The sequence below is a fragment of the Gossypium raimondii genome, chromosome 9 (genome assembly GCF_025698545.1).
Source record: "Gossypium raimondii isolate GPD5lz chromosome 9, ASM2569854v1, whole genome shotgun sequence".
Taxonomy (NCBI): Eukaryota; Viridiplantae; Streptophyta; class Magnoliopsida; order Malvales; family Malvaceae; genus Gossypium; species Gossypium raimondii.
Window position 1 is genome coordinate 25465157 of NC_068573.1, and position 60948 is coordinate 25526104.

Sequence of the window (60948 nt, forward strand, 5' to 3'; positions counted from 1 at the left end):
TGTCTACACTTTTACTACTATTTATCCCTTCTCGAAAGCTCAAATTTGAATACATAATAATACTATTCCCATTATTAAAATCAAAGCATTGAACTATATAGGAGCCATAACCACCAGATGAATTAGAAGTATTATTTTGCTCCTTCCTACGAAAACCTTTCCCCAGACGGACTACAGTGCTTTAATAAGACAGACGCTACAATTGTATAGCTGAAACAATGCCTCAAGTACCAATAATGCATTCTGAAGCAAATGAGAAAAAGAAACCCAATATAGTTCCAGTAACAACAAGAATAGCAACTCGACCTCTAAAAAGTTGAGATCTGTAACAACATGCTTCCACGATCCAATCAATAATTTTAATCGTAACAAGTGTAATAACTCCATGCCAATGTATATCCTTTGTAGATGGACTATATAAGATAAAATAGACAAAAAGAACGATAAGAAAGCCAAAATAAAGAAGTCCAATAAGTAAAGCCCTACTAAACTCTCGAGAATATAACCCATTTCTATTCTATCAGAATATGCAAATTTATGAGCCTTCTAGACACACTCGTCCACATCCGAACCATTTCTATTGAAGACCATGCAATATAATAAGAACATATTAATTGTTAAGGAAATTGATGACACCCCAAGGAAAAATCCAGAAAGAGTATCGCTCAGATGCATTGGAACCAGCTATGAAATAAATAACACCAATTTCATATGCATAAAGTAGGATAATAACCAGTAGAAGCAGAAAATAACAACACGTGAGTTTTACCATCGAGTCCTCTACCAAAACGTATTTGAATAGAATGCCAAATATAGAGCAATGCTAATCATTATTCAACCAGATTAACCATATCTCTGCCTAACATTTTGATTAGCCAACATTTTCACATTATAAGAACCACATCTAGAGATAAAACACCCATATCTACCATTAAGAACAAAAGAGCACATAAAATACCCAGAGAAGATCGTTATAAGATATCGGGCCATAATGGCTACATTTCGAACACTACTCCATTATCTACTAAACTCATCGGTGATCTCACATTATTCTATTTCACTAAAGTAATCAATTTATAAGAAATCCTAATTAACCCGTTCTTTAGATACCATACTAAATAAAGTTGATTACCAATGAATAACTTCTTCTTTTAACGGTGGCGTTGCATATCTCAGATAATCTTCAGAAAGATCTATTATCTCATCTAAAACTCTCTCTATTTGCTAATAAACTCTCGGCTCTGACCACATTATTACTTAACCAACCGTTGAACTCTCCGGTTCCTCTTTTGTAGACTTAATCAACATAAATCTTGTGAATATTCTATTGTATAAGACTTTGAAGATGAGGGGGTGGAAGTCGTAAAGCCACAAAATTTATTCTGATATATACACATCATACATAACATTCATTATTAATGTAAACATTATGAATCTCTACTCTAAACTTTATGAATTTTCTACTCATCATTAGAAATCTTTTAATTAGAGACTTGAATATTGCTTTCAGCATCATCAGAATTAGCTCAGTTGGAAGACATATTTATCTTTGCAAAACAAATCCCATCAGAGTCAGGAGGCATCACATTATCACAGGTTATACAATGGTATGCATTTTTAGACTCCATACATGTTGTGTTCAATCCGAGAATTGACTAAACCGTAGCTTTAATACCATTAAATGTAACACCCCTAAGCCGTCTCCGTTGTTACATTAGGGTTATGAAAAATTATCGTACAATCAACAACATTTAAGCTTAATATCATTCAATAATATAATCACATCATAAACCAATCCTATACATAAATACTGTCCTTAAATCGAGTCTTCAAGGCCCTAAAAATATCTTAGAAGTAAATCGGGACCAATTTGAAATAATTTGGAAAGCTTAGGAAAAACATGTAAAATTTGTAAAATAGAGGTCACACGACCGTGTACATCACATAGATGAGACACACGCCTATGTATCAGGCCGTGTAACCTTCGAACTAAGGACACACGGTCGTGTACTAGCCCATGTCCTCACCGGTGTAACTCTCTAAGTTGCCCCATACTCTCGTGTGCCAGGTCGTTTGTTATGTCGTGTAACTCACTGACTTGTACCCTAAGAAATCATCAGATGACACACAGACGTGTCGCCAGACTGTGTGTCTCACACGGCTGATTCACACGTCCGTGTCTTAGGCAGCGTGCACCTAAATTTACCTAAAATCAAGTCATTTCCAAGACCATTTCATGCCTAAACATTTAGACCAAATATGCACACTTTCAAAGCACCAAAACAACATCTAAACACACACATTTATATGCCATTTCCAAGGCCCTAATTTGACCAACCATTATACCATTCAAAGGAACCTCAAATGCATACAAACACCATTTACTAAAACATGCTAGAAATACCTAATTCCATGCATAAAGACCAATCCCATTATGTGCCTAACCACAACATAAATACCTAATCCAAACACCTACCAAAACATACCACATTTATCACTTTCAAGCCATTACAAATCACCCTATACATGCCATTATAAACCATATCCAAATTACTCAAAAACTACAAAATTGTCTATTGGATAGTGTGATAGGTCTCCGACAAGCTTCCAACCAAATCGAGTTTCCGATAATTTATAAAACAAATGAAAACAACTACATAAGTAATGAATGCTTAGTAAGCTCGTATAAACTTTAAACATAACATACCGTTTCAATAATAAACTTTATAAAATACATATAAACCTTTTACCAATGCCATAAGCTTAATAAAAGCCTATATAACACCATCAAACTAACAAGTTAGTATACTTGTTCATGATACATAAGAAATTAACCATGTATAAACATAATATTTAATTCATCATCATTAGCATACGATCATGATCCATTCCATTTGCTTATTTACCGTTTCCAATACCATGAGTTACATATAAGCATATTCAAGCATCATCAAGCTCACATGTTAGTAGATTCATTGACAATCATATAAACTCATTTATAACATAAATAGATTTCATAAGATACATTATATAAGCATCAACTTTTTCATATAGTTATGAACATTTCCATTACATCACTTACCAATCCATTCATTTTCTTACCCGTTGAACTATCTAAAATTACATTGGATACTCAGGAAAGCTCACATAAAGTGTGCTTTTACATATAATTGTAACCTTTCCTTTACATCATTGCTCATACGAGCTGTGAAATGGGCCTGCTCACACAAGCTACTGGTTGAAATGTAAGCTACACGATGCTACTCACACAAGTTGTGGAGAATCTGCAACAAATGTAAGACATCAGCCATCGGTAGGATATTCAAGACCAGCATCCAAAACATGAAATCCCTAATGACATGTCATTTGTATTCTAAGAATTCTTAAGGTTCAACCGAGACTCGATATCCATCAATTCATCATAACATTGATACGTTTGGGTAATGATTCATTTACATCAAAATAACATAATAAACATTCAATTTAAACAACATTTAAGCGATAACAGTTCATACAAACTTACCTGACTAAATTGTAGCAATGACTAAGTACAGGGGCTATTTGGAAATTTTCTCTTCTCCTTGATTTTCCCTCATTCTTGATTTAAAATAATAATTCCATTTAATAAACTAATCCAAAAAAAATCAATTCATTTTATGAAATTATGTCATGTTTAACCATTTTATAAAATTGCTCCCAACATTTTACTTTTAACAATTTAGTCCTTAAGCCCAAAATATGCAAATTAACCATTTTATTCAATTTCTAGATTAGTCAAATTTTTGGAACCCTACTACACCCATATTTATTGTTAATTTTACAGCAAGTCCTTATACTTTTATTAATTTCACATTTTAGTCTTTAAACATTAAAATTACAAAAATTACTTAAGAAAATACTTATATTTAACAAATAAGCTTATTAATCTATCATTAAATTTCAAGAACACTTCAATTTCATCCATGAAACATTCCATAACATTTGACAATTTAACAAATTGACCCCCAGGTTAGCTAGATTAAGCTACAACGATATCAAAAACATAAAAATCATTAAAAACAGAATCAAATTCAAATATCATGCAAGGCTTTGAAGTTGGCCGAAACTTGAAACAAATGAAAATGCTTTTCTTCTCTTCAATTTCGGTGGAAGAAAGATCTAGAAAAAAGATGATAAGAAACTTTGTTTTATTTAACTTACCATTTTAACCTTTAAAACTATCATAATTTCATTTTAACCATAACCAAGTATATCCAATATCACCTTAAATGGTATATTTACCATTCAAGTCCATTTACTTTCATTTCCATATCCATTTAACTCCTTTAACTAATAGAGCTCAACTTTTACACCTTTTTTTTATAATTTAGTCCTTTTCACTTAATTAACCACTTAAACATCAAAATTTCTTAACAAAATTTTAATACGACATTAGTAACACTCCGTAAATATTTAGTAAAATATTTCTGGTTCAGTTTATAGAAACGAGGTCCCGATACCATATTTTCTAAAACCACTTAACTTTAGGGTCATACCACTTCACCTCAATTATTTATTCAAATAGCATAAATTGCAAATTCAAAATTTATTTTAATACCATATTTGACTCGTAAATATGAAATAGTAAATATTTACGGGCTCGCATATTGGATATGTGGCCCCAAAACTACTATTTCTGACTCCACTGATAAACGAGTTGTTACAGTATCAACTAGTTTAGTGCTTCAACTAATTTAGATAGACTTGTTTGGTCCTATTAGGACAACTATCTTGGGTGGAAAATAATATGCTTTTATACTTGTTGATGACTATTCTAGATTTACTTGGAGCTTTTTTCTTAAGTACTAAAGATGAAGCTTTAGAAAAATTCATTACATTTTCAAAAATGGATCAAAATGAAAAAGGTTACTCTATCACTAGTGTTAAAAGTGATCATGGAACCAAATTTCAAAATCTTGGGTTTGAAAATTTTTGTAACTCAAATGGAATTAGCCATAACTTTTCTACACCTAGAACCCCTTAACAAAATGGAGTTTTTGAAAGGAAAAATAGAACATTAGAAGAAATGACTAGAAACATGATTTGTGAAAATAATTTACCAAAATATTTTTGGGTAGAAGCCACAAACACCACTTGCTATATTGTAAATAAAGTAATAATTAGGCCTATTTTAAAGAAAACTCCATATAAACTTTCAAAAATAAAAAGTCTAATGTTAGTTATTTTCATTCTTTTGGATGCTAGTGTTTTGTTTTAAATAATGGCAAAGATAATCTTGGTAAATTTGATGCAAAAAGTGATGAAGGAATTTTTCTTGGCTATTCTTTAAATGCTAAAGTTTTTAGAATATTTAACAAAAGAACTTTAGAAGTAGAAGAGTCTAATCATGTTGTTTTTCTATGGTTCTAACTTTCCTTCTAGAAAGGATTCTTGTATTGATGATGATGTTACAGAAATGATTCAAAAATTTTAGCTTCTCTGTAATTCTTTGAGACAGTTTGTGTCTTAAGATTTTGGTAGAAATCTTAAGGGAGTTGTAAGGTTAAACATTGTCCTCAAAGGTTGTACAAATTAGTGAATTTGGAAAAATCCTCAGATGTGAAAAGCTAAGGTAGTGGAGTAGGCAATTGGGGCCAAACCATTCTAAATTGTTATGTTCTTTGTTCAATCTTTTCTTTTTAGCTTTCCTAAATTATTTTAAAAGTCAATTCAACCCCCTCTTGGAAATTTTGGTTTGATCAATCGAGCTAAAAATGGTGAATGTCACATTATTACTATCGCATGTGAATATGCTAAGCGAATTGTGCAAGTGTACACGTCAGATCAATCAATAAAGTGATAAGTGAGATCGTCTCCACAGGGATTGATTAGGTATAAATTGGTTAAGTTATTACAAAGGGGTGTGTTTAATGCTATGGCAAAAACAATAATGAGAATGCAAATATAATTAAAGAATACTGATGTGTGTAAGATGTGAATTCTAACAAATAAATGAAAATGTTATGGCAAGATGAGTAAGTATGCAATGGCAATTACGAGAATGATTATGTGAATAATATATAAACAAGTAACAACTAAGGATGTGAAAATAGAGATGCTATGACAAAGGTTAAAGAATCTACAATGTTGAATTGGAAGGTTGGAAATATTGAGAATCTACCCTTGTTAACCAAATATGCCTCTGCAAAATCAATTTTATTCTACTGCTTGGAAGAGAGCTAAAATGGTTTGCTTCTTTCGAGAGCAAGACCAGAAGTTACCTTGCCTAAAGTGATATATGTCTATAGGCCTTTAGCATGGTACCTAGCACTATTTTGTTTTCTTTCTGTATGGAACGCTGCTCTATGTCTAGAGACTGCTACAAGTATTTGGCAGTATACTTGCTTATATCATTCAATTTTGATCTAACTACCCTAACCTTGTCAGTATTAGAGTAATTTCATAAACATGTTGCACATTCATCTATGTTTAGAGATTATACACATGCAATTAATAAATATCATCGAATGAAATAGTAAATTAAAACTAATCTAGGACTTAGTCATTAAAGGAAATAAAGGTTTTATCAAACAATCCTAACCCTATGAGACTAACTCATGGGCTGGCAAATAACATTCAAATTTAGAATATCCTTCAACATCATTCTTCTCAATTCAATTCACAAAACAGTAAATAAATAAGTAAAAGAAGAACTTCAAGAAGATGGCTTTCACCTATCCAACCCCGCAACTTCGGTGTCGCAATCTAATGGTGGCCAAAAGGAACGACCTTCTTCTTCCCTTACGAGTCTACCTTGTTCTAAACCGTTATCCTCTACTTTCATCCAAGGAACTTTTTTTTTCAATTGTCTCTCTTTTTTTCTTTTTCTTTTTGGGTTTTATATCTCTTCCTTTAGCGTAGGCCCATTATCCTATGATTCCATGATCTTTTTCCTCTTTTTTAGGCTAATTTTTCTGGTATACATACAATAGGGCTGATAACGGTTAAGTGTTGACTAGGTCTTTTCCTGGCATTGCCACGACATTCGTTTTGGATAACTGTCCAACCTTTTGCCACAAAAAACCTTCACTCATTTACTTCTTTTCCTCATTCTACACCTGCCACTTAACAAGCAAATCCTTCCCGCAAACAATTAGAAGTAACATGTAATAGCATTTAAGCACAATCCAAGCCATTTAATGCAATTTCCTAAAAAAACTAATGGAAAATACTAAAATGCAACAAAACTTACCTAAGTACAGGCAATTAACCAAGTCTAAATGCATAAAATATAACTATTTTCAAGAGTTATTAATTTCTTAGTTCTTTATCAAATTCAGACACATCATTATTAGTTTTTTATCGCTCCATGTAGTATCCAAAGATTTATACTTATTCTAGGTATTTGCACACTTAGATTGTATGTGCCCATACCCTTTCATTCCTATATTGGACATATTTCTCTCTAACATATTCACCTCTTGGTTGATTCTTTCTTAAACTCTCTTCTTTATGACAATCACAAACCATCTTTTTCTTAGCAAAACACTTCAAAGTTCTATTAAAATTTGTAAAGATCAACACTATCTATTTCTTAATATCCTCCATGGTTTCGACTAGTTTTTTTTCAGATACAGTTGTATTTTGGACATTAAAAGCCATATTTAATTTTACCTTGTTTTGTTTAACTTCTAGCATATTCAGTTCAAAATTTCTGAGGGAATCGATCAGCTTATCTAACTTGAGTGTAGTAACGTCTTTAGCTTTTTCAATTGTCGTTACTTTGATAGCAAATTGTTTCGGCAGTGATCGCAAAACCTTTCGCTCTAATTTGGTCTTGGAGAATCGTTTGCCAAGGAAAAATGCCTCATTAGAGATTTAACAAACACGAGCATAAAATTCAAAAATAGTTTCTTCCTTATGCATCTTTAATTTTTCAAACCTAATGGTTAGAATCTGTAGCTATGACATTCTTACAACAGTGTTTCCCTCATGTTGATTCTGAAGGATTGTCCAAGCTTCCTTAGCAGTTTCACGCATTGGTATAAACTTAAATTGTTGCATATCTACGTCATTAAAAATGAAATTTGATGCCTTGGAGTTTCTGATAGCCATCTTTTCGACAGTGAACTGAGCCATTGCTTTTGGAAAACTAGTTCTATCTATCCCAATAATAGTTGGCTAAGACTAACCTCATTCAACGGCCTCTGAAGTAGCATCATTAATAGACATGATGAACGTTTTCATATGGGCTTCCCAATCGGCATTATTCAACGAACTAACTAGAAGCAAAGCTCGAGATATCGAACTTTCTTCTCTAATAGGTTACATTGCAACAAACTTATCGCTAGATCGTCTTCAAATACCTTATGAAGTCCAGATCTGATACCAATTGAAAAATATATTAGTTTGCAGTAACGAAAAATTTTACTAAACTCAGAGTTCGTTGCAACAATAAATAGAATGAAAACAGAGTGTGAGAGGAAGTAAGGTAAGGAAAGAAGAAACAACAAAACCAATATTTGTTTATGTAGTTCAAACACAATGATCTTACGTCTGTGGAGCCCCACTCAGGATATACTCTTATTCAATCACCAAATCAAACAACTATAATAATTCGTCTCTATCAGCTACTGCTCATAACTTCTTACAAGCTAAGTTCATGCAACCCCAAAAGAGAACAGTATCGTAATCAATATACACCAATGTTAACTCTCCACTCCACTCAAGAAACTTTATCAATAAACAACTAAGAAAATAAAACACTCAATACAAGAAAATAAACAGAGGTTGGTTACAAAGATTTTTAAAAGTATTATAGATTTCCAGCTCCTAAACTCGTGTAGCACCAAAGGAAAGTGACGCCTATTTATAGGCTAAAACAACATCAAGATAATATGCTTAAATCAATAGATAACGCCTTGAAAAAAAATCTAATAATTATCTCTAAATTAATTCTTTAACCACCAAAGTGATAACGATAAGAACTTAATACTTATCCAATACCCTCAAGCACATCAAGGAATCAATTAGGAGTCTTTGCATCCTTGCCAAACTATGTTAGTTGTTTTTTCAAACATGTCATACCACACTCCAATGGGCCAAAATCAGTCAGTCGAAACCATTTTTCAATGCCCATTTCGTCAGGCCAAGTAGAAAAATAAACTCGTTCTAACATACCATGGAATGAACAGGTCAAAAACCCTAACATGAAGGATGAAACATTATTTTTTTTCTTTTATTTTTAAGAAATTTTCTTTTAATAATTTATTCACTTGTTTTTTGATTATGAGTAGCTAAATTCTAATCCAGCCAAATGTCGACAAAAGTTTAGTGTTGAATTGTGAGATCCAAAACCATACTCAATTTCTCTTCGATTTGATATTTCTTTTATTCAGATTATGAAAAAGATAAGACTGTCTTCTAGTATAATTTTTGGAATCACTTGGAGAAGGGCCCCTTGTTCGATACTTTGAATAATAAATGATTGATAAAAATAAATCGATCTGTAATTGTTCTTTTATTTTACCAAAGGACTAATTGGTGTGATTCAATTGGTTGTGTAGTTGGTTGACATCACGAGAACTAGAGGTCTATTTAAATGGTTCGCGTAGTTGAGAAGATTAATTAGAGTCGGGTTCTTCTTGCTTGTAATGTTGTTGAAGAATTAAATTGTAAGAGCTAATCTCAAGGTTGTTTGTTTGACAAGAACTAATTATTAGGATGTTCCCACAACCTATAATTAGTTTACCACTATGGAAGAATTGGTGGTTTGAGGTTGTTCCTTGAACACTATAACGACTTATTATTGAGTGGAGATGTATCCATAATTCATGATTAGTTCAGAAATCGAAAGTGAAGTTGTGTATGAGGTTGAGTTTTTATACATTTGGTTTAATTTACTTCCATTTCAAATTTCTATATCATAATTTGCATTTATTTTTTTAATTTTGTTATACTTTTATCCCCTTTGTTTATTTATGAGGTCTGCACAAGTCTTGGGTACGAAATTATCCACGAAAAAATATGGTTGTGATAAATAATAAAATTAATCAGTTCAATCTTTGTGAGATCAACCCTAGTTCTTTGACTATGAATTTAAATTCTATTTTAGGCGTAGGACCTTTTATTTTTAGTAGATTCGACACCCATCACTTAGTTCAATTGGCATTGTTGTTATTGCAACAATCATGAGGATGGATGCATCCAACATTCATGGAAGTATTAGTGGTTTTCAAGATTATACATCCATAGTGGAATGAGTAGATGGTAGAGCAAAGGATGTCAACTCTGGAGTGGTGAAAGAATTGACAAAATCCACCCTTGCTCCAGTCCATTTCCACCCCTATGAACATGATATGAGTACCCAAATATCTCAAAATCTATGAAATACAAATTATTAAATTATCAAAATTTGTATAAATAAAAAAAATAGCCTAAATTCAATGATGAAAATGAAAAAATATAAAGGCCAAAACACACTATTTGTCAATGTACTGTGCATACATTGAAGATTGAATCTTTGTACTCTAGTTTGGTCAATTTCAATTATTCTACTTTTTTTTATTTTGAAATTCCAATCCTAATCCCAACGATAGTAGTTAAATCTATTAGATCAAGTTCTGCTATTAGTCTCGTACTATGCGTAAACTGTGGATTTAGTTACTAATCTTCAATTTGATCATTGTTAATCCATATATGTTTAGAATTTTATAATTTCAATCTCGAATAAAAATGATAATTGTCAAATTCATTAATTAAAATGACATTTTTATGAGTAATATATGAAAGTAGTAAGTTGATAGGATATTACACACATGATAAATATGTTTGTCATATAAGATCTTAAATATAACAAAATTTGAGTTAACAACTTTAACAATTACAATTTGAGTCTGGATTGAAATGTTAAAATTCGAAAAATATAAAAACTAAGAAAATTAAATTAAAAAATTATAAACTAAATCCACAACAAGAAAAATTTAACCTAAACCCTACACATGTAAACCTTGAATTTTCTATAAGATGATGCAACAAGAAAGACCAAATGCATTAGCAAATCCAACATTGAGATTACATGAGCGAAAGATAAGTTGGCATTAAGAGTTGAGCAGTACGGCAGCCATTATTGGGGAAGTTAAAGAATACCAACCCACTACCCACCACTCACCAGTCACCACCCACCACGAGAGGGAACCAACTTCATTGCTTCAACCAGTCATTATACCCACAAAAGTGAGAAAGGATTGGTGAGTTTTAAATTCTGAAATCTGAAACCAATAAGTCAAAAAGCATTGCTCAATGTTGGAATTTTGTTGGTTGTTTTCAGGTAAAAATAATATGAGATTCACCGCTCTCTTATTGCTCTTTCTCAGGAAACTTCTGATTTTCATTCGGTTACCCTGCCCATTTCATAACCAAAAAACAAAAGGGACAACTACTTCATAGAATTGGTTGAAATTAATTTTTATACTATTAAATTGATGAATTTAACCTTTCTACTAATAAAAAAACTAAAATTTAGCACAATTAACATTTATTATAAATAAATTTCATTTAGTATATAACATAGCTAATATTTCTAAAGTTGTTATGGTTTTATAAATGAAAATTGTTTTTTGGCTTAAGGATGTAAAAAGTCCTCAAACTTTTTCAAAAAAAGTAATTAAGCCCCTCTTTTTTTTTTTCACTCAATTGAACACTTGAACTTTCAAAATGCATCAAAAAGACTCTCAAACTTCTTCAGAAAAAGCAATTAAGCCCCTGCTTTTTTTCACTCAATTGGGTACTTGAACTGTCAAAATGCATCAAAAAGACCCTCAACATTTTTCAAAAATGCAATTAAGCCCCTGCTCTTATTAAAAATTATTAAAAAATAATAATAAATAATAAATTTTAGAAAAATTATTAAATTTTAATAAAAATAAAAATTGTAAAATTTTATAAAAATCATAAAAGAAATAACAACCCCTAGTTTTTTTCAATTAAAATCATCACGTGTCTCAACACAGCGTGATATGTGGTGAAAAATGATAAAAATATATAAAATCAATAAAAGTTATCGAAAAATTATAAAATGCTTCTTTTGGTATGATAATTTTATAAAAAATTTAAGAAAATTTATATTTCTTTACATTTTGTATAATTTTCTTACGACTTTATAAAATTTTATAATTTCTTTTATATTTCTATATATTTTATAATTTTTACGATTTTATAATATTTTACAATTTTTTATATTTTTTTACGATTTTTATATTTTTTAATTTTTAATTTTTAATTTTTATTAAAATTTAATAATATTTATATCTTTTATTGATTTTAAATTTTATAATGTTTTTCTAATTTTAATAAAAGCATGAGCTTAATTGCTTTTTTTAAAAGTTTGAGGATATTTTTATACATTTCGAAAGTTAAAGTATCCAATTGAGTGTAAAAAAAGTAGGGCTTAATTGCTTTTTTAAAGGTTTGAGGGCCTTTTGGTACATTTTGAAAGTTCAAGTATAATAATGAGTGAAAAAAAAAACAAGAGCTTAATTTTTTTTAAGTTTGTGATCTTTTACACCTTTAAATTTTTTTTGAGTTAAATTGAAAATGAATAAATTTCATATAGTTTTCTAAATTATAAATGTAACATTTAGATTTTTTTATTCTTTTTACTAATACACGTATTAAATTAATCCGTTTAATAATAAAACATTTAATTTCAACCGATCCTTAAAATAGAAAAACTTGATAGTTAACTTCACTGCAAATAAAGTATACCTTAAAAATTGGGTCTATCTTAGAAGATTTTTCTTGTCATTAAAGGATGGCAAAGAATTCTTTTTCAAAGACATAATATAATACTATAGCTGAAACTGGAGTAATGGCTTGAAGCATACTCTGGTATCTAAGTTCGATAATAAGGGAAATGAATGAGTGTTGGATCGGGTCGGGTTAGACTGTTGCTTGGTTTCAAAAAAAAAAAAAACAGAGACCTTTTGTTTGTATATTATAAATTATTTTAAAATTTTATAGATTATTTTTTTATATTAACGGTTGAAAATGTTATATTATTAACTTAAAAAGGTAATTTTCGAAATTTAAACAAGGGAATATAATTCTAAAATCTCAAATAAGGTATGAATTCGTGAATCAGATATCCTTTTAGAATCTTGGATCCAAAAAAATTTAATGTGAATGGAACGTACAACGTTGTAGGATTCTAACTCATTGGCTCATTTTATTATTATAATTAAATTTATATATAAAAATATTAAATTTATTATTTTAGCCATTGTTGATTTTACAAGTGTCCTCTAAACCCAGAGCTGCTAGCTAGTCGTGAACTCTACAGCGTGGGGTCCAATTGTGGGACGTCAACTGTGGTTCCCAGTCCAAGAACCCAATCCAAACGTCTTTACGCCCATTTCATTGTTTATTTTGCAATTCTTTTATGAGATTAACATTCCATTGATTTATAAATGGTCAAATTCTGTTTTTAACACCTGTACTATGCAAATTTTGTGGAATTAGTACCTCTACTCCAATTTGTTCAAATTTAATGCTTCTACTTTTCGAAATTTAAAATTTTGGTCCTGACCATATTTTTGTTGTTTCCCTCCATTTGAAAAGTTTAATGTGACTTTTATATATATAAATATTGAAGTGGAATTATACATAATAAAAACAACATTTTGGCTTCTATAAAAAATTGTCAACACATGTGCGAAACATGACAAAAAAAAACCTAAAACCACAAAAAGTTACTTAAATTAATAATACAATTAAAATGATAAAAATATTACGCTTATATTTATTCCAATTTCCAAATATCATATATCATATTCAACTTACTTGATGACGGACTTTTTCTCCGACTTAGTAACCTAAACCTACAAACAACCCTAAAACTTTTTCTCCATCTATAAATACTAAATGCTCCTCCAAATTGCAACCAACAAAAAAAAAAGGATTTTCTTATTTAATTTGAGAAAATAGAAGATGCAACCAACAGAGAACATACTCAATCTTTCTTACCCAACAACTTAATTTGAGAAAGTAGAACAGAATTTTAGGATTTGGCAAATGATTGGGTTTGTTGTTTTCGATTTGTGTTAGCAATAGTTCATCTTCTATTTGATCTGAGTAGAAGAAAATAGTTTGAGATTATGTGAAGGTTGATTATGGCTTCAAAAATCCAAAATTTGTTTTCATGAAGAAAAATTGCTTTGTTTCTTTGATATGTGATTTCGACAGAAAGTAAAACCGAAACTTTACCTTTTATTTTTTGGCATGTCCGCACACGTACGGGCAAAGTTTTTTAGAAGTCAATTGTTTTTTTTATTATGTATAATTTCACCTCGATATTTATATACATAAAAAATCACAAATGATGGGAAACAACAAGATCAAAATTTTAAATTTCGAAAAAGTACAACAATTTAGAGTAGAGGTACTAATTCCATTAAATGCAAAATTTGACCTTTATAAATTCCTTACAAGGGATAAACAATCCTAGTAGAATGAAACAAACCAATATAAAATACAAATCAAGAAATCAGTATGAATACTTAACTAAACAATTCATCTATACTAGATAGACGTCCAATTCTAAAAAGTAACTCCTAGGCAAACACAAATGTCACAGGCACAAGCCTCAACATTGGGTGTTAGCTGCTAGATCGAATCAACGAGTTGGTGCATTGAATTTTTCGTTGACAAACCAAGACCATTATGAGAAACCTACGAACATTCGAAAAACATTACATCTATCAAACCAAATTAGACAAAACAAGTCCATTTAGACTTGATAAAACTGACTCACCACGAACTCGAGAAAATTGGACTATCAAGGACTCGAGAAAACATCCCTTAAGGGAGACCAAGGCCAAACCTTGGGCTAAATTTATTTTTCCAAAAAGAGGGGTATCTTTTTATAGGGAAAAAAAAGGTGTATGGTCAATTAAGAGGTTACAAGGGGAGACGGGGGAAGCGAGGGTGAGAGATACTAAAAGAGGTGAAGAAGAGGGTGGTGACAACGGTGAGGGAAGGAGAGAAAAGAGGTAGTGAGCATGGTGCGCGAAGGGTGGGTCAGTGGCAGAGGGAGAGAGAGAGAGAGGAAGGGAGAGTTAGTTGAATAAGACATAATGAAGATAAGAAAGGGAGGAGCTACCGATCGATAGCCTGCTTGGTAGTCAATATTGCCGTCGACTAGGAAAACAACTTTGGGGTAGAAATGGTAAGCGACAAAGTAGTTTATTTTGGAAATTTTGTTTTAATTTATTTTTATTCATATAAGCAATGGTATAATTTATAAATCAATGAACTTAGGTGTTGTTTGATAAACTAAAAAAATTAAGTGTTGAAAAATTAAATATTGAAAATTTAAGTACTAAATTTAAGTTATAAAATTAATTTGATATATTACTTAAAATTAAGTATAGAATATAATTAGATTGTTTGACAAATGTAAAATTTAAATTATGAAAAAAAATTAATCAGCTGAAATAACACGTCTTCTTTTGTTTTCTTCTGAGTGTTTTTTCTACTTTATTCTCTTTTCCTTGTGAGTGTATTCTTTTGATTTCCCATGGAAGCAGATCAATAGGATTGAAGATTAACGATGGAGAAGAAGTTGCTTGGAAAATTGATGTGGATGTTAATGATCCAGGTTTGAACTATGATTTGTGTTTTATGGGAAGTTTTTTAATAGTAAGTATAGTTTAGTTTGAGATGATATTGCAAGAGTATTTAGGGGTATGGACGTTTAATAATCATTTGCTTGTCTCTCATTGATTGAAAAAGGATGAAGATTCGTGAATAGTGTTGTTATTATTTGTTGATTTATGGGTCCAAATACATTATATTTTGCACAGATTAGTGTCAAAGGCAATGGCGACACAATTTGGTAACTTTATGGGTGAATTCGTTGAGTATGACCCTAAGGTTGTTATGCATGGTATTAAGAGATTTATGCATATAAGAGTTAAGATTGATATTTGTGTCCCATTGAAAAGGAAGAAAAAACATCATCTTTTAGGGTAAAATAGAGGTTTACAAGAAATTTTAGTATCAAAGGTTATCTGTATTTTGTTTCCTATTGTTGAATATCAACACCAGCTTGCTGGAAAAAGTATTTTGTTAGTAATAGGTAAATCCCACATCACTTAGGAAAAAAAGGGAAAGGGTTATGAAGGTATATAAAAACCCATATCCCACATAGCTTAAAAACACAAGGGTAGTTGGACTTTGGGCCTATATAAAGACCTATGTTGTAAGTATTATTTGCACCAAACCAAATAGTAAATCTTCTATTTGCTTTCTTCAAATTCGTCCTTTATTTTCTTATATTGGAGTGTTAGAAGTTGTAGCTAAATATTAATTTAGTAATGTTGTAGGCCTGAGTATTCTACGATTGGTATTAGAGCCTGGTTGGAGGAGTGAAAATTTTCTTAATATGCTCTGTGGTTGCAGTATTGTTTGATCTTTCACATCAAAAAAGAAATTATCATAGCTACTTGAAGATTATCCTTAGTTGCTTAGTTGTTGAAAGGAAGTGTGGTAGTATGAAATTGCATGTCTAGAAAAGGTTTTGGCTAAGGAAAGACTTGGTACTTAAAAGTGCCTATTGTGACCCACCTCTCTTTTTTGGGAACTACCTGGTGCATTAAGTGACACAACCGAAAGCTGATGATGCAAGTGGCACGCTAAGAAAATGGAAATAAAATCCGGTAAAGCAACGTTTGCATTCAAGAAAATGGTTGAAAAAGACGTGTTGGAGCACATCCGGGATGCCAAAACTCCCAAAGAGGCATGGGATACATTGGCAAGCTTGTTCTCCAAGAGAAATGACACAAAGCTTCTACTCCTTGAGGGTGAGTTATTGTTGATAGCGCAACGTGATATGACAATCTCGTAGTATTTCCATAACGTGAAGTTGTTAAGCCGAGAGATTGGTGATTTGGATCCAGAGTTGTGTTAATTGTCATCCAGAGTCAATGTCGCGACACACCAGGACCTGTATCGCGACATAGGAGTCAGTATACTCCTCTTGGGTTATCTTCAGGGGTATGTCGCGACACTATTAGGCTGTGTCACGACATCGAAGGTAGTTTTGTGATTTCTCCATTATACTCTCTATGTTGCGATATTGAACATTCCGTGTTGCGACATAGCGACCAGTATCCATGTAATATGTCTTCTAATGGTATCTTTCACACTTATAAAGTTCATTAGCTCACTCTTAGGCCTCATTCGGCCCCTTAGGTCAATAAAAGACTTAATTTGCACATTTTATTGGATTTAACAAAACTTACTAAAACATAATTAAATCCTAATGAAATACTTAATTTCAAGCTCCTAAAGTGCAAAAACTAGTTTAATATGCTACACCGAATTATGGAATATCAGACCAAACTTTAATTCACCTATATAATAGCTCCATAATATTTAATAAAAATATTCACGGGCTCGATTTATAGAAACGAGGTCCTAATACCTCATTTCCTAAAACCACTTGATTTTTGGTACACACCACTTGTACCTTAACTAATTGACCAATTAATAAAATCTATTAAATCACGATTCACTATTATACTATATTGAACTCATAAATATTAATTAAAAATATCTATGGACTCTTTCGTCAGAATTGTGGTCCAAAAACCACTATTTTTGACACCACTGAAAAATGGGTTGTTACAACTAAATTTTTAGATTGGTCCTTAATCATGTTCAAATCTATTAAACTATGTTTGTCTGCTCGATTTAGTCTTTGTTTGGTTCATAACTTCTATTATGCATGTATTTAGAAAAACTTGATGATTTAAATTGAATTTAATATTATGATTTGCATATGAATGTTTCAATAACTGTAGTAGCATCCTGAAACTCAGGTTCGATGATCGAACCAGGTGAGGGATGTTACAGAGTGGGTGATGGTACTTGAAATTTAGTTTAGGAATGCTTTTGGTTGCCTAGAAAAGACCCTTAAAAAGTGTATTAAATAAGAGTGAATAATAGTATTAATATTGTTTTGGATATGATGCTTATGGAGGAGAATAAATGGAATGAGGAATTTTTTTATACCATGTTTAATGCAAAGGAGGCTCGACTTATTTGTTGTATATCTTTAGCTCAGTTTCCTTCTTTTTATTCCTCATGCATGGTGTGCAGATAATTCTAGAGAATATTTAGTTAAAAGTGGTTATAAGCTACTTTAGGCTGGTCCTAATAGTGGTGTCAATATTAACACTAATCTACTTATGGTGTCTAATCTTTACAAACAATTGTGGCTTTTTAATGTCCGTACCCCCAAATTAAAATTACAGTGTGCAGATTTTTACACAACTATGTCCCTCTTTTTCATAATCTACAAATTAAGAGAATATCTTCTAATGCCAACTGCCTTAGATGTGCTTCTTCTCAAGAATCGACTGCTCACATTCTAAAGGAATACCCCTTTTCTGTTGCAAATTTAGTCTATTCTAGAGATTTCTTGGTCGTCATATTACAATGTTAATTGTTTAAATGACTGGTTTGAATACTTGTTTAATTTTGTGGATACTAATGTGTGTCAAATTGCGGCAATAACAATTTGGGTGATTTGGTGGTTAAGAAACATATTGGTGCATGAAGAGACTTTGCAATTGGCAATGGGGTTTTTTACCTAGAATAAAAATTATCATTCAACGAATGCCCTCAGTTGATCCCGTTATCAAATTTAATTTCGATACAAATTTTTAAAGGGTAACACTTCAATCAGTATTAGGAATTTTTATTCGAAACTTTGAGGGTCTCGTTTTGGGGTCATGCATAGGAAAAATAATCACATACCAGATCCTTTTGTGGTGGAGGCAATGTTGGCGGTCCAAGTGTTGGAGTTTGCTAATGAAATGGGTTTCTCCAACATCGAGTTAGAAGGTGATTCCCTTACGAGGATTAAAAATCTTGGTATGAAACAAATAAATAGATAAAATATTAGTGCGATAATTGCAGATGTAAAAGCTTGGTCTAAGGGTCTGGTGTCGCAACTTGGGGGATAGCAATAATATTTCTCCAAGTTTTTGCCTTCGTCAACTTTTTCACAAACTAAAATTAGTTGTTAAGCTCCAAAAGGCAAGATTTTTCCATTTTTGGTCTCAAAACACACTAAAAATACATAAAATTGAATTTTAAAGTAAAAATCTAATAAATACTAAAAAAGCATGAAATAAAACCCTAAAATGCTTATCTATAAGCTCATTAAGTGTAACAAAAGGACTTAATTTATCATATCAATTTTTGGCAGATCAAATTCCCCCACACTTAAATCTTTTCTTGTGCTTAATCAACCACACGAAATGCAAGAAACATGCAACAAGACGACCCTTGAGAAATAATAATGATAATGATCAGTTAAGAGGTACATACAATGTAGGTGATTCTTCTAACATGCAACGTAAGTTTGATGTCTCAAGAATTCACAACTTCTGAACACATCATGGAATAGGGCCTAGGAGTTTGGGGCCTGATGATGAACACATCATGGAATAGGGGTCGCCATGTAACAGCCTCTTTTTTAGTGGTGTTAGAAATAGTGGTTTCGGGGCCACAAATTTGAAGAGTAAGTTTGTAAATATTTTTTTAATATTTACGAGTCAAATATGGTTTTAAAAAGATTTCTGATATGGTAATTTATGCTATTCGAATGATTAATTAAGTTCAAGTGGTAAGACTCTAAGGTCAAGTGGTTTTAGAAAATGAGGTATCGGGACCTTATTTCTATTAACCGAGTTGTAAATATTTTTATAAATATTTGCGGAGTGTTATTAAGGTTGTATTAAAGTTTCATTAAGATATTTTCATTTTTCGATAGTTAATTCATTAATAAGGACTAAATCGTAAAAAATGTTAAAATTGAATTCTATTAACTAAAGATGTTTAATAGCTATGAAAAAAGAAAATTCATGGACTAATATGGTAAATATACCATATTATATTTGAGTGGGCGGTTGGCTTTTTTTATTACGAATATATATATTTTAATTAAAATAAAACATTAATTAAGGTAATAAAACAAAACAAAGCACAATCATCTTTCTCTTTTTATGTTTTGCCGAAATTGAAAAAGAAGGAAGCCATGGAAGGGGTTGAGCATCTGGTCTTCTTTTTGAAGTTGCATGGTATGTCATTTTGGCTCTGTTTCTAATAATTTTTATGTTTTTGACATCGTTGCAACTAGGTCTAGCTAGCCTGTACATTCATTTTTGAAACTGTTAAAGATTTTGAATGTTGCCATTGATGAATATTTGTGATCTTAGATGTTAAATGATGAATTTGAAGTGTTAGTTAGTATTTAAAAGTATTTTGTTAAGTAATTTTTGATGAATTTGCCGATTAGGGACTAAATTGTTGAAATAGTAATAGTTCGAGGACTTGATGTGAAATTATTGCAGAAATAGGCTGAAATGGATGCTATTAACATTCATTTGGCATGGGTTTGCAATAAAAATGGTTAATTTTCATGTTTTAGGCTTAAGAACCAAATTGAATAAAAGTAAAATGTTAGGGGTAATTTTGTAAAAATGTCAAAATTACTAAATTGCATAAAATAATTTTTTTTACTATATAAATTAATGAATTGAATGAAATTATTAATTTAGATCAAGATCGAGTGGAAAATGGAGGAGAATAAAAAATTACCAAATTTCCCCTATACTTTGACATTTCTACAAATTTAGCCAGGTAAGTTCGTATGGTTTAAAATATAACATTTATATGAATTTTTGAATAATTTGGATGGTACAAATGATATATTTAATTTTTGTTGATGAAAGAATATTTGTGAAATGTTATTGAACTTGATGTTCAGATTGGATTGAATGAGGGATAGAGTACAGTCGTGATATGGTGTGTTGTGGGGGATTGGAGTGGAGATGGTTTATAGGGATGCATATATTTGTTTTTTGAGTAAACCGAGGTTCAGCATTTGTTGCAAACTCTCGTGTTATACTCTCTGTTTGGTGTGTTTTGGTTGGACTAGCTCTTATGAGCATTGGCCTGTTTCGGTTGGACTAGCTCTTATAAGTATAGGCGTGCTACGGTTGGACTAACTCTTGTGAGCATTTGATGTTTTTTGGAGGGATTGACTCGTATGAGCATCTGGCGTGTTATGGTTGGAATGACGATGTGCTCCTATTCGTAAGTCATTTTTCGAATTGGAAATCTCGGTAAGGTAATGTTCAATGAAAGTATGTTTATGTTCATGAAATTGATGATTTCAAATGATGTTGTTCAGGTATATGACTTACCTTATGTTATTTCAAGTGATTTATGAGTTGATGCTCTAACATGTGTTGTGGATGATGCTTAGGCTTGTAATAAGCTTATGATTGGATTATATCATGCTTAATCTTAATGAAATACATTGAAATGGTAAGTGTTCAAATGGTAATATGCTTATGTTCATGAAAAAGTGGTATAAATCAAAAAATGTAATTTCTTATGAAATGGTTTATCATGTAGTTAATCTCGAAAGAGTTATGTTTAAATGCACTAGCTTGTGGTTATGGTTGATGTTTATACTTATGTCTTGTGTGTTTTGCAAATGAAATGGATGAGAATAGATAATGAAATGATAAGTTCATAGTTGAGATGAAATATGATGAAATAAAATGATTGTTGAATTAAAGGACTTAGTTGTAAGGAAGGAGTTTACTTATGGTATATGTGAGTTTACTTATGTGGTAAATAAATACACTAATTCATGAATTGATAATGTAATTCAGCTTATGCTAAGTAAGTGGAATGATAAATAAGTAAATGAAATGGTTCACCATTTTAAGAAAAGGTCGATGATTATGTAATTCAACTTATAAGACCTTATTATATTATAAATGGAAAGTATTTGGGATGTTAATGAACCTATTCATTTGTGAGTTGATCGTTATATAGTTTGATAAATCTTGAGGCATTAGTATAAGTTTATTTATGACTTATAAAGTTCATATATAAAATGGAATATTATGATTAAAGTTTATACGAGTTTACTAAGCATTCATTGCTTATGTGGTTATCTTTCTCTTACTTTACAAATTATCGAAGCTCGATCGAGTTGGAAGCTTGTCGAAGATCTATCACACTATCCAACGATTATATCGATAGATTTTGATGTTTTGGTCATGGTTATAATGGCATGTATAGGTGGAATTATGTCTAATGTTTAGTTGATGTGCATGACATGTAATGTTGCTTTGGAGTTGTAGTACTTATGGTATTTTGATACTTTGTTGGTGGTTGTTAATATGGTTAAATTGATACATGTTTGGAATGACCATGTTTTGGTATGTTTATAATGTGGCCAATATGGATTATGCTTTGAGGTAGTTATGAACTATTGGTAATGATATAAATGCAATCAAATATGGTAAGTTTGGTATGGAAATAGGTTAGGTGTAATTGGTTGATGAATGGATAAATATGCACATGTTTTGATAGGTTTGATAAATTGTGATTGAGGTGCGTTTTGGCATATTAGTTGTATGGATATTTGGTATAAATATTTAGTCATTTTATGCATGATTTGGGTATGTTTTAAGGCCTTGTATATATGTGCAAGTGGCTTGTAGGTTCAGGTTTTAAAGGGTGAGAGAAATAACTTAATTTTGGTCATTTTCTTGTCCACGCGGCCTAAGACATGGGCGTGTGTCTCAACCGTGTGTGACACATGGCCAAGTGATGTGTCCCTTGTACGTTTTAATGGTTGCTTTTTGAAAGATACACGACCTAGCACACGGGTGCGTGAGGCCATTTCGAAGGTTACACATCCTAACATACCGGCGTGTGGCTCAACCGTATGACCCAAGTTAGTGAGTTACACAAGCACGGACATGGGCTGGGACCCAGCCGTGTGTCCCCTTTTTTTATTGTTACACGGCCTGAGACACGAGCATGTGTCTCAACCATGTGAGGCACATAGCCTGGCCACACGACCATGTGACCCTTGCAGTGTGAAATTTTCTATTCCATAAAGTTCTAAATGTTTTCAATTTAGCCCTGAATCATTTTTAAGTTTTTTTTAGGTCTCGATGGCTCAAATAAGGGACGTTATGCATGTGTTTGAATAGACTATGATATGATTTATGAAATGATTAGAAATGAATGATTATAAGTTATGTTTTTATGGTAATGCTCCGTAACCCTATTCTGGCGACAGATACGAGTTAGGGGTGTTACACACCAGTAGGCTTGGCGAGCTAGCGCCGCTAGTGGCCTGGCGAGCTATGACCATTGGTTTGGGTTGAGAGTGAAAGTAGGGCTTCGAATGTAAAAAAGAAAAAACAAAATTAGGACTAGCCAAAGGGAATTATACCAAAGTTAGAAAGTCAACTTATTTTCCTCTTCACAACACCAGTCATACACGTAACTCTTTCCTATGCCTACTAGGGCATCTTGAGAACATCAAAAAACTTGGTGCCTATAAATTAAGATCTTTTCATTAAAAATTCCATATTCATTTGAAAGACAAAAGTTTCTCAAATTTCTTCATCGATTATTTCTTTCTCTTGCTATCAAGTTTCTACGAAAGTAAGAACCCAACACTTAGCTCTTAGGATTAAAGGCAAGACGTTATTTCTATATTGGTTTAGACGTATAAAAGTAACTAAAAAAGCTTGCAACAAAGGAAATTAAGTTCACCAAAAGACTAGCATGTCCGAACCTAGATCGCTTGTGCTATGTATGAGTTTTAATGTGCTTCAACTGTTAGTGAATTGTGTATGTTTATGAAATTGTGAACCTAACAGAACTGTCTACAAGCAGAGACAAATAAAAGACAAAGCTTATTTAAAGCTTTCAGCAAACTGGTGAGTGTTCAGGGGTCACCACTTGTATGTGCGAACCATAGAGTTAATCAGGAGCTTAGGGCTTTATCCTAAGTTCCGAGAGTAAGTCTTCTCTAAACTTATTTTGTGAATGTGCTAAAAATGTGTTTTTATGAACAGTGATATGCAACCACTATATGGTGAGCTAGATATGAGCAGTGTTCTACGACCTCCTCCAACAAAAAAGAACATGTGAATAAGATTGTGTTTTCTAAAATATTATGTTTTATTGTTTTAAGTTAACTAACAACAGGTAACTGTGAACTAGGCTTTGCGTAAATATGGCAAACCTAGTTCGCAGAATAGTAACTTTGTTAAAATTCTTTCTTAACTTATGTTTTTTTGTGTTATGTGGTTTTCTTGTACATTCACTGAGTTCGCAATAGCTCACACACTCCCTTCTAAACATTGAAGATAGTTAGATTGCACGGTGTGTAGCGGCAAAGCAAGATCCAAGTGAAGCATAAACACTGAAGAGGTCGTACAAACAAACTCTGGACTTAAATGCAATGTGGGATTCCACATGGGCTTAGAGACATCTTTCTATCTGTTGACTTCGCTGATTGTTTTAGGACTTAGTTTTTTCTATGTTTTTATTTATGTTTTTTTAATACCTCTTACGTACCGATACAATTATAATATACATACCAAAATTTTAAGTATATGAATTTAGTCCAAGCCTGGTTTGATGTTTCCTTAATTTACAAGTTCATGCTTAAGTATTTAATTTCTAAAAGAGTGTTCACCATAAGCAAAAGCATGAAATAATCAAAACTGACTAACTTATACAGAGTTTGCCAAAGTTGCTACAAAATGACAAGGTTATCTAACTATGCAAAGTGCTAACCCTAACGTTGGTTATTAAGTGCGAACCCTAAGGTTGTCGACAAGTTTGCTAAGTTGAATAAATGTATACATGTTGAGAATAAATGTGAATTTGAAATATTGGTTGGTATTGAAATATTAAATGAAAACGCTATTAATTGTTCCGGTTGAATCGGATATAGATGGCATGCCATAAGATAGGAAAGCTCAGGGTTACTCCGACTACGAGTCGATGAGGCACTAGGTGTCAAATTTATTTATAGCACTGGGCATAATTATTAGCTTCAGATTTATCTGATGAGGCACTAGGTGCCAAACTGGTGTATTGGTTGGATTCGTGAATCCATCCTAGTTCGAGTCGTGTTAATAGGGGAAGTAAATGGTAAACTTGAGTTATTGATTTTGATATGGAAAAAGTTATTTAAATGGATATGTATGAATTGAATTTGCCATGTATTATCGTTAGCAAAATGCATATGGTAAAATAATGTCTATATCAATTTGTACATTTGAATTGGTATTAGCATAACATCTTCTAGTTTTAATTTGAGCATTTAAATGTATTATGTTTTGCTTATAATTTTTGGATTATATAAATACCACTGAGTTATACTTAGCGTACTATTTTGTTTTTCCCATGCGCGGGTTAGGCACCTAGCGGTTCAATCATCATTCAACATCAAGTGGAAATCCCAAACTCAAGTTTTGGAGAATGATTTCTTTTATTTAGGCATGTACCTAAGATATGTTATACTTATCTTGATCATTTTGAATCTTGTTAGTCTTTAAAAGTTTTGTGGATATGAATGTGTGATGGAATTTGACAAATTATGGTTATATTGCAATGGTAGTTGAATATGTGCTTAATGGTTTGATAATTGAGAAGTTATTATTGCTAAGAGTTTGTTTGGTTGATGCATTGGTTTTGGTTTGGTAATGGTTAATAATGTTGGTGTATGAATTATGGTTGAAAATAAATAACTTATTTTGCCTTGGGAAGGTTAAGTGATACACGTTTACCTAGTTATTTTTGAGGTGCCATTGAAGGCATATTGGTTAGGTACCTAGGATAATAGTTGTAACTGATGTTATTGACTTGAGGCTTAAGCATTTCATAGTTGCATAGCTTGGTTTATAAGGCACTTTTTAGGTGCACATGGACTGACACACGATCTACCACACGGTCGTGTGTCCCATACGGTCACCCCATACAACTATGTGACCTATTAAGTTTTGGTACAGGTTTTTCCCACACGGTCACATGTTGTTACACAACCTGGAGACATGTCCGTGTGACCCTATTTCGAATTGCACACGGTCTGACCGCACAGCCATGTTCTTGAACCACATGGGCTTAGCCTTGCCACATGGCATAGCGACATGGCCGTGCGACCCTAATTTCACATAGTATCAGGCTGTTGCACGGTTTGTTCACACGGTCATGCAAACCATCAAGACGGCCTTGGCCATTACACACGGGAAAAGGACACAACCGTGTGTCCCCCTATTTTTAGATTTTTTTAACTTTTTATTTTTAATTCAAATCAAATTTTGTTCATTCCCAAACTATTTTAAAACTTTTGTATACTCAATAATTACCTAAAATAGATGGAATAATACATTATATATATGTTCGTATGTGATTTTTTAATATTTATTTGTGATTTTTCATTTGTAAATTGTTTGTACTTAAGTAATTTTGTTAGTAGCATCCTATTGCTTGGGTTCGATGACCAGACCAGGAGAGGGATGTAACATTTAATACTATCAGAGCTACATGTTTAGCAGATTCTAGAACTAAATCGAGCTCATAATCGAGTCTAGAAGTACACGCCAGAGTTGAGTCGAGTCTGAGTCGAGATTTGGATGTTGATTACAATTGTTTCTGCTTTATAGTTAAAAGATGTCGAGTGAATCGAATAATGAAGTCGATCAGGAGATTCATATTAGCGATCATTCCATAAAAATTTTAAAAAGAGCTGAGTCAGTGGCATTGAGCATTCATTCAGCTAATGCACAACAACATAACGTTGATAGAGGTAATAATGAGGGTCAAGGTGATTCAAATCTACTTTGTGCTATAGCTGAAACACTTTAGAGGGTAGCGGGAGTTACTCCTGCTGTTGTACCTGTACCTGTTGTTCGACAGGCTCCAATTAAGGAATTACGAAGATATGGTACTACTGAGTTCTTGGGTTTAAAAGGGGTTGATCCCTCAGTTGCTGAATTTTGGTTAGAATCGACTAAACGTGTTTTGCAACAACTCGAGTTCAGCCCTCAGGAATGTGTAATTTGTGTTGTTTCTCTACTACAATGAGAAATGTATATGTGGTGGTAGACGGTAACATGCCATGTACCTTCTGAGCGATCCGATTGAGAGTTCTTTCAAAAAGAATTTCAGAAGAAATATGCCGGAGAGTTGTATCTCGAAGACAAAAAAAAAGAGTTTTTATTGTTGAAACAGAGTGAGATGTCAGTGGCTAATTACGAACGTGAGTTTTTGCGACTTAGTAAATATGCTATTGATTTTGTGCCATCTAAAGCTGAAAGTTGCAAACAATTTCTACATGGTTTACGTGATGAACTCAAAGTACAACTTGTATGACATCAAATTTCAGAGTTTTTTTATTTAGTCGAGCAAGCAAAAATGGTGGAGCAAGCTTTAGGTCTTGATAAAAAGACTGAGACTACGTGAGTTGTTGGAAAGCGAACAGGAGCTATTAGTTCGCATCTGCAACCAAAGTGAACTAAAGATTCTCGTGGTAATTGGAAATCGACAACCAACTATGTCTGTGGGCAGTGTGCAAGGCCCGTCCTAAGATGTTGAGATACCCAATTGCGAGCACTGTGGGAAAAAGCATGAAGCTAAATGCTGGAAATTGATCGAGACTGTTTTCATTGTGGATAGTTGGAGCATTTCGCTCGAGAGTGCCCGACAGGTGATAATGCTACTCCTGTCACTACTCAGAAGTCTGCACCTACGGCCAAGGGTCGTGGAATTAGTTATGGTGGTTCTGTTTCTAGAAGTGGTGCAAGAAAGGGGAATGATGCCGTTACTCATCAGTCATAGGCCAAAGTGTCGATTCTGGCATACACTGTACGAACTCGCGAAGAGGGTGGCGCTACTGATGTTGTAGCAGATATCTTTTTATTATATTATGAGCCTGTTTTTGCTTTAATAGACCCTAAATCTTCATACTCTTATACTAGTTCTGAATTGGTCAAATCGAAAAGTTTAAAATTTGAGATGTCTAAAGTATTCATGGTTATGTCGAATTTATTAGATTGACATAACTATTGGTAATTAATGAGGAAAATTATCTTATAAATACAATTTTATTTTATTTAATATTATTGAAATATTTAACACAAAATTTATAGTAAAATTAATTTTCGTAAAATACATTTATAAATATGTTTCCCAAATTTAGTTATTGCTTAATATTTAATATAAATTTTATATTGCATCTTCTTTTGTACACACATATATTTAAATATATTGTAAGTAATTACCTCATAATTAAAAGGTAATACTATAAATTTTCATAAAACTATTTCAACTTTCTCATATTATAAAAATTAAACTAAATTAAATATAACATACAATCACAACTTTAATATATGGACTACAGCTAACTTAAATATGTTTTAGAATGCAAATAAATATTATAAATGTGTATATTATTTAATAAAATTTAAATTAAATTATTATTAATTAATCGAAAATAAACAACCCTTGGCGAGGTTTAAATTTTCTTCAGCTCGACTAAAAGACACAAACCCCACACCCTTTTCGGTTTTCAGAAAGAAACGGCTCTCATGCTAATCTCTCAATCTCATGTTCAATTCTCTCAAACCAAAACCTTGTTGGCTGCACAAATGTCTCTCCACTTCAGGACCTTCTTCCAAACCCCACCACTACGACCTCCTTCTAATCTCTTCCTTAAAATCCGCTGCAACTCATTGCTCTATTTCTCATGGCCGAATAACCCATTGCCTCGTAATCAAATCAGGCTTCGCTTCCAACCCTTTTATCCTAAACACCTTGATTAACATGTACGCCAAGTGCGGCTTCCTTCAAGACGCTGAACGTTTGTTCTCTTCTTCTCCCAACCTGGACCCTGTTTCTTACAACATCATGATTTCTGGGTATGTAAAATCTGGTCGGTTTCATGAAGCACGTAGCCTGTTTGATCAAATGCCTAAAAAGGGTTGTGTTTCTTATACTACCATGGTAATGGGATTTGCTTCAAAGGGCTACTGGAGAGAAGCAATTTGGATTTTTAAGGAAATGAGATATGGTGGTATTTTGCCTAACGAAGTCACGTTGGCAAGTTTGATTTCTGCTTGTTCGGGTTTTGGAGGGATTTCCATTTGTAGGATGTTACATGGTTTGGCGGTTAAGGTGATCCTTGACGAGTTCGTTATTGTTTCAACCAATTTGCTGCACATGTACTGTGTTTGTGGGAGTTTAAAGGACGGGAGGGATTTGTTTAACCAGATGCTAGAGAAGAATGTTGTTTCTTGGAATGTGATGTTGAATGGGTATGCAAAAGCTGGGGATGTTGAGTTGGCTCGGGAGTTGTTTGAGAAAATTCCCATGAAGGAAAAAGATGTTGTTTCGTGGGGTACCATGGTTGACGCTTATGTTCAAGTAGATTGGTTAAGTGAAGCTTTAACAATGTTTTGTGCTATGTTACGTGAGGGAGTTGAGGCAAGTGACGTTATGATTGTCGATTTAGTTTCAGCATGTGCACGTTTGAGTGCGACCCTAGAGGGCTTTCAGCTCCATGGTAGGATTGTGAAGGCAGGTTTTGAATGTTATGATTTTGTGCAAGCAACTATCATTCATTTTTATGCAGCTTGTGGGAGGGTTGATCTTGCTTATTTGCAGTTTGAAGTGGGTGTCAAGGATCATCTTCCTTCTAGAAATGCTGTTATTGCAGGATATATAAGAAATGGAATGATCGAACAGGCGAGACGGGTATTCGATGAGATGGCTGAAAGAGATGTTTCTTCATGGAGCTCTATGATTGCCGGTTACGCGCAGAGTGAGCAACCTAACATCGCTTTAGAGCTCTTCCACGAAATGATAGCTTGTGGTATGCAGCCAAACCAAATAACATTGGCAAGTGTTTTCTCTGCAATTGCTTCTTTAGGCATGTTGAATGAAGGGAGATGGGCTCTTGAATATGTACAAAATAACTGCATCCCTCTTAATGACAACTTAAGTGCTGCTATCATTGATATGTATGCAAAATGTGGGAGCATCAATGCTGCTTTAGAAGTTTTTTGTCAAATCCGAGAGAAGGCCTCCACTGTCTCACCTTGGAATGCAATGATATGTGGCTTGGCCATGCATGGAGATGCCAATTTATCACTTGAAATATATTCTTACTTGGAAAGGAGGCATCATATCAAGCAGAATTCAATAACATTCATTGGGGTCCTTACTGCGTGCTGCCATGCTGGGTTGGTAGAACTTGGGGAGAAGTATTTCAAGCGTATGAAGAATGTATATAACATAGATCCTGGTATCAAGCATTATGGTTGTATGGTAGACCTGTTGGGACGAGCTGGTCGTCTAGAAGAAGCCGAGAAAATGATTATGAGTATGCCTATGAAGGCAGATGTTGTGATTTGGGGCACATTATTGGCAGCATGTAGAACACATGGGAATGTGGATATAGGGGAAAGGGCCGCAGAGAACTTGGCAAAGTTGGAACCATGTCATGGAGGGGGTAAAGTCCTTTTGTCCAATTTATATGCAGATGCAGGGAGGTGGGAAGATGTATTTTCTGTAAGGAGAGCAATGCAAAATCAAAGAGTGAAGAAATCTCCTGGCTACAGTGGTGTTGTATGATGATATTTTGAATTGGGTGTGTATTCAATCGGTTCAGTCAATTCAATTAAATGCTAATAGTATCTGTAGCAGGTTGCTTCAAGATGGTTCTATCTATTAATCAATTTTTGGACTTGCTTTTATTTGTGTATTTAGTATTTACTCTCATTGTTTCTTCATTCCTGAATATTTCGATTGTTCTTTTTACACCTTTGAACAGCTTTTTGACATTGCAACTTCCTCTAAGCTAGCTATTGGTGAAAGCTGGAATTGTTGATCTTATCAAGAGGCGCACTGATGACATGACACTAGCTATTGGTGATGGTGAGTTTTGTTTGTTATTTGCCGTGCTTAGATTTTGCTCTAGTGGTTCCATTGGTTTCTACAGTTCACATGTTTTAAGCTAGCAGTGATGTTTCTTTGATAATTATTTCATGACGGGCTAATGATGTTTCAATGATCCAAATGGCAGATGTTGGTGTTGGAATATGTGGTTGGGAAGGACGGCAAGCTGTGATGGCATCAGATTTTGCTATGGGCCAGTTCCGGTTTCTGAAAAGATTACTGTTGGTTCATGGTCATTGGAATTATCGGCATCTTGGTTACGTAATTCTTTACAACTTCTATCGCAATGCTGTTTTTGTGTTGATGCTATTCTGGTATGTACCATTTTTTGTTGTGAATCTGAGCCTTTTGAATTTCCTAGGTGCATTGTTCAAAAGAAAGGGGGAAAATACTAGGTAATTTTCCCCCACAGGTGCTCATTATTCGTTTTAAGCTGAATTAACTGACCAAAATTTGATACTTGAATGTTATTTTGGTTATCGATTAGGACTAATCCTGTTAAGTTTTTATACCGTTTTATTTGTTTTGGACTTTTAGTATGTGTTAATTTAATATCTTCATTGTATTTTGCTTCTAGATGTTGATCTCTTTTGATATTTTGGTTGGATACGTAGAATTATCTATTGAAAAAAAATGTTGAAGGGTTAATTTTGTTTGGTTAACGAAAACCAGCCAAATCAACTGATTAAGCTGTTCTTTCTTTTTCTGCAATTTGTGTAGTTAATGGATTTGGGTTTTCACAGTGATTTATTTTGTTTGTTGTAGGTACATATTATGCACAGCATCTATTGACTCACCATTTTGCTTATAATAATTGTGGCTTTACTTTCTCGCTTTCTTTTCAAAGTTATACATGAGATTTTTTGGCCTTCAGATATCCAAATAGCCAGAGATACTAAGAGAAGTGACTCCTAATTTGAGGTCAAAGCCAGATAAAGATTCCAGTTAGCATGTACTGATGTACATTACACCCTGTTTTGAAATGGTTACTCAAGTCAATCATTCATATATGGCTGTCCTGTGGCATGCAATTGTAAGTTATGGTAAGTGCATATTCCAATCTTTTTTGTGTTACAAGTTTCATACACCTGTTACTAATGAAATTAGTCAGCATTGCTAATGGATGCCTCTGAATGTTTTCCCACAATTTCCAACTTAATAATGAAAAGGACAAATTGTGATGATCCACTTACTAATATCAATCATAAAGATTCTTTCTCGGTTGTGACATTATGTAGAGATCTTTTAAGTAAAGAAGGTTCAATGGAATATTTTGTAGCTAATTTGGATGTTCGGAAATATTCTTTTTATTACCATAGTTTGATTAGCATGGTTGAGAAAAGATTAAACCACAGAGACATGCATTCCAATAAAAAAATTGAGGCAAGTGGTAATGTTGTACTCTTTCAATGCCTTGAATTGAGTAAATACAATTCCTTTCAAATATTTGACCTACTGTACTCGCCATCAAGTATAACTTAATATATGGTAGTCATTGGGACCATTATAAGCTTTTTGAAAATACATTAATACAGCAGTATACTGGTACCATATGTAATCTTATTGATGTTAAGCGTTGGTTGGTACAAGGGAAGTGGCCTGGTGCTTTATATGTCTAATGAACAAGGAAAAACAAAATGGTGGAAATTTGCCTCCAACAATAATTCGAGGAAAAACACAAATGAATGCCATGTATTTGAAGTTTACAGTCAAGAACTTGAATATTTAAATAGTTAATAGGGATCTTATGAAAATAAATGAAGTAAAGCATGTTTTAATTGGAAGATATATTAGTTGTGATACAATTTGCAACCATTAGATTTCATTTCAAAAGGAACAAATTATTAAATGTAACAAAAAAATCCATTAATCTGTCCAACCAAATTGATATGTATATGATAGTAGCAACAGTAGCATATAAACATTATTTCCATGGAACAGAAAATGTCTGATCGTTGCAACGCCAAACTGTTGGTCTCTTTGAAAAAAGAGAAACAAAGGAATCAATCTACTCCCCCATTGCAACAAAAGGGATTCCCCTGGTACACATGATGCATAATATATCCATAATTAGTACTCAAAATCTTTTAACTTTCTATTGCTTTATCCTCACACAGCTAAAATATAATCCAAGTAGAGCTTTTCACTGAATGTGTTCAGCTATTGGAAATGCAACATAAATTTCTTAATATGTAGTGCATTTAGACTGCATTCCTATGTTAACCGCAGTAGTTGCATCTCAAGCCTAGAGTTCCGAAAGTCTTGGGCATAGTTCCAGTATTTAAGGTGGGATATTTGGTTAGAGATCTTATGTTTGAACTTAACGCTCTCTTGAACCCAAGAAAAAGTCTTTAGTTTAGTTGTGTCAGAGAACGACTCTCACACAACACATGTCAGCCTAGACATATCATGCAAAACTTAGATTTCATTTGAAAAGGACAAGTAGATAGAAGCAAAAAGTGCCCAAATCATGTGATGGCCTAATGGTTGAGGGTGTTTACCGCCCCAAGTACGGCCTAGGTTCGAGTCGCGCTAGTCGCATTGGTTGTTCGAGCCTTGCCCTATTATTGTAATTCACCAAAAAAAAGTGCCCAAATCACATAAAATATAGTCAGCTTTCTTTATAATAATCACATTTTAATAAAATTAGTTATATTTCCAAGTGAAATAAATATAATAAATTTTAGTTAAGATATTATTTTAATAAAAAAATTAAATTTTATATAAAAAATAGATTAATCATATTTTATTGAATAAAATAACCTTGAATAAATAGAATTACATTTGTAAATTTTATTAAAGATGTGATCAAAATCTCACTAATTAATATTATTATTAGTATATTATAGATTTTATTTTGAATTTTTTAAAAAAATCAATAATGATCTAAACCTCAAATGCTGTTAAGTGTTAACAACCACCTCTCTATAACATTTAAAATTTTGATTGACAAACAAACAGGACTATTATAGAGAGGGCTGACCCTAGTTCTTCCTTTCTTGCTCCTCTAAAAAAAATAAAAGGTTATACTGAAGTAAAAATTAAAACTCCATGCTCTCTTGCATAGATCAGAGAAAATATGTTATACTAAGATCAATTTATTGACAATGATTCTTACCAGCCACCGTGCCTAGAGAAGTAATCATTATCCAATGAAATAGCAAGAGCAAGAGCAATTGCTCGCTCTGATAGAGTCAGTGGACGGCTTACATCCAACTCTTGGATCTGCAACAAAACCAATAAATTTGTGAACAAAAGAAGACTTAAAAACTTCCAATCTCTAATGCAGAAATTACCATGCTAGCGGGACCAGTCTTCAAGACGGGATCAGCCTTCCCAAAGCGGATGACATACTGTCCGGCATCTGTAAATATCTGCATGCAAATCATTTTGCCTATTAGATACCCATAACAAAAAGCTAAGAATTTTAATTCATGTAATAAAATGGATTCAGCCAAAAAAACCAACAATCTGGTAAGTTAGCATCAACCTTTTTATGCAATATCAAATATCATGCGTCTGAATAATGCAACTAGATTAGAAGTGATAGTATAGAAATGAACCCATCCCAGGCAAAACAAACAACAAAGAGCCATGCTCTAATAGCCTTAATTTCCCAAAAAGTAGCACCAATTGATATGTCAAGATTTTTCGGTTCCAATCGAACATTTTTAGTCTCCGCTTGCTTAGAGAGTAGGGAAGGCAATCTCATAAACATCACTAAGGTTTAGTTCTAAAGTTTGTTTAGATGGATAGGTCAGGAGAGGACATACCAATTCTGAGTAGAATTATGACCGAAAGCACTACAGCAAAAATTCAAAGTTAGCTGAAACAGATAATTGCACTCCCACATTGTCATACAAATGGTATGAAGGAAGTCAAAAATGAATCCAATGGATTATGATGATTGAAGTTTTTCCACTGACAAGGTTACTGCTGCATGGAGCAGAGATTCTCTATGCATTGCCTTTCTTCCAGCTACACTAAGTCCTAGAGTCATAGGCTCATTAAATAGTTGCAATCAGTGTGCTTCAAGGAAACAATATATGAAGATCTCATTTTTCACATCTAACATCTTTTACTATTTGTCGTTTTTGGTGAAAGAAAAGATGATAGAATTTATCAGGATGGAGAAAAAATAAGATAAAAGAACGAAAAACAAAAGTTCCAATGAAAAAGGGTAAAAGATATATGGTAAAATGGTAAAATGAGATTTTCATAATTTTTTGCTATGTTAAGCACTTTTGAAAAGATAAGATTATTGAGTCATCTTGGATTTACAACTCAATATTGAAAATCAAAAAAGAAAGCACAGATTTAGAAACAGGGAGGAAAAGAGGGTAGCATAAATCATTGATCATTGCTTTCAAGAAAACTAACCCTTATTCCCTAGAAATGCACAATAAGATCATCCTTTTCATATGCATAAAAAAATGTTTGTCAATGCCGACTATCAGTTTTCACCAACAATTTACCTTTTACAGAAATGAATATATAGAACACACTTTACATTTAGAAAATGGGGACTGCAAAATGTATGAATCAATAGCATCCAAGCTAGTTAGGAGAATTAGGACAACTCACAACCTCCCTGTTCTCTCCATTCCAAAACATTGTAAACCAGATTTCTACAATGATCAATCCACATCTTTCTTCTTCTCACTTGACTCTTTTGCTCACTTTGACACATCAAATCACACACTTCAACTTTTTGGACATCCACTAATATCTTTCTTATGGTATGAGAAAAGATCTTAGAAGAGAAACTCCTGAAGCAAACATGGAGCTCTACCCACTCCTCCAATCTCAAAATACTACACTTTGCTCCTAATAAGAGCTTTTGCTTATTTCAATATCTGATTACAAAGGGAACTATCTTGAGAGGTGGTACTTCGGTCTTTCTTATTTAGTATGCTAAAGTTACAAAGCATGTGCCATTATAAATTCAGGGACTATGACATTTTATGCCAGTCTCAGCAACTCAAAGAACTCATATCAGGCCAGAAACTTAAATGGAACAAAGGATTAATCTTTTAACCCGCCTTTTTTCCCTCTTGTGGATGAACCAGTAATGTCCTGTTGGTAAATCTCAAAAATTGAAGGAAATTAAGTTTACTGAAAGACTAAAACCTCTGCTCTGGCAAGTCAATAAAATTTCACCATAATAATGTATAAGCAAATATTTATTATGGAAAACTATGAAAAAAAACTAGAGCCCATGAACCAAGTGAGGATTAAAAGATGATATTTTTGAAAGAAGAAAACCTCAAAGCCAAAACCCCTCCAATCACGATCTATTTCTGCCAAAACTTGCCCATCAATGTCCTTCAAAGTAAAAGTCCAATTCCATAAGCCAGGATTTTCGACCACAGCAAATTGCTTATTCCTACGAAGAAAAGACAACCTCATTTTAATGCTAGATTTGAATGTAAAATAAAATTAACAAAACAAATTGCTCACCATCCTTGATTAGACTCTAAACAAGCAGTCTTGCAAGCATATGAAATTCTTAAAGTAATAGTAGTTCCATAATTCTGATAGATGCATAAAAGTGAGGAAAGAATATAAAAGGGGAAGGGGTGTTGGAAAGCAGATTCTGCTGTAATTGTATGAAGAAAGTTAAAAGAAATAACTAAGGGCATACACACATCCATACTATAATACAGAACTTAGTGCTTTTGCAAAACCATTGAAACATTGGGAAAAAAAAACAAAGAATTGGAGCAAGAAAGGAAATTAAAAGAAAGAAAAAGATAAAGAATGAGGAAAAAGTAATGACTATAATCCAACCACCAAATATTTCAGTAAACTAATGCCAAATTATACCACAAACTTCATACACTGTTTGCCAGAATTGACTATAAGCATAAAAAATTTGAACTAAAACAATCTATAGCTGGTAAACAAATTAACATATATTTATAGCATTTAACAACTACTGAATATAATATTGAAAATGGCTTGTTAAGATTACCCCAAGTACAAATCATACACCCTCCTCCAAAGATGCCACCGTCTGTGAACCACACCAATTTCCTAGGAAGGAATGACATTTTAAATCCTTTGAACTAGACGTTCTGTGCTAGATTCATACATACAAGAACAAATGCCAATATTGAAAATTTGCATACCTTACCGTCAATTTCTACATAAATTGAGCTGGTTATCCACCAAAAAGGCCTACGAACCTGAGGGTGTTAAAACAAAGTCTCAAAGCTAAAATGATGATATATTCAATAGTTGTGGGCCTTAAAACTTGTTACATTAGCTCAAAAGCAAATGCACATAATCTGCTTACCCTAAACAGCTCATTACCCATTGCATCAGTAATGTAAGCAACGAAAGGGCGCCTTAAGCGAAGCAACTGCACAAAAACATAGAAGTCAACGGTATGCAAAACATACCATTAAGAAAAGAATAGCAACCATGCGGTTGAAGCAATGCAGTGAAGCACAACTATAAACAATTTTTATACCAAAAACCAGTACAGGATCAGAACCCCAATTAATCATTACTCAAAGGAGAAGTTATTGAAGCTAAACAAGTGGCTAAGGTACAAGCAAACAAATAAACATAATGGTGATTCAAAAGAGTCCAAGTGAATGTAGACATATCTACAAGTTATCTAGACTTGTATCCACCTCTCAATGAGAAACCCTTGGTTACATATGTTTGTAAAGTAGTCAGTGTGTCAGATGTTACTTCATTGCTTACAGTTAGAGTTCCTAAAAGTAATCTCAAATCAGGCCTAATGGACAAAGTTAAGTAATGCTCAACATTTTAGGATTAGGCAGTGCCTTCTACACCGCATGACTGGTGATAAAAGCTAAAATATAAGAATACAACTGGCTCTCCTTGCTCAATCTATTTATCTGACCTAAAGAAACTTAGAAGCCATAGTCTACATGATATAATTGCAAGATAAACCAAAAGGCAAAAATTGCAAGTTATTTTATCAACAATGATATATGTAGATGACAATTAAATTAGTAAAACATACTCCCTTGATGTCACTTTGAAGAAGAATAAAAAGATAAAATAAAGCATAGTCTTGCAGGGATTTGGTCCAAGTTGGCAAGCTCAAAGTACTCAATTGTACCAACAAAAACTCACAATATCAAGCTTAGGTTGTTAAAACCAAAAATCATACAGCTTAGCCAAAAAAGGCATATGACTCAATTATTTGTAAAATGCTTAACCTTATTAGAAAGTTAACAAGTCGAAATAGAAAGCTCGTCCAATAAAAGCCTGCATAACAGAAGCCCAATCCTGTCTAGCAATGCATTTCTTTCCTAAGGCTGAAGCTAAGACACATGATTGAATGCAACAGACCGCAAACCTAGACCTAAAAAACCCCTATAGTCCCTCAAACCAAATTGCATCCATGGTTCTCACCAATTGTTTCTCTTCAAATGTCATCCCATCTACAATTGCAATAACCAAGACTAGCTTTTTTTTATTTGCCATCTCTTTCCCTATCTCTTTATCTTATATGTTCCTTAGCTTGAGACTGGTAGCTGCCATAGATTTGCTTTCAACAAGAGTTATTTGGCAGTAACATTTTGTTGTTTTAAGCTTAAGCCTTTGCTTGATTGGGAGGGTAAAAAGGTTGATGTAAAAAATTTCAACCCAACAACTAAGATAGAATGTAATATGATGATTATGAAATATAAACATTAGATTAGAAATGAGGTATATACTTTACCATATGAATTTCACAATCCTTTACACATTCCTTTGTGCATTTGATCAACCAAAAACACAGCTAACTATTTCATGCTGACCAAGATCACTACGCAAACAAGACTTTCCAGTGCTATGAAGTTTTTGAGGTGTGAATTTGTTCAAAATTGGTAAGAGGCTTTAGCCACTAAACTGGTATGTGAGCATTATCATTCTCATTTAAAGTGGTTGGCTTCTGCACTTCAAACAAATAGCATTAGTGCTCAATATTGATGCACCTTTGCCACCATCTCAAGTGCATACAAGTCCCATTTCATGCTATTTTGGGATCTTAATTTAAATAAAGCTTTTTCTTCATGCAATTAACATAATCCAGAAAACAAGAGGGTAGAAGTAATAACAAGACAATCAGACAACTAAGATTACTATTCATATCTGACCAAAGAATTTGAGGATTGGAAAAAAAGATCACAGAATCAGTCTTAATTGCTTCAAAAGAAAGGGTAACTGGGATTTTAATTTCAAGTGCATACAAGTCCCATTTCATGCTATTTTGGGATCTTAATTTAAATAAAACTTTTTCTTCATGCAATTAACATAATCCAGAAAACAAGAGGGTAGAAGTAATAACAAGACAATCAGACAACTAAGATTACCATTCATATCTGACCAAAGAATTTGAGGATTGGAAAAAAAGATCACAGAATCAGTCTTAATTGCTTCAAAAGAAAGGGTAACTGGAGGTAGTTGTGACTCATCATGAATGAAATGAACTTAAAGGCACTGTGAACAGAATTATACAGACAATTGCAGAAGAGCACAATGAATCAATACAATGGAAGCTTGATCTATAAACAACACGAAAGAGAATCGTCTAAGCTTGCAAATTGTTTCCAGCAAACTTGATTAAAATTTAAAAATGCAACGAAGTAATTATAAAGTTAAAAAACAGATAAACCCTTGGTCAATATTTTCATAGTAAAAAAAACTATCATAAAAAATGAATATACATTGAGTTTAATAGCTCACCTGTCTAGCAATGACGTTACTCTGCTCACGAATAAAACCAACAGGCTACAAAAATAAAGCTTACAGTTAGGTATTTCAGAAGGATTTAAGGTGCACAATTCTTTTCTTTTCTTTTTTTTTTCAATTTATTTCCATTTTGATACAAACTTAATTTCTTTAGGGAAAAATGGAAGAAAAGAATCTTAGAATCATACTTACTGACTGTGGGTAGCAAACATCCACTATTGCATATCGGTTCTCCTGTATTTTGACAAATATGATTAGAGAACAAATAAGAGAGTAAAAAGCAAAAGTAAGAACCAAAAAGAATATGAATATGAAAGAAAAAGGAATTTCTCAATTGAAATTCTACCTGATATGAAGTTCTCAATTGAAAGTTTTAGAGCAATAACACCAAAAAGAATATGAATATGAAAGAAAAAGGAATTTCTCAATTGAAATTCTACCTGATATGAAGTTCTCAATTGAAAGTCTTAGAGCAATAACTCGTCAAAGGAAAGAATGAAAATGCAGGATTGAATTGGGAATCTATGGCATTAAATGCCACTTAAAAGCATTTATTATATAAGGATGGAGTGGTTTATGGTAAGAGAACCAATCTGGCCAAGAATATGAAATCAAGAAATTCAAGCACCAAGTGCGAACAATGTAAAATTTGATAAGTGAAAACACGTGTCTTGACCATGTCCGACCGTATTTTTTTTTAGTATATTTTTCTTGTGTCCTAACATCTTTGGTACGTATTCCGACAGGTCAACAGCGTATCAGTGTCAAACATCAACACAACACCGACACGACACTTTCCAACATGTCCATGCTTCATAGCAACTAATGTCAGGAATTAACCTTAGCTAATTTTTAGGGATTTGATAGGTTATTATGTTTATTTTCTTTTTGTAAATCAATCTAACATGTATAACTAGGTTGTTTCCAAAAGGAATGAAATATAGAGTTTTTCTCTCCATTTGCATTTTACTATTGTTTTAATCACCAAAATATGATCCTTGAAGGATTCTAATATTGTTTGTTAGCAAAAGATTATGTTTCCATTGCATGTATCTAATAAATACTACATCTATCCTTGCTTGAGCACGTAAACGACTTCCTTCAAAACAAATTTACTTCATCACTACTGCCAAGGAAATATGCAATAAAACATGTAGTTCAAGATCGTTGCTACCTTCTCAAAAGTTTGAAATTCTAGTCGAGTTTCAACTAACAAAGAGAAATAGCACAATAAGAAAACCAAGTAAATAGAAGAATTCTTATTTATATCTTTTGTAACTAAATTTGTTAAAGTTACATAATCTATTGTAATTTTGAGTAATTAGGGTGCTATAGAGTCCTATCAAGGATTTTGCATTTAAATACAATATTGATTTTAGAATATAGCCTACAATTGTTTATGATACATTAGCATCTAGGAGCTTTTGCATTGTAGGATAAAGATTTCTAATTTTATTAAATATTATCTCTTCTCTTCGTCCTATCCCAATCTTCTGCAACTAATTTCAGCTAAATGCTCTTATTATATTCTAATTTTCTTTTTCCTTTTTAATCAACAGTTTCTCCTCTTCCTCCTTTTGAATCAATTGTACTGGAATATCCAAAAGAATTAATTCATGCATCATTTAGAACTAGAAAGTACAAACTATGTTTGTATGAAATATAGCTTTTCAACTACAACAAGATAATATAAAAGATCACCAAAGAAGAAATTACATATATGTAAACCCATTCACCACATAATAGTTAAACTCCTTATCAACTATAATAAAACAAATAAAAACCTCTTTTCCTTTTAGTGAGCATTTAGAAACTTCTTCTAGTTGCCAAAGAGCAAAAACAAGGAAAAACTGACAAAAGGAAAAATATCAACATTTACAGAAGCATGACAATTTATAGATCATCTCACTGTTAGAAAAACAATTAGATGATAAGCATCAATGTGATACTAGATGCTCGTACAGTGCAAAAATCAAGCTCTAATTTCTATTATAAAGAAACCAAGTGATAGGGAAAACAAGAACTACCTGCTCAAAACCTAGTACAAGATTGGCCCACTCAATATCCCTGGTGATTAGCAGATTGGACCTAGCAAGAAGAGGTGCAATTTGAGCCTGAATAATATGAGAACAACATGCGTCATATAATTTCTTTAATGTATAGGTGTCAAAACCTCTGAAAATAGCAACCATGAAAAGAAACTAAAACAAATGTAACATAACAGAATTAGCATCTAAAGTTAGTCTCAACTTTAGGTGAATGCATTCCCCTGCTCCAAGAGGTGGGTTTGAATCTCCCTTCACCCAGTCCAAAAAAATATGAAATGAAAGAAAAACTACAATGGAATTTACCTCCTCCGGTGATGTTGGCTTAAGAAAACTTGAGACAGATTGACTAACTGGTTGTTGCTTTAAAACTGGTGCAGCTTGATAAGCAGATTCTTCTTCTGTGACTATCCTGCCTGTAAAGCTATTTTCGGATGGATGTTGGAAAGGTTCCTGTGCCTCATCATAATTTAGCTGCTTACCTTTTCTTCTTCTTTTTTCAAGATCCTTTCGCATTTTTCTATCTGCAATCCAAAGCTGTGCAAGAAACTTTCTACTCAAAGAAGTTTCATTGTTGGCAATGTCTCCATAATGGCAAAATGTAGAACCACTTTGCATTGACCGAAGAGGATTTCCTCGAAAAGAGCAAGGTAGGTTTGATCTCCAAAACAAATTTCTCCCAGACATCAAACTTTCCTGGGAACTCATTCCACCATACCCAAGACATTCCTGTTGCGGAAGTTGTTGGTGAAAATACCTTTGAGCTCCAATACTATGACGAATGCAAGGCTTTGTTGGGCCAAAAATACCATAAAGATGTTTCTTCACAACATGACAAGGGAATGGTGCACCTAATGAGAATATCTCCCTAGCGGTTTCATTAACATTGGACATGCAGCGAAACCGCTTCATTCTATTCATCTAGTACAAATAAAGCAGTACCTGGAAGACCGTAGAACTTATCACAATTGTTTTACTATAAACTTCGTTTAAACGAAATTTGCTAACATATTAAGAGAATAAACTATAAACAACTGGTTTACATGAAGTTCCTTCCTTTCTTTCTTTCTTTTTAGGGAAAAAAAATCTTAATCTTAATCTGCCCACATAGGGAAAACAAAAGCAATATTCATGAAATAACCCTATAAAATCAACACATTTATTTATTTGGGGGGAAAACAAACAAAAAGAGAAGAAAATACTGAAGAATCAAACCTGATTGCTTTAGCGTATTGCCAGCGTCGTAGGGTTTGGCTTAAACTGAAGGGATCGGGGCAGGAGCCATGTGAGAATAAAAAAGCGATTGAAGGTAAAGGGGAGGGAGCCGCTGGAAACGGGAGAGTTGGGTAATATTGGAACGGGAGGGAAATACTCCTCTTAGGAGTAAATATAATTAGTTTAATCTTTTGCATAAGGGTAAACCATATCATTAATTAAAAAATTACATTTTAATCACTAAAGATAATGCGTAATTTAATTAGTATAATAATAAATTTAATCCTCAAAATTTATATATTATCTTTATTAGTTAAGCAATTAAAACAAAAATTTATTTATAATTAGTCAACAATGATATGGTTTACCATTTACATAATTAAATATCATTAACTGTTCTTATTAATTTTTTATTTTCCTAGTAAAATAAATTGTAATAATCTTTTCAATTTATTTTTACTTTTAGCTTAAATCTAAAAGATAATATTTACATCCTTCCTTAAAGTCTTTTATAAAGTTAAAATATAGTTATAATTGAATATTTAAGTCTCATGTTATTTTAATTTCAAAATCTTACTTCATATTTAACTTTTATTTGTTAAAACTATATCATTTACTTATACTTTTATTTAACCAAATTTTATATTATATATTCTAACTCCTTTTTAAGTATTTAGAGTAAAAGTTACACATTAACCCTTCTAGAATAAAAACAATAAAATAAATTCAAATAACTACTTCTATGACTAATTAATTAGACAAATGGATGAACTAATTCCTTTAATATCAATCATCATCCACCCTCCTTATGTAATGAACCGACTACAATAATATTTGGTAAGACATTATTATCCGCTAGATATGCATATTTAAGCTTTTCGGGCAATGGTTTCAACTCCAAAGTAGGTGGCTTCTCAATAGAAGGTATCATCTTGTCATAAGCATTGGGCAATCGTCCCAAAGGTTCTTTACAATGACGCAACCAATCCAGTTGAGTGGCAAGTCTTATATCACTATCTTAAAAAAGACTCAAATTGTTTTCCTCATTATTATCAGATAAAGAGATAGTAGACATGTAAACATCTAGAACTTTATAGTCCCACGGCTCTTGAAAATCCTCATCACAATTTGAAGAGCATCCACTTTCAACTGATGGAGAAGGATTCATGGTTATCTCCTCACATTAGGATTGACAATACACAGTCTCATGAAAACCATGTGCTTTCATTAGAGCCAGCTTTCCCAAAGGTGACATTAACCGCGAATCATCAAGTTTATACACTTTATCACACTCTATGTTATTAGATTCTTGTTTACATTTAGCTTAGAAAACTACACATAATCCCAAGCCATAGCATTAGCACTAATATTTTTCTAAGATAAGGAACACCTCTTATACATCTTGAATCCAAATACTTCCACCTGTTGAAACATTTACCTTCGCTTTACTCAAATTATCCAAAACATCATAAAAACATTGTAATTGAACTTCCTTAGTTACTCCACTTAAATGACAAACAATTCTCTTAAATCACTCCCATGCTTGTTCAACCGTGCCATTTGCTTCTTGTGTAAAGTAGAAAAACTATTGCGAAGTGGCCATTCATGTAGTGGCGAACTCAACCTGCAAGTCACGAGCTCACTTGAAGTTGCAAGCTCAAACATGTCTGCGAGCTCTATGTGTACAAGCTCAATTGAAGCTGCAAGCACAACCATAAATGCGAGCTCATCAAAAGATGCAACATCAGCCCAAGTTGCTAACTAAGTTAAGAGCGAGTTGTTATGGGATTTTGGCGAGCACCTAGTTGAAGTGCAAACGGGGTTCGCATATCCTGCTATTGATGTTTTGTTTAAATTTACTTGTTAAGGTTAACGTGTTGAAACAAGCAGAGTTAGTATTGAAATGATGTTTTTAGGTATCGATTTACCTAATCAAGTTGTGTACAAGTTTTACTTTTATTTTTCTAAGACAAATTTAGTACGATTAGTTGATAACTTGTAATCATTTCACATATATATTGTAGTCTTGTTGGAATGAAATTAGGAGAGACTTTGATAGTAGTTAAAAATCTGCTAAGTATTTTTCCTTGTTTTCTCTTTATTTTTCGTTGTTTTGTTCTCTCAACTTCTCAAAACACAAACAATTGATATCAAGAGCCTAAGTCTTTAAAGGCCTTGTGTTTGTTTTTCTTGTTGAAAAGAGTGTTGATTGTATCTTGTTTGTAGTGCAATTTCATCTAGAAGTTTTATACCACCTCCACCTCATATCTTTGCTGGAGAAAACTACCATATTTGGGTAGTGAAGATGAAGACGTATCTTCAGGCATATGACTTGTGGGAAGTTGCTGATTTAGATAAAGAACCACCACATTTGCAAACTAATCCAACTATAGCTCAAATTAGACAGCATAGTGATGAGGCTGCTAAGAAGTACAAGGCTTTCTCTTGCCCGCAAAATAGTGTGTCTGATGTTATTTTCACAAGAATCATGGCTTGTGAAACTCCCAAACAAGCCTAGGATAAGTTAAAGGAGGAATTCCATAGGCCTAAAAAGACAAGGCAACAAAAACTTTTGAATTTGAGGTGAGACTTTAAGAACCTGAAGATGAAAAAGACTGAAATGACCAAGCAGTATGCAAATAGGATCATGTCCATTGTCAACAACATAAGGCTGCTTGGCGATCAATTCAATGATCGAAGATATGTTGAAAAAGTCATCACAACATTGCTAGAGAAGTATGAGTCCAAGATCTAATCCTTGGAGGACTCGAGAGACTTGACAACAATCTCTCTATCAGAGCTCATAAATGCTATATATGCACATGAGTAAAAAAGAGCAAGTAGAGAAGAGGACCACGTAGAAGGTGCTTACAAGCTAGAAACAAGGAGAATCCATGTTCTTCAAGCAATAGGGGCAAGAAGAAATGGAATCAAACAAAAGAAAGGCCAAAAAGATATGGTGAGAAGAAAAAGTATCCACCATGCTCAAATTGCAAGAAGATAGGTCTTTTAGAAAAGTTTTGCTGGACCAGACCTAGTGTGCAGTGTAAAAATTGTAACCAATTTGGCCATGATGTTAAGATTTGCAAAAACTAAGTGCAACAGTAGTCTAATCAGGCTCAAGCTACTGATGAAAATCAAGCTTAGGACTGAAGCTTTAATGCTAATGAAAATAAAGCTGTAACACCCCTTACCCGGTCCTATCACCGAACCCGAGTTACAAGATGTTACATTAACTAACGAAACTTAATCACATGCATACATGGCTTCGAGAAAGATCTACAGTTACTAAATTAATATTTTTAGAGGCATTCAAGTTTAATTAAACATTTTTTAAGACAATAAAAATAGATATATCGGTCATGAAAATTGATTTAATTTAAAACCTATTGAACAACATAGGTATCGGTACTAAAGTACAGGTATCGATATTTTGTAAAATAGGTATCGATACAAGAAAGAAAATGATACCAAAGTAGCATTCTTCCAATTATTGATTTAAACTGTTTTATCAATACCTTAGTAGGGGTATCGATATTTTTGTCAAGAGTATCAATACTCGTATAAGGGTATTGATACCAATATTGGATTTTTTCAAATTTGAAAACATCTCAACTTCAAGGTATCGATATTCGTATCCCGAGTATCAATACATTTACCTAAAATAACAAAAATTCACAAGTTAAAAATGTATTTCATGCTCAAACAACCTTCTAACTCAACATGCAATCATTATTCACTTCAACCAAATCCACTGTCAACATCAAACTATTCCATAAGCCATATAGACATGTATTCGTCAAGCAACTAAATAATGTATTACTAATATAAATCTTAAGTATAAAATTTGTCCACATCTATGCTTTTAAATAAAAATATCTAACATGCATTATCAACCATAATCTTAAACGTCAATTTAATCATAAACAAAGTTCAAAACAACATCCACATTCCATCAATCCAATACCAAAATAGAATTAATAAAATCATGCTAATAATCAAAACTATTACTGTAACTCAAATTGCATTTATTCAAAATATCCAAATACTATAAAACCACCTACTCGAAAATTATTGCCTTGCTTGGATCACTTCCTTTGTCGCTCTACTCACACCGAAACACTACTTATCCACATGGTTTTAATGTAGAGTGTGGAACGACGGAAATGTACAAGTGTACACAATCGCAATAAGTAATAAAGTGACAAGTAAATGTCAAGTTATCGTACCCACAGGGACTGTGAAAAGAATTATTTATGAATGCTACTTAAAACACTTTGGTGAAGAAAAATATTTTGTTTGAAGAGAGTGATTAAAAAATAAGATTTTAAACTAAGTAAACTAAATAAATAAATCTCAAATGCATTATTTCAAAATACGATTTTAATCAAGATGACATAATTGTGTTAGATTAATTACATTTTTTAACTTAGAATTATTAAACTCATGTCTATATTGTTACGACTAAGTTCACGACAACTCAATAATTTGCTAACTTATGAACGTACTCACCTACCAAAATCCATTTATCTCTTGACTATATCCCTATGTCAATTCAACCGATTAAATAAATCTTAATAGACAAATACGTTATTGCACATACATATTTATTAAATCGAAATAATCTCTTGTACATATCCCTATGTCAATTCAAACAATTAACTCGATTTAATAAGCACATAAAAGACTATGTAAGGTAACAAAGTATCCTTACCTTGAAACAGTTTAATCACAATAATCTTGCAAGTTATGCAAGGCAAATGTATTGTTAGATACCGTTGCTAATTTAACCCTCAACTACCTTAGATGATTAAACATGCACTGATTAAGTATTGTGTCCATTAATTACAATTTCAATCCGTTTAAATAATTAATTCATTAGTTACCTAACAATTGTAATGCAAGAATAACTTAGTAATGATTTTACTTAATCAAGCATCTTACCGAGGCCTATAACAACATAAACACAATTTTAATAAATTTAACAAACGAAATGCAATCAACCTAACACGAATTAAATTCAAGTTAAATTGATTAAATTAACCATTCCAATAACATAAATATTCATAGATATGTTCAGCACAACAATAACAAAAATTAAAGAGATTGGGAACAAGAATCAAATCCGGTGGTTTTCCGTGGCTTGACTAGTTGCTCCGTTCTTCCTTCTCCGTTGTCCTCGTCGACCAAGGCTGCTATGAACACTTAATTGTTGCTCCAAATAGCTAATGAATGCCCCTTTCCCAATAGGATAAATCGGCAAAAGAGCAAGAGAATTTTGGGATGGAAAGAAGAGAGAAAGTGGAGAGAAGAGAGGAAAGATGTGAATGCTTGAGGTATGTTCTAAAATGACCAGCCTAAGGGGGTTTTTATAGCTGAGGAAGGCTGCTAAAAATAGCTAAAATTATCAACCAAAGAGCCCTCCCTTGGCTGGCCACACACGTGGCCAGGTTGATAGTTTCAACTTTGCTAATTTAGGCTTGGGGCAAATCTATAAAGCCACCAATTGTGGATGGGTTTGAATGCAACTTGAACAAGTCTTCAAGGGCCTCTTTGCAAGCTTAAATAATCAGCTAATAAGCTGATTTAGGCCAGCTCTTGGGACGATTTTTGGGCTGTCCATTTCTTGGTCGGTTCGGTTCACTGGGTTTAGTTCAACTGGACCACTTTTTCATAATTAATTAGTAATAATTTATTAACCCAAATTAAATTGGATATAAATTAAAATTAATTATATTGTAACACCCCAAACTCGGCCTAGGAGTTATGGCCGAATCTGGCAGTGTCACATTGAGGTGTTTAGCGTAAAACTTGTTGTCGTTGAAATCTTTAAAGTCAATTAATCATTTTGTTATTAAACGGTGATTCCAAAACAAGTTGTTCATTTCCAAGCGTGCATCATTAAAAGCTAATCACTTTTAAAACATTATAAATTTTCCAAAATCTCATTTATTGCGAAAGTTTTTTTTGGAAATGTTGCGAAAACGTGGTGTCTTTGAAAACAGTTACCTTTTGAAAACCCGTCTTTTTCTACAACTAGCAGTTTATATCAAACTAAATAAATAAAAACCCCAATTTAAAGTTTATAACTTTAAAGAGACCTTTTTACATAAAATATACCCAAATTCAATTTTCTTATAAATTAAAGGCTAAAAATGAAAGCTGATGCGGTTGTGTGGCCATCATCGAGTCCTTTTTACATAAAAATACCCAAATTCAATTTTCTTATAAATTAAAGGCTAAAAATGAAAGCTGATGTGGTTGTGTAGCCATCATCAAGTCCCTCATAGCACCGACCCGCCTACAACTGGGGATTACCTGTACAGTTAAACAGAGGGGTGAGTTTATGAAACTCAGTGTGTAATCCCCTAACAAGCAAACAGTCAATTAAATAGTAAATAAATACAGTTTGGGCCTGAGCCTGTTACAGTAACAATCTAGTTCAGTGTGGGCCTAAGCCCTTTCCCTTAACAGTAAATGATTAGGCTTGAGCCCATCACAATGCCACTAGTCAATAGGGCATTTGCCCAATTTCAGTAATAATATCAGTGGGGCCTTAGCCCATAACAGTAACAGATATCAGTCATGCAGTGAACAGTACGTAATATCATTAATCGATGCAGTAATAGTACAAAACCATTAATCAGTACAGATATGCAGTTAGAAATCCTACTCAATCCAACTGCTACACACCACTCCGTCCCGCCAAACACATTATGTGAGGATAAAATCGACCCACCCAGCCAAACACACCAATATTAGCACCGGTTGTGGCACTAAACAGTATTGCAACAAAGCTACCAGTAAAATATACGGCATATAGCCATTAGCAGGTCCAGAGTCGTCTTAGGTGACCAGTGCAACCTTATCAGTACGGTACACTTCCTCCAAATATAACAACCCATCCCCATACAATATATCGTGACATAATATCATACGTGTATGTAAAATGTCATGCTCAATCATAGTCATACATATCATAGAGCAAATCAGTCATACATAACATAAGGCCATAACAGTCATTTCATCTCCTAGGGGTATAACAGTCATTTTACCCTATGGGAGTATTTCGGTCATTTTACCCTATTGGGGTATTTTGGTTATTTTATCTATTTTGGGGTATCGGTGCAGATATCGACCTCTCGAAAGGTCCACAGTCACCTCGAGTGACTCAGGTAACCTAAATGGTCATAACAGTGTAAATGGGCCAAAGGCCCATTACTTGGCCCAAGTGGGCCCACACACTCGTGCGGCCTGTTCAGCCCAGATTTCACTATGGCTATGAGATCTACATAGCCCAGTCCAGTATTTACCACAAATCATGGATTTTATCCATGTGGGGCCCACGAGTCTATTGGGTCCACACGACCTATTTCGGCCCAACGTGGCCCATTACGACCTAAGCCCATGAAAACGCTCATAGAGGCCTCCACAATCTATCGCCCATGATTCGTGGGTTTGGCTTACCACAAGAGCGATCGTACGCTCGTGTGGTCTCAAACGTCGTAGTTCCGGCTTTTCGACTTTTGCCGTTCTACAGTTATAGTGAGGTGTTTACACACCTGATGCGATTTGCAGATTCCCTTCGTTCCGAAACTCTTATTCTGAAAATCAATGATCATCGCACCCTTGGTTTCCAGACAATGTGTCAATCAACCTCGACCACCACTTACACAAAAGTTACCATCTTTATATTAGACTCATACTTGACAAACCATCTCAATTGCACCCCACTTACCACCCAATATTGTTTCTCAAAAAGTAACAGGTGACTCCTTATCATACCATAATCACTTACCAACAACGATAAATTAGATTGCAGATCAGAGATTTAACGTACAAAGAACTGAGAATTGGGATTAATCTATCAGTATTCGACCAATGGAGAGCACTTAAGGGAGAGGAAGAGAAAAATCGTACGCTCCCAATTGATCAACGAACCCTTGCTAAAGTTGAGAGCTATTCGGCAGAGCTTAAAAAAAGAAGAAGGGAGAATCGACTAGGAGAGAAAATTGAAAAGAAAAATGGCGAGGGAGGAGAGAAGCTGTATTCGGCCAATGTTGAAAGAAAAGGAATGAAACCTGAATTCTAACTCTCACCAAATCAGCAACAACCCTAAATCCCAAAAATCCTCCCCCAATTCGGCTACACACTCTCCATCCACTTTCTATCCCTTAATTTTCTACTATTATCTCTCCACAACAACAACCTCCCCAAATCCCAATATTCTTTCCTCAAATCTCTCCAAATATCCCTCCTCAATTCTCTCTATGACCAGTTCAATCTCCATTTAGCAGTATTTCAATCCAACTCTACCACCCACACGGATTAGGCAGCAAAATAAATACTCCCTTTTTGATGAGCCACCACTCAAACCTTAGACCCCATGTACACTCCACACCCCCCTTACCACTAGACCAACAACTCCTTTATATCATATTTTAACCATAATAATTTAAGAACCTACTATCTAGATCCAATGATTTTATTCACTTAAAATAAAAATTTTGCATAAGCCAAGGCTTGAACCCCTGACTTCTCAGACACTTCCAAACACTTTTAAATCACTTAACCATTGAAGTAGACATTCATTTATATCACTTCCTTGCACAACTAAATATTTATGTGCAGTCTCCTAATTGTTCCATTGTTCAAAACCTATTTCGTCTAGGCCCAAAATTTAGGGTGTTACATATATTATGAATTAATACATATAATTTTGGACCGTCTTAGGCTGCAATTTAGTTTGCCTCGATACTTTAAATTGCTTTTCGATTTTGTGCTTCTAGTAGTGTCTGTCGAGCCATTTTTTGCCCTTTGTGCAAATCTGTCGAAAATAACCAAAATTCATCAAAATTAATTATAAAATTAAATAAAATTCAACATGTTCATATTTTAAGTGCACTTTAATTATTTTCTAAAAAATAATTATTTTTTCGACAAGAATTTTATCGAAACTGTATGATTTTAAGTTAAAAAGGGTATGTAAAAATATGTAAATTTCCGCGTTTCCACACCTCCAAACTTAATTCATTGCTCGTCCCAAGTAATGCACAAATTAAAAAGAATTACTCAGAAAACACCTTTGAAAAATTCCTTTAGAATAACATTCTTCCCAAAATTATGAATTTAATATACTTATGCTCAAAAATAAGAAATTTGATAGTTATGCTACTTAAGTATACATATCATTCAAATTAATCTCAATAACTATTATGATAGCAAAATTAGACTAAATGCTTTCTTAACAAGACATGTTAACTCTTACCAATTTGATTTTATTTCCTTATTCAAGATTAAGCTGCAATCATTAAGTTTAACTTATGCCTTCATATGTTGAACATAGCAATTTCTCTCCTTTAATGTAGGTAGCATAGAAAACTTGAATTAATAGGTCTTTAAAAAGGTTGTAACGTAGCTAGGCTAGAGGTGGGTAAAAGATAGATAAATTTAGGCTTTTAAACCCTAGACTCAGCTTTAATCGGACCTTTGGAATAATTTCCCTCAATACACCAACTTACTTTGCTTTCACATGCTCCTTTGTACATCTATTTTCTTTCAAGTACATGTGCTTTTTTTTTCAAGCATTTTACTATATCTGCTACAATTTTTAGAGCATTTGATACTTCTTTCAACTCCCCCAAACTTATTTTCAAAGAATATTCTGAATAGTACTGAGTCTAGTGTTTGAGACAATTTAAAGATAATTAAGAGAGAAGTGATGGCTAAATATTGCAAGGGTTCAAATAAAATTAGGTCATATAGTCTCAAAGTTGGGTTTCAAAGGATAAAATTTCATCAAGGTTGGCTTGAAAGGCTCAAATGGTCCAAACAAGAGTTGCCTAAATAATTTTCAACATTCCATGCTTCCTAGGATTTCGCCTCAAGAAACTACTAAGTCAATTCTAGAGATTTAAACTTTCATGCATGCCTACCTTTCTTGAGGAACTAAAAATTTTATGGTACGATCTGCATGCTTTATTAAAAATACATTTATATCATTATTCAGCTAACATAACAATTTATTGAAATAATAGAACTTTATTTATATTGAAGTTTAGCATACTTAACACAATTTCAAATTATTGAACAAAATATATCCTAATCATAATTAAAAGAACTATTTATTCTGAGTGGAAATAATCTCAATTTTTCGGTCCCCCTACTTAAAATGAACAATTTCCTCATTGTTTAAAGTGAATAGATACTATACACCAGGTAGGATTCTAGAAAAGAGGATGTGAGTTAATTTGACTGCTTAAGTACCAAGCTCTTTCTAAATCCAATCCTAGACATGTATATAACTATTTCCACACTTTATACTTCACGACTTGTTCAATTTTATTAATGATTTCCGTCTCTTGTTTTATTATGCAAAAATTCCTAATTAACTTTATCCTAAAATAACCTAAGAACATAAATAAAATAAAGTCGAGATCCCATTTATTTATTTACAGATCCTTCCGAATTCGATTCATCTTTTGCTCCATCATTATTGTCTTTGCATGAATCGCTTCGCTTCTTTTTCGATAATGGGCTCCATGGTTCAAATATGTAATCTGGAAACTCAGGTACAAAAATAAATGGGTCATTATAAATTTTCGTAAGAGCATTTCTCATCGAGTCATCCCTTATTTTTTAGTATTTCCAGTAAGCTTGTTGCTGCCACCGCATATGTTGCATTATTTTCATTAACTTTGATAGCCCATCTCAAATATCTGGGCGAGGCGGTTGAGCTCTAAACATTGAAGTCTTGATATCAGGTTCAACTTCTGGTTCCATTGGTTCCACCTTATCAGGGACTTCAGCCGATTGCACTGGCTCGATCTCTATGGGATCTTCTTCTTTTTCCTTTTCGGGATCCTCACTTTCTTCAAATCGTTGTTGTAGAATAGAGTCTCCAGCTATTTGATAGAGGTCCCAATCTGTGATTGTGCCCTGGCTATAGCCTGTCTTGTTTACGTTTGCAAGAATTTTAGCTTCCAAGCACAAAATTGTTATCGTAAAGGGAAAGTAAGCTGGGCCAGAACGTGAACGTCTAACGGCACCATTCCGTATTTCCCTCAAAATGATTTTTTCCACATCAATGGTCTTCCCAAATAAAATCGAGTATAATAAGACCATTTGCTCTAATAAGATTGTAGTCCCATGTGAGCTAGGCATAAGCCTGAATCAGATGAAGTAGAACCATACCTTTGCGAGTGGTGTCAAATATTCTCTTCGACAAGTGTGGATTCCTTGCTTTGACACAGTCCACTTAGAACCTGGAACTGTAAGTTCCTCGAGAATTTCTTGCAAATTTTCAGACTCTATATTGCTCATCAAGGAGGAATATTCGTCATTTTCGAAATCAGGCAATTCAAAAAACTCATTAATAGCATTTGAAGTTATTGGTACCTTGATTCCTCGAACTGGAACTTCCGTCAACTCGCTTAAGGTTAAATCCGCATAGAATTCGTGTACTAACTCCTCATCCACACTAGGTCTCTTCTTACAAAACAACTCCCAATTGAGAGTTTCAGCAAGCTGACGAATACGCACCATAAAACCCATATAGTTGCTTTCTTTCAATGTGAAACCTTTCCCTGAATGCATCTGTTGATTCTTGAAGATACTCTCATATCTTGCTTTGGCTTCTTAACAGTGGAGCTTGTTTTATGATTCGTCAATTTGGGCAGATGCACGAGTTCTCTTGCAAGGTATGATTAACCTAATCATAAGATGGTAACAAATATTTTCTCAAAAATTTAATTAATATAAAATATTAATAATTCAATAATTTGAAAAATTAGATAATAAAATTAAAATTTAAGAGAAAAATTGGTATTACCACATTTTTTTGTAAAAATTAAGAGCTCTTAAGAAAAAAATTGAATCAAAAGATGGAAAATTAAAATAGGTGAGGGGTTTTTTGCTAAGAATGGGTGAAAGGGTAGTGTGCCGCTCGGGTATTCAAGGCAGCAGCGTGCAGCAGGGGATGGATGTGAGCAGCGTGCAGATCGTTGAGTAGGCCTGGCATGGGCGCGCGCGGGGTGTTACTGACCGATCAGCTGGGCGATGCTGTGGCTAGGGAATTGTTAGGAGGTTTCGGCACTTAAGGGTTTTGGTGTTTTTGGAGGGAATGGTGTGTGAATGAAAAAAAAAAAAGAATAGATGAGTGAAATTTATAGTGAAAGGAGTAGGAGCTAGAGTAGAATTCTTAAAAATTCTAATTTCTAATTCTACTCAAAGTAAATAACAATTAATAATTAATATAATGCATATTAAATTATTATTTGCTATTAATTTATTAAGATAAAACTTATCGAATAAAATACGATTAAATTAAAACTAATCCTAACTCTAAATAAAGTTGATAATAATTAATATATATTATAATGGGTATAATTATATATATTAATAATTATCATCTTTTTTCTTTTTATTGAATTAAAAACATTTATTCTAAATGCTTTTTGAAAATATTTACAAAAGAGGAATCTAATTTTTATATTTACAAAAGAGCAACCAAATTTTTAAAAATAATTCAATTAAGTTCCTAGACTTAATGAAAATTCAAAATTGAGTTGCAACATAAAATTTGGATCAAAATTGACCCTTTTATTTGAAAAACTAAAAATTTATTTTGTCATTTAGGGAATAATTTCTTGGGAAATTATGTTAAAATCAATTCCCAGGAAAGATTGGAGATGTCACAATCGGTCTCGCTTAAGTTCCAATCTCCTAGACAAAATTTATTTAAAGATACTATTCCCAAAAATATACCCTAAATCATTTATTCAAACTGAAGAACAAGAAAAATTAAATATCTGATAAAATGAACGAGATTTGATTCTGTTCAATTTTATCTCCCTAGTAATGTTTCAAGGGTTGAGCATTAACTCGAAAATTACCTCCCTTACCTTGAAGTTCAACAACTCCGTATGGATAGACTCGATGAATCATAAATGAACCGGACCAACATGATTTTAACTTACTTGGAAAGAACCTTAAATTGGAATTGAATAACAAGACTTGCTGACCTGCTTCAAATTCTCGAACTCGAATGTGCTTGTCATGCCATTTCTTTAGTCTCTCCTTAAATAATTTGACATTCTCGTCTGAAGACATTCAAAATTCTTCTAACTCGTTAAGTTGAAGCATCCGTTTCTCTTTGGCACTTTTAAGATCCAAATTGAGTCATTGGAGAGCCCAGTAAGCTTTGTGTTCTAACTCCAAGGGTAGATGGCAGGCTTTCCCAAAGACTAACCTATAGGGTGACATCCCTAAAGGTGTCTTGTATGTTGTCCTGTAAGCTCATAAAGCATCATCCAGTCTTTTGAACTAATCTCGTTGGTTCGGGAAAACTACCTTCTCAAGTATGCCTTTGATCTCCTTGTTTGCCAGTTCAGCTTGCCCATTCATCTGCGGATGGTAAGTTGTAGCGACCTTGTGTTTCACTTCATGTTTATCTAATAACCATTTCAAACACTTGTTCACAAGATAGGACCCTTCATCACTAATGATGGCTCTTGGGGTTCCAAACCTTGTGAACACATGTTTCTGCAAAAACTTCACTACAACCTTAGCATCGTTTGTCGGATATGCCTCTGCCTCAACCCACTTAGACACATAGTCTACTACTACTAATATGTACTTGTGACCAAAAGACGGAGGGAAAGGACCTAAAAAGTCAATACCCTAAACATCGAATAATTCTACCTCAATGATGTTTGTTCGAGGTATCTCATTTATGTTGGTGACATTTTCGACCCTTTAAAATCGATCACAACTCTTTACGTAAGCATATGCATCTTTGAATAGTGTTGGCCAAAGAATCTGGCTTGCAATACCTTGGCCACAGTACGTGTACCTCCGAAGTGTCCCCCACTCGGAGCTGAGTGACAATGGTATAAAATCTTATGTACTTCATCTTCTGCCACGCATCTCCTGATCATTTGATCTGCACACTTTTTAAACAAATATGGTTCTTCCCAAAAATAGTACTTCACATCTTGAAAAAACTTTTTCCTTTGATAATACGTATTATCAATCGACATCAAACCATAAGCTAAAAAGTTAGCAATATCAGCAAACCAAGGGGTATTATGGACATGATCTACCTTCAGTATGTGTTCATCTGGAAACGTCTCTAATTGGTATAAGATGAGAGTTCCCTTTTTGCAGCTTCAATCAGGATAAATGGTCTGCTACTTGGTTTTCCACTCCCTTTCGATCTTGAATTTTTAGATCAAACTCTTGAAGTAGAAGTACCCATCGAATCAGCCTCAGCTTAGCGTATTTCTTGGAAAGTAAATACTTAATTGTCGAGTGATTCGTATAAACAGTCACTTTGGTACCTACAAGATAAGATCGAAACTTGTCAAAAGCAAACACAATAACAAGTAACTCTTTTTCTGTTACCGTGTAATTCAGTTGCCTGTCAGAGTCTGACTCGCATAGTAAATGGGATGATAAACTTTGTTCCTTCGCTGACCCATGACAGCTCCGATCGCGAAGTCACTTGCATCACTAATCAATTCAAATGGCAAATCCTAGTCTGGTGTGACTATTATGGGTGCCGAGACTAACCGACTCTTTAAATCGTTGAAAGCTTTTAAGCACTCCTCATCAAATTTAAACGTCGTGTCCGTTTCCAATAATTTGTATAAGGGTTTAGCAACTTTGGAAAAGTCCTTGATGAATCTTCGATAAAAACCGGTGTGGCCCAAAAAGCTCTTAACACCCTTTACAGATATTGGAGGTGAGAGTTTCTCAATAACATCTACCTTTGCTTTATCTACCTCAATTCCATGTCTTGTTATCCGATGCCCTAGAAAAATACCTTCTCGTGTCATAAAATGACACTTTTCCCAGTTAAGTACAAGGTTTGTTTCTTCGCATCGCCTTAGTACCTTGGCTAGATTGGCTAGGCAATCATCATATGTATCTCCGAATACTGAAAAATCATCCATAAATACTTCCAAATATTTCTCAACCATGTCAGTAAAAATAGAAATCATACATCTTTGAAATGTAGCAGGTGCATTACATAAACCAAATGGCAAGCGCCTAAATGCAAATGTACCGTACGGACATGTGAATGTTCTCTTGTGCTAATCTTTCGGTGCTATTGTAATCTGATTATACCCTGAGTATCTATCGAGAAAACAGTAATAGTCTCGCTCTGTGAGTCTATCCAGCATCTGGTCCAAAAATGGCAAAGAAAAGTGATCTTTCCTAGTTACCTTGTTCAGCTTCTGGTAATCGATGCAAATTCTCCATCCCGTAACCATTCTAGTCGGTATCAACTCGTTATTCTCGTTTTCAATGATCGTGATACCTCTTTTCTTTGGCACACACTGGATCGGACTTACCCATGAACTATCTAAGATGGGGTAAATTATACCCGTATTTAACCACTTTATGATTTCTTTCTTGACTACGTCCTTCATGATGGGGTTCAGTCTTCGTTGTCCATCAATCGTCCCTTTTTCGTCATCTTCTAAGATAATCTTGTGCATGCATACAGATGGACTAATTCTGTGAATATCAGCTATGGTCAATCTGATAGCCTTCTTGAATTGTTTCAACACCAAGATGAGTTTCTCTTCTTGTTCAGTAGTTAATTCTGCAGAAACAATCATAGATAGAGTAGAAGAGTTACCTAAATAAACATATTTCAAATGTGAGGAAAGTACCTTCAGTTCTAATTTAGGTGGCTCATCGATTGACACTTTTGGTTGGGCATAATCCCTTTTCTCTAACTCCAAAGATTCAAAGCGGGATTGCGGATTAAATTCACTTTGATTAGCTTCTAACAAAGCTAATTCATCCTCCTCTTCTTTATTTGGAGGATCTGATGTCAAAATTTGTTCCAATGGGTCCTCAACATGTTGAGTTCCTTCTCCATGATTAAATCCTCTAAATCAGACACTGTAGAACAATCATCAATTGTGTCAGGAAATCGCATGGACATAAAAACGTTAAATGTTACCTGATCATCCTGAACACGCATAGTAAACTCGCCCTTCTGCACATCAATAAGGTCCTTCCGGTTGCTAAGAATAGTCTTCTTAGGATGATTGGCACCTCTTTGTTTGCTTCAAAGTCTAGAATCACAAAGTCAGCATGAAAGATAAATTTGTCTACACGTACCAATACGTCCTCGATTTTTCCTTCTAAATGTGCTAAGGATCGATCTGCTAAACGAAGTGTAACCGTAGTAGGTCTAACTTCACCTATCCCCAATTTCCTAAATATTGACATGGGCACCCAAGTCACATAGTGTCTTACCACAATATGTTGCTCCAATATTGCAAGGTATGGTAAAACATCTAGTCTTGAAGATATGCACTGCATTCCTTCGTTAGGGCTACTGTCTCAAATTCTCCAAGCCTTCGCTTTTTAGATAGGATATCCTTCATGAATTTGACGTAGTTCTTCAGTTTTTCAAGTGCTTCAATCAACGGGATGTTGATATGAAGTTGTTTGAGTACGTCTAGGAACTTCTTGAATTGAATTTCCTGTTTCTGCTTCCGAAGTCTTTGAGGGTAGGGTGGTGGAGGTTTTTTTACTGGAATTGGTTGATTCGTTTTCTATGGCAATTTTGCATCTAAGGGAGTTATTAGTTTATCAGAATTAGCTAGTTCAGAAGTTACCTTGTCAAATTTTATAGATTCAATTTCTGGTGAAACTGGAATTTCAACACTCGGTTGAACTTCCTCTGAGTCTTGGGCGTCAGCTGGCTCCTTCTCAACTTCTACAGAATTGGGCTCTAAAGTCTTTTCACTCTTCAATGTTAACGCTTTACAATGCTTATTCCCTAGATTCCTCAAATTCTCCGTATCACTAGGTAAAGCACATTGTGGTCAGTTTCTGAGTTTAGTTGCAAGTTGGCCCACTTGATTCTCTAAATTCCTTAGAGAGGCATTATTTTTCGCCATGTATGCCTTCAATAGATTCTCTAGGCTATTAGATGGTTCAACTTAGGTTTTTTTCTGAGCTTGTTGGGAAAAACTAGGTAGTTGGGTCGATCTAGGTTGGACATAATTGTTATTGGTTCCTGCCCCTTGGTTACTCCAGGAAAAATTCGGGTGGTTTCGCCACGATGGGTTATAGAAAGTAGATTACAGCCCTTGTCTTCCTCGATTTTGGTTCTGGTTACCCATGTAATACACAGATTATGGGTTTGATGGACATTCTTTGAACAAATGTCCTTCCCCACAATAAACAAAGGCTACATTTTCAAATTGATTTAGTGGTTGTGCTGCAAAACTATTACACCCATTAGTAGTAAGATTTTTTAATATTAAGGATATTGATGATACTTAAGATGCGAGTGAAGTAAGAGTGTCTACTTCATGTATTCCAGCGACTCGTCTTCCTGACGCTGCTCGATTGGTTGGCCATTAATAATTGTTGCTGACAATCCTCTCAATGATTTCATAAGCCTCATTATAAGACTTAGAAATGAGAGCACCATTAGCAGAAGCATCCACTACCATCCTCGTGTGAGCATTGAGACCATTATAAAATGTCTCAAGTTGTATGCAATGTGGGATTCCATGATGATGGCACTTCCGTAATAATTCTTTGTACCTTTCTCATGCCTCATACAATGACTCATCATCCATTTGTTGGAAAGCAGTGATCTCGTTCCTCAATTTAGCATTCTTGCTAGGCGGGAAATACTTCATAAGGAATTTTTCTGCTAACTCTTTCCATGTTGAAATTAAGTTTGGTGGTAATGAGTTCAACCAAGCTTGAGCTTTGTCCCTTACTGAATATGGGAAAAACTTCAATCGTAATGCATATTCGGGTACTCCGGCTAACTTGAAAAAATCACTCACCTCTATAAACAGTCTTAACTGTAGGTGAGGATCTTCGGGAGGCATTCCACTGAATTAGCCCACTATCTAAAGCATCTGAAACATGACTGGTTTCAACTCGAACTGTTGTACCTCAATTTCGGGTCTCCTAATACCCGGATTAAGATCATGAAATACTGGCACGACATACTGTCTCAAAGCTTTATCCCTATCATCATCAATAATGATAGGATTTTAAGCAAAGTTTGCTCCGTTGCCTTGATTCAGATTTTCAAAGTTTATCTCTTCAGTCCTTCTCTGACTTGCTTGTCTTCTTCGCTGTC

At 33.6% G+C, this 60948-nt stretch overlaps 2 protein-coding genes and 1 non-coding gene across 4 annotated transcripts; 2 read left to right on the plus strand and 1 right to left on the minus strand.

Moving 5' to 3' along the window:
* The first annotated feature begins 28435 nt into the window (after nucleotides 1-28435).
* LOC105798595 (pentatricopeptide repeat-containing protein At5g19020, mitochondrial) lies at nucleotides 28436-31957 on the plus strand. 2 transcript variants are annotated; one of them, XM_052620487.1, is made up of 4 exons: nucleotides 28436-30529; nucleotides 30713-30816; nucleotides 30965-31151; nucleotides 31603-31957. In XM_052620487.1, the coding sequence occupies exon 1, from the start codon at nucleotides 28489-28491 to the stop codon at nucleotides 30511-30513; it is 2025 nt and encodes a 674-aa protein (XP_052476447.1). In that variant the 5' UTR covers nucleotides 28436-28488; the 3' UTR covers nucleotides 30514-30529; nucleotides 30713-30816; nucleotides 30965-31151; nucleotides 31603-31957. The 2 variants fall into 2 exon arrangements, with proteins under 2 accessions (XP_052476447.1, XP_052476448.1); XM_052620488.1 differs by having other exon boundaries at nucleotides 31712-31957.
* Nucleotides 31958-32631: 674 nt separating this feature from the next.
* LOC105798596 (altered inheritance rate of mitochondria protein 25) lies at nucleotides 32632-42960 on the minus strand. Its single transcript, XM_012628718.2, has 12 exons — nucleotides 42816-42960; nucleotides 41907-42542; nucleotides 41583-41669; nucleotides 39748-39789; nucleotides 39550-39594; nucleotides 37136-37201; nucleotides 36969-37025; nucleotides 36812-36873; nucleotides 36103-36223; nucleotides 34134-34211; nucleotides 33956-34062; nucleotides 32632-32876 (listed from the first exon to the last, which is right to left on the minus strand). The coding sequence occupies exons 2-12, from the start codon at nucleotides 42519-42521 to the stop codon at nucleotides 32846-32848; spliced, it is 1311 nt and encodes a 436-aa protein (XP_012484172.1). The 5' UTR covers nucleotides 42522-42542; nucleotides 42816-42960; the 3' UTR covers nucleotides 32632-32845.
* A 17396-nt stretch (nucleotides 42961-60356) lies between these two features.
* On the plus strand, nucleotides 60357-60463 carry LOC128032918 (small nucleolar RNA R71). The gene has a single exon (XR_008189259.1). It is a non-coding gene; the product is annotated as a small nucleolar RNA R71 (small nucleolar RNA).
* Nucleotides 60464-60948: the final 485 nt, after the last annotated feature.

What these genes read in the sequence shown, in the direction of transcription:
- LOC105798595 (XM_052620487.1), top strand. Translation starts at nt 28,489, where the DNA reads ATGTTCAATTCTCTCAAACCAAAACCTTGTTGGCTGCACAAATGTCTC.
- LOC105798596 (XM_012628718.2), bottom strand. Translation starts at nt 42,521, where the DNA reads ATGAATAGAATGAAGCGGTTTCGCTGCATGTCCAATGTTAATGAAACC. An exon ending in TGGGTAATGAGCTGTTTAGG is followed by an intron (nt 37,026 to 37,135) that starts GTAAGCAGATTA and finishes TAACACCCTCAG; the next exon opens with GTTCGTAGGCCTTTTTGGTG. An exon ending in ATGTAGAAATTGACGGTAAG is followed by an intron (nt 36,874 to 36,968) that starts GTATGCAAATTT and finishes ATTCCTTCCTAG; the next exon opens with GAAATTGGTGTGGTTCACAG.